The sequence below is a fragment of the Daktulosphaira vitifoliae genome, unplaced genomic scaffold (genome assembly GCF_025091365.1).
Source record: "Daktulosphaira vitifoliae isolate Bord-2020 unplaced genomic scaffold, ASM2509136v1 Scaffold_1, whole genome shotgun sequence".
Taxonomy (NCBI): domain Eukaryota; kingdom Metazoa; phylum Arthropoda; class Insecta; order Hemiptera; family Phylloxeridae; genus Daktulosphaira; species Daktulosphaira vitifoliae.
In genome coordinates, this window is record NW_026099572.1 from 69,100,913 (window position 1) to 69,162,407 (window position 61,495).

General features: G+C 26.4%; 6 protein-coding genes across 14 annotated transcripts in view; 2 read left to right on the forward strand and 4 right to left on the reverse strand.

The window, feature by feature from the left end:
• Positions 1–1,668, forward strand: part of LOC126910295 (leucine--tRNA ligase, cytoplasmic) — an 8,096-nt gene extending 6,428 nt beyond the window's left edge. For both annotated transcript variants that reach the window (XM_050692737.1, XM_050692736.1), the window contains exons 15-19: positions 1–4; positions 66–314; positions 823–1,038; positions 1,103–1,337; positions 1,406–1,668. The exon at positions 1–4 is cut by the window's left edge and continues 246 nt beyond it. In XM_050692737.1, the coding sequence (XP_050548694.1) occupies positions 1–4; positions 66–314; positions 823–1,038; positions 1,103–1,337; positions 1,406–1,611 (910 nt within the window). In that variant the 3' untranslated portion in view covers positions 1,612–1,668. The remainder of the gene's footprint in view (positions 5–65; positions 315–822; positions 1,039–1,102; positions 1,338–1,405) is intronic.
• Positions 1,669–2,961: 1,293 nt separating this feature from the next.
• On the reverse strand, positions 2,962–16,355 carry LOC126896705 (myotubularin-related protein 13). The gene is made up of 33 exons (XM_050669677.1): positions 16,123–16,355; positions 15,877–15,962; positions 15,550–15,705; positions 15,344–15,478; positions 15,059–15,278; positions 14,753–14,994; positions 14,381–14,692; positions 14,111–14,314; positions 13,868–14,049; positions 13,700–13,808; positions 13,420–13,626; positions 13,214–13,327; positions 13,000–13,149; positions 12,837–12,939; positions 12,587–12,776; positions 11,462–11,714; positions 11,062–11,391; positions 10,824–10,999; positions 10,538–10,725; positions 10,248–10,470; positions 9,753–9,949; positions 9,308–9,524; positions 8,587–8,797; positions 7,290–7,435; positions 6,301–6,839; positions 6,093–6,232; positions 5,855–6,036; positions 5,351–5,498; positions 5,061–5,282; positions 4,224–4,380; positions 3,964–4,161; positions 3,820–3,902; positions 2,962–3,741 (listed from the first exon to the last, which is right to left on the reverse strand). Exons 1-33 carry the CDS (start codon positions 16,175–16,177, stop codon positions 3,649–3,651), a joined length of 6,168 nt encoding a protein of 2,055 aa, XP_050525634.1. The 5' UTR covers positions 16,178–16,355; the 3' UTR covers positions 2,962–3,648.
• Positions 16,356–16,467: 112 nt separating this feature from the next.
• LOC126896708 (protein ILRUN) lies at positions 16,468–18,448 on the forward strand. The gene is made up of 5 exons (XM_050669683.1): positions 16,468–16,783; positions 16,848–16,967; positions 17,364–17,593; positions 17,980–18,137; positions 18,253–18,448. Exons 1-5 carry the CDS (start codon positions 16,626–16,628, stop codon positions 18,295–18,297), a joined length of 711 nt encoding a protein of 236 aa, XP_050525640.1. The 5' UTR covers positions 16,468–16,625; the 3' UTR covers positions 18,298–18,448.
• A 400-nt stretch (positions 18,449–18,848) lies between these two features.
• LOC126896707 (thymidylate synthase) lies at positions 18,849–20,944 on the reverse strand. Of its 2 annotated transcripts, none has more exons than XM_050669682.1 (5): positions 20,644–20,944; positions 20,357–20,513; positions 19,977–20,156; positions 19,521–19,871; positions 18,849–19,264 (listed from the first exon to the last, which is right to left on the reverse strand). In XM_050669682.1, exons 1-5 carry the CDS (start codon positions 20,653–20,655, stop codon positions 19,059–19,061), a joined length of 906 nt encoding a protein of 301 aa, XP_050525639.1. In that variant the 5' UTR covers positions 20,656–20,944; the 3' UTR covers positions 18,849–19,058. The 2 variants fall into 2 exon arrangements, with proteins under 2 accessions (XP_050525639.1, XP_050525638.1); XM_050669681.1 differs by having other exon boundaries at positions 18,852–19,268; positions 19,525–19,871; positions 20,644–20,940.
• Positions 20,945–21,139: 195 nt separating this feature from the next.
• LOC126896706 (elongator complex protein 4) lies at positions 21,140–26,948 on the reverse strand. Of its 2 annotated transcripts, none has more exons than XM_050669679.1 (7): positions 26,656–26,948; positions 22,828–22,863; positions 22,479–22,594; positions 22,093–22,309; positions 21,794–22,029; positions 21,535–21,723; positions 21,140–21,353 (listed from the first exon to the last, which is right to left on the reverse strand). In XM_050669679.1, exons 1-7 carry the CDS (start codon positions 26,786–26,788, stop codon positions 21,252–21,254), a joined length of 1,029 nt encoding a protein of 342 aa, XP_050525636.1. In that variant the 5' UTR covers positions 26,789–26,948; the 3' UTR covers positions 21,140–21,251. The 2 variants fall into 2 exon arrangements, with proteins under 2 accessions (XP_050525636.1, XP_050525637.1); XM_050669680.1 differs by having other exon boundaries at positions 22,818–22,863; positions 26,656–26,801.
• Positions 26,949–32,050: 5,102 nt separating this feature from the next.
• Positions 32,051–57,265, reverse strand: LOC126896016 (uncharacterized protein DDB_G0283357-like). Of its 6 annotated transcripts, none has more exons than XM_050668428.1 (38): positions 57,091–57,265; positions 54,513–54,658; positions 54,181–54,384; positions 53,998–54,123; positions 53,535–53,730; positions 53,379–53,474; positions 53,125–53,255; positions 52,808–53,049; positions 47,653–47,800; positions 47,510–47,593; positions 47,256–47,423; positions 46,779–46,944; positions 46,572–46,707; positions 43,914–44,034; positions 43,710–43,849; positions 43,542–43,626; positions 42,531–42,659; positions 42,148–42,295; positions 41,117–41,711; positions 40,925–41,037; positions 40,627–40,851; positions 40,422–40,560; positions 39,932–40,007; positions 39,718–39,847; positions 39,543–39,658; positions 37,599–37,790; positions 37,190–37,350; positions 36,925–37,036; positions 36,701–36,862; positions 35,634–35,888; positions 34,893–35,069; positions 34,671–34,823; positions 34,474–34,588; positions 34,094–34,245; positions 33,787–33,928; positions 33,455–33,552; positions 33,138–33,363; positions 32,051–33,072 (listed from the first exon to the last, which is right to left on the reverse strand). In XM_050668428.1, the coding sequence occupies exons 2-38, from the start codon at positions 54,600–54,602 to the stop codon at positions 32,921–32,923; spliced, it is 5,901 nt and encodes a 1,966-aa protein (XP_050524385.1). In that variant the 5' UTR covers positions 54,603–54,658; positions 57,091–57,265; the 3' UTR covers positions 32,051–32,920. The 6 variants fall into 6 exon arrangements, with proteins under 6 accessions (XP_050524385.1, XP_050524382.1, XP_050524384.1 ...); XM_050668425.1 differs by having other exon boundaries at positions 41,117–41,819; XM_050668427.1 differs by having other exon boundaries at positions 36,701–36,844; positions 37,202–37,350; positions 41,117–41,837.
• Positions 57,266–61,495: the final 4,230 nt, after the last annotated feature.

Consider the following 61,495-nt stretch of genomic DNA (forward strand, 5'->3'; position numbering starts at 1 on the left):
AAATGTAATAGAAAAATGTATGTAATTGATAATATTGTGATATATATATATATTATGTCTTATAGAAGGATAGTGTAGTTAAGGCTAGTTGGCCTCAAACACAAAATGTAGATTCAAATCTTTTAGAAAGTGGAGAATACTTGATGGAGGCAGCACATTCATTTAGATTGCAGCAAAAAAATATATTAAATGTTGGATCAAAAAAAAATATATCAATGACTAAAGAAAAACCAGTCAAAGCCATAGTATGGGTTGCTAAAACATTCCCTCCCTGGCAGACAACTATACTAGAAACAATGAAAGAACTTTATTTGGTGAATATATAATAATCAAACAATTATTCTCTATATTTAGCGGCGCCAATGTCAAATTTTATATATATTGCATGAAAAAAAAAATTTACTATGACACCACCACTTCTAAATTTTTATAGCCTATTTTTGTTCATTATTTATTATTTATAAATAAGTATGTTGTTTTATATGCCATTTGTCTTATATATGTATTGTGACCACAATACATATATATATAGGGATCAGCGTCACTGTTCATAATACATATTGCAATGCTTCTCTTCAAAATAAAATTTTATTGGTGACTTTTTAATATTATAATTGTAGGAATTAAGTGTTTCAATATAATATTTTCATTCCCTAACTAATTCTATACTGTATTCTTTTTCTATTGTTGCTCTCGATTTCAGATCATTAGGTAATGACCTAGTTTATATTGTAGTGCAGTATCTTACTTATTGTTTTATATGACATAAATTCATATTTAAAAAAAATATTAATATCTACTAAACTTTTTGTTTGTCTTTAGAAAAATAACAATGAATTGCCAAATAACAAAATTATAGCATCAACATTGGGAACAAAAGAATTTCTTAAAAAGTATACAAAACGTGTTATGCCTTTTGCTCAAATGGTTAGAGAAAAAGTTGAAAAAATTGGTCTAATGGCATTTAATATTAAATTAGATATTGATGAGAAACATATTCTTGAAGTGAATAAGACTTATTTAGAAAATACTTTGGATGTAAGTACAGAACTAATTTAAATATGTTTATCTATTTATTTATTTTAATTATTTTTTTTTTTAGCTTGAATGTATAGACATTAAATACTCTGATGATAAGGAAGTCCCAGAAAATATTTGTAATGAATGTTGTCCTGGTCAGCCTTTTATATCATTTTTGCCTCCTGATAAATCATTACCACTAATTTTTGTAAACCCGCAGCCTCAAAAACCATTTTTCCAAAGAAAAATTCCTGTATATAATGATGACACAGTTTATAAAATAATTAAAAGATTAAAAAGAATTGATCAAAAATTAAGTAAGATATATAATTTTATTAAATACATAAAAATAAAAATTCCTATAAATACTATTATGTTTATTTAGCATCATATAATATAATATTGTGGCGGTATTGTGATCCTGTTATGGGTCCTAGGTCAATTCCCAATTATTTACAACCTACAGAAAATCTCAAAATCATGAATTTGGAAACTAAGATAAATATTGATGTATTAAAAAATAACATTGAATTTACAGATGGTAATAAAAAACAATCATTAGGAAACACCATAGTGTATATGATCCAGTAATAATATTGTTTGTTTAATTTATAACTTAATAATAATAAATATATGTATATATTTAAAGTTTTTTTATTTATTATATAAAATAAATTAAGTGCCTAAGTTAATGTACTGATTTGTTTACAAATTCAGTTCAGTTAACAAGTTCACAAAGATATAAATTTTTAAGTATGACACAATGGGAAGGGTTATAAAGTTTTTTATATTTATAAGTTTCTAGTATTTAAAAAGATAACACGAAAAATTTTGCTCTCAGTTTTTGATTGAAGAATAATGTCTAATATTATTCAGGATAGTCCTCCAACTACTGATTAGTAATCATAGAGAGGATACAGGTGTTATGTTCCATAATAGAAACTCTAATTATACCACTACCTCAAACTTTGTCTCGCTCAATATCTTCAAAAGTATAAGATAAGTATACATTTTTCTTTTTAGAAGTTTTGAGTATACTTACTACATATTTTAATCAATACAAAAGATATAGTTTAAACTCCCTCCTTCTTCTTAAAAATGGAAAAAACTTGAGTTTTTTAAATGAAAATATATATGTTTAACTGGCTTAAAAATAAGAAAATAACTGGACGATAACAATTTTTAAGCCACCAAGAAGTTATTAACACATTTAAGAATAAAGGACGTAGGTAAAGTATTGTTTATTTTCATCTCTACATATGTCTGAATTGGAGCAGTTCACTATAATAAGAGCTGCTATTGTATAAAAATGCTAATATCTTTTAAAATACTGGTATAAAAGTTGTTTTTGACCAGTAATTTTATTAATTTAATCACTATCTTATTTGTTAGCTAGTATATTATGTTTTTATTTGAAAACAATAATTGATGCAATTTTATAAGGGAAATAAAGATAACAGGACAAAATTTTTTATGAAAACCATATAACGAAAGACAAATTATAAACATAAAAGAAGAAATTATAATATTTTATACTATTAAAGATACATTATGAGGCATAGTTAGCAAACCACTCTGTATGCCATATTAAAAAAGTATTATGTACATATAAATAATATTAAATTAATATAATTTCATCATAATAAATTATTTTGGTCAGTATATTAGTACTATACTCAGGATCAGCATTTAAATTTAAATAAATTAAAAATGTTGAATATAATAAATAAATTTATTATATTGAATATTTAAAGCAATAATTTTAATAAAAATACATTTTTTTTTTTATAAAAATTGAAAAATTTTTTTATAAAAACAAATTGTATAAATTAAGAGAAAGTAATTTTATTTTCAAATAAATAAGTTTATTAGTGATAGGAATAATTTGATTTATATCAGTCATAGTAAGTGTCATTTACATGAAATAACAAACATAAAACATTTAAAAAATTGGTATATATTTTAATTGTATACCTCTAATTTAACCAGTAACTAGTAATAACTTATTATAGATTATTATAAAACAACCAAGTGGAAAAATGATCTTCACAAACACTGCCGGTAACTTATTTAGGAAAGTAAATATCTCAATTTAAAGTTGAGAGAATTTTTTGTGCATTTTCTTTATCTAATAATACATAAAATTTAAATACATATACAAATTGTTTTTATAAATTATTGAACATAAAAAAAAAACAAGATATAACAAAAATAAACATAAACATAGTAACAGATATGACTCTGTTGAAATTTATGAAGTCATGATATTTAGAAGTTGAATTATAATATGACTTATATTTACACCAAATTTTAAAGTCTTTTAAGTATAAACAATAAATAATAAATAAGAAAGACTGAAAAGCATTGGATTAATAAAATTCATATCAGAAATGTGAATGTAAGAGTAAGATAGTATTACAACTAAAATATAAAAACAATTAAAAGAATTTGTGAAAAAATAAATAGTAATAATATGCAAAACTATCACATTTTGTTTAAACTTAATGATAAGACCATATAGTTTTTTATTTATATAAATAAATTGGCCATTTCACTAAAATTAAATATTTATTACATTTTACCAACAAAAAACTATAAAATAAAACTAAATATTTTGACACCAATCATTTATTGTAAGCAGGCTTGGACTTTTTCAATCCATTCTTGTGCAGTAGTCATATCACTAGCGCAAAAATTGTATGTTCTTCTGTTAGTACGCAACTATAAGAAATATTATTTAAATATAAAAATGTAGACTAGATAAAATACAAGACATATTCACTTTAATGAATAACTTACATCGAAGAATGATTTGTCATCTGTTTTCTTTGGTGCACCCGGTGATGGATTAGCTTGAGTTACTGACATAACCTCAGCAAGATCTAAAAAAATTATTAAAATAAAATACACACACATTTTTAAAAAATTTTAAATAGTTATTACCAATGTATCCTTTACAGTGAGAATCATCCAATGAGTCATAGTATCTAAGCTGATGTTTAATAGAATCTAATACAAACCAACGCTGTTTCCATGCTTTTAATAGTGCACCACGTTTATATAAATATCCTTCATGAGTTCTATTTTCAGCTACATTTGAAGAAAACTGTTCATAGTACTGTTGGTGGATGCCATTCATATCTTAAAGTAGACAAATATTTTTACATTTAACGAAAAAACTATAAATAAATATTCATAATTACTGGAATTTACTGAAGCCGTATCACTACAGTTTCTATTACTATTTTGGTTGTTCAAAGTTCTATCCGATACAGATTTATATTTTGTGCAACTCTTTGGAACATTTTCTGAACATTTTTCATGGCAACTATATCCACAATCACAACATCTCATACCAGTCTAATTAAAAAAAATAATGATATGTATAAATAGTAATAATAAATAATTATTTACATAATATAATTTATTTTTTGATGAACAATTTACTAAAAACATAAAAATGTTCATAAATTTAATTAGTTATTAGAAATAAAGGTTGAAAATAAATTTAAAAAATAAAAGGATATTTAAACTATTAAAACTATTTAATTTTATTAAGGCATAAACATTATTATAAAGCCCCACACATAATTTTTTGTGTAAACTAGTTTGTATTAGAAAGTGCAGGAAAATGGGCACAGTTTAATTATTAACAGAATCAAACTGACATAGGGCTTATTCCTCACTAAAAAATTAAAGCTGTCTGTATAGTTTATATTTATACGTAAAAATATAATTTTTCGCAAAATATTTATAATAATTAATACATGAAACATATAGCTTTACCACAAATATATATGTATATATGTATTCTATACAGAATGATTTTTTTATCATAACCCACTCAATTACTTATAGAATAAAAATAATTTAAACATTTTTTTGGTTATCTTTAATTACATATTATTCTTTAATTATTAGCTATGTAATACTCTATAAGTTCTTTCCTTATGCCTAGTTATATATACATTATTTAAAAAATATTTTTAAGCCTCACTAACTTACAATGAAACTTTGATTAAATATTATGTATTATTCACCTTAACTGGGCCCCAAAGAAGGCTAGAACAAAAATCACAATAAGTAGGGGTAGTAAAATTATATTTTTCAAAACGATGCGGATGTGAATGAGGAGGGTTTGAGTCAACATTTGATGAAGATGTATTGTTCATTTTGCCTCTCATAAGAATTTCTAAAGTTGATCGTTTGTGCAATAATCGTCCATGGTATCTAACTAGTTGAGTACTAAATGAAGAATTACGCTAAAATAATAAATAAAAATTTCATAAAAATGTTGTTAAACTATTAATTCTATTTAATTTATTTAAACCTTTAATGAGTCAGTCTTGGGTAGTTCTAATTTATCCCAAAGAACTTTCCACTTTTGAGGTAGAAGTCCTAGTTCATTTTCAAGTTTATGAATTTCATCTAATAAGTATTTGAAAGCATCTGGAGTATATCTTTCAACAATATGATACCTAAAATATAAAGTTAATTATAATAAATTAAAGAAAAACCAACAAATAATTCTTTTAAAAATAAATTTATAACATTCCACATTATTTAGACTAAGTTTTATTCAAAATATTTATAATAGTTTCAAATAATAGACAGGATGGTTTATAATGTTTTAACGTCTTTAATAACTTTTGGTCTACCAAATATTTTGTGTTACTTTTTTTAAAATATTTGCTGGATCAAAAGTTATTTTAAATATCAGAATATTTTGGACCACTCTGTAGATAAATAAATTTTATTTATATGTGCTAAAATTGCTATATATTATACAATTGTTTTATTTTAAAATATAAAACATTTTATTGAAACATCATACCCTGTTGTAATAACTTTTCTCAATGTTTCTCGAGGGATGCCATCAGCAGCTTCAGCTTCTTCTTCTTGCTGCATATCCATTTGTATTATTTCAAGATCATAACTTGGACCATGAGCTAATTCTTCATTTAAATAATATTGCCATATATTTAAGTTAGGTAGTGACGATTGTGGTCTTAAAACCTGAAATTTAGATCATATTTAATTTATTCATGTATCATAATTTGTTTGGTTCATACTGATTGTTCTATAATTGGATTATACATAAAGTTATAAAATATTGATGTGCGAGCATTATATTTTTCAATATAATCAAATACAGACTGTCCTAAATTCGGTATGTAACTTGATTGAATATTATTACCAGCTAAACGGCCACCTACAAAATCGAAAAATTTAAAAATATTTTTAATTTCTGTTAAATTTAATAAAATGTATGAATTTTACCTGGATATACAATATCATCATCAGAACCAGTATCTACATTTTTGTGATGAGATGTTAGGGATCCTCGTTTATCTTCTACAGCAGCAACTCCGCATTCTACTCTTTCTAATTCACAGTCTAACAAAAATGTTCGAAAACGACAAGATACTGAATGATAGGCCAGAAAACGTAAATAATAGTCATTAAACTCAAATGATAGTGGAAATTGGCTTTGTATTTGATGCACAATATCAAGAAATTGTAGGAAAGTTGGTGCAAAACCAGATGCTTGTGACGCAGTAGCTAAATTACTGCGGTGACTAAAACGATGTCCAAATGCCAACCATTCTTTTTCAATTAACACTCGAAATCCTTCTATAGTACGATAATATGGATCCATGCACAATTGAGCAATAGATGAAAGTTGACAAGTAATATCCCAACCTTCCTCTAAACACAACATAACAGAAGAACCCTGTACATCGATAAGATCTACAATAGCTCCTGATAATTGCATAATATTTCTCAACTGCTGCAACCAGTCAGAACATTCAATCATTCTGAAAATTTTTATTCATATGCAATACTACAAAATAAGGAATATATATATTTTTTATATTGAAGAATATTCTGAACATTCTTTACATACGTGGACACATTTGGTAATAACATGATTACAAATTGTATTATAATTTATTTAATTTGGAAATTTATAATAAATGGCAATATAAAAAGTAAACCTTTAGAAATAAGGTACAGAATAAGAGAAAACCCTCTTTAATTATACACAAAACCTACATTTTATACAAAAAATTCTTTTAAGCTTTTATGGGCTATAAGACTGGAAAGTTCTGGGTATACTACAAGAGTATTATTCTATTCAGAATTATCTCCAAAAAAAAAAAAAAAAACACAAATTTATACACTTAATTATTTATCATAAAAAGTAGCTAAAAAATTTTATTTTAAATACTTATAATTTTTACATTAAAATTAATATAAATACTAACTTGTAAAATGATTGTTCAGGTTCATTACTTGTAGAACTAGGTACACAAGCTCGCATCAATTTTTTAAATGAAGTTTTGCTATGACGAATATCAGCATATTCAACAGGAATAAAATCAATTTTCATAATAGAATCACCTTTCATACCCTTAAAAATTATTTCCAGAAAAAAAAAAATGAATTAATAATAAACATTTAAAATTTTTTTTATATATCTTATAGATTAGTAATTATATACTACAATGGTACTAATCTCCATCAATAGACAGAGTGTAAATCTTACAAACCTTAGCTATAGATTTAAATGTTTTTTTAAAAAGCTGTAAAATAAGGCCTCATTTCTCTTTTTAATCTTCAAAATTGTTTTTTTTTTTTTTTTAATAACCCACCAGAGAGTTTACAAAGAAAAACAAATTATATCCCAATATTACCACAAAATTCTCAAATAAATTGATGAGTCACTCTATTTTTAATAACAAATAATCTTATATGACATAACATCAAATAATAATTTGTAAATAATAAAAATAAAATAAAAAGAAAGGTTATTAAAAAATTATTAAAATTAATTTTATTAAATTGTTGTTTCTTTAATAAAACCATACAATTCATTCTAACCATTAATATTGCTGTAAGTACTACTTTTTATTTTAAAAAATTAATAAAATATTGTAATTTGATGTATTTTAAGTTTTTCAACATGAAAAACCCATCAAAATTAAAAATAAAATTTCCCGTCAATTTTCAAAACAAAATGATATATAACACGAAAATGTTTGAAAGTCACTTTGGTTAGCTATTAATAACTATTTAGAATCATCCATTATAACTTAAAGGTACGTTAACTTTATTTTTTTAAATAACACATACATATTTAATTAGCTTATAAAATAATTAAGAAAATAATTAGTTAATAACAACTTTTGAAGTAGAATTTTTCAGAAGTTAAATATTCAATTTTTAAATGAAGACTATAGGCGAGATGTGAGTTATGTTATTTTTTTTACTACTCATCACTCTGATAAAAAATATTCATTATTCTTGAATTACTGTTTCAAAATTTGTTATCAACCAGTCATTTTCTTAGTCTTAAATTAGGCTAGCCCAGCCTAAACTGATATCTATTAAGTTGTAAAACATTAGGAAATATAACAAAATATAATTCATTTTTTGTATATAACAGAAGTAAAACCTAGAGTATTTCAAGTTAAAATAAGCTCTAAAATTTACAGTCAGACTTTATTTTTAAGTAATACATTTTATTATTTACATAAACACTACTGATAATCTTTATTTTACCTTCATTTGAGTTTTGTCTCCTAGTATATACAATGCAGCTCTATGAAACTCAGGCATATCATCAGCATTAGATTCCTGATCTGGCATGCATGACATTTCTTGATTTTGAAACATATTAGAATGAAAACTATTTGATGTTATATTAATGTTGTTTTCTTTTACTGATCCCCAACGACCAAATGTTTTGCTACCACTAGATCTATTTAGTCCTCTATACATAAAGTTGAAAAAAAAAATTAACTATATTTTAAAAAAATTGTATTTAATTTGTGATTATAAAAATAATTCATAGTAAAATAAGCACTAAAACTTCTTGGGATTATTACAGGTCTTTAAGACCTATTACTGTAACAATACATTTTCTCCGATCTTCTCTGTTTTTTTGCTATATTTTCTGCATTTCTTACTCCCAAGTACTAAAACTTCTATCATCAATAATGCAAATAGTTTTATTATTACCAATGCTTCATCCCCATTTTCAACTAGGTTTTCTGACAGCAGACTGTCAAACATAACTATTTAGTTCATATGTTTGTTTAACAGTAAAAATAACTATTATTATTATTATTATTATTATTATTATAATAACTATTATTATTATATTAGCATATTAATAATATAAAATACCCAGAGAGAAACTAACTTTTGATAAAGATACAGAAAATTTTAATTATATTAAAAACTAAAACTAGAAAGTAATTAACAATCATAATAAAATTACCTAGATATTTTGGAGAATTGTTTGGATCCCCGTGCATTATCTTGCGATATAATGCTTTCATCAGCAGCTAATAACAGAGAATTAATGCTGAGACTACTGCCTGATAAACCCCATGCTGCTCCACTACGTCTAAGATTTGATAAAGGTGTTGAAGCTACAATAGCCGATAAGTAACGTTCTTGTTCAATGGATGAGTTTGTTTCAGAATTTAGTGTACCTAGATAAAGATAAAAAAAAATGTCATTAATTCAATACAAAATTTCAAATGCTTTTTAAAAATTAAATTGAGAGTGAAGAAACAACTGTAGTATACTAAATACTATAGAAAATTTGTGATTAAAAATAATAAATTATTAGCTGAAAAACTTATTTTCATGTAAATACATAAGAAAATATGAAAAATAATTTTAGAGTAAAAAAATTTTTAATTTTCATCTTTATATACCAGCAGATGACGGATGTGTCGATTTCAACATTCCTATGATATTTTTCCCATGGTATCCAGCACCTCGAAGTAATAAAGCTGATGTCAGTTGATGACGCCATGTTATTATTGGAACTCTACTATGGCGATAATTTCGATAAAATCTTCGTATACTATCATCTGATATTGATGATGGAATAACCCAAAGGGCTGGATAGCTAAATATTACCAAAATCAATTAGTTATACTAATTAATAATATAAAAATGGTATGTTACAACCACAGGGTTGTAATGGTACCCATCTAATTTCAGTTAAAGATGGACTAGAGTATTTTTGAAAAAATCAGAGTTCAAAGAATTTTTTTATGTTATTTATTTAAGAGTTAAAGTATTTTATAACAACAATTGTTGTTATAACTATTAACTGCAATCATTGTACAATATGATAACTAGATAATAATAATAATAATAATAATAATAACTGTTATGTTATTATAATAAGAATAAATGTATACCTTCGACACATAAGATAGGCTGAATTAAGAGATGTTATTTTAAATGGTTCTTTGGTATGACTTTTTTGGCCTAATGTATTTGAACTTGTGTTTTTAGGTGTTAGACCAAGACGCATCCAGTCTCTAACATAACTTCTTTCAGATATTCTTTCCAGTGTTTTGGGATCTGATACATTAGATACAATACTTGGGTTATTTAATGGACTAATGTCAAATTCGTTCACTAAAAAATTAAAAATTGTATGTTTAAAATTAAAATAAAATGTGTGCAATATATCAAAAATACTTACTAGATACATCATCAGAGTTAATAAAAGGTGGGAGAGTCATCCGACCAGGTGTGGTTAGATACTTATTACTTTTATTTATAGAATTAGATGATACATTAGGCAAAACATACTTGTGACGTTTTGACGAACTTTTTTGTTTAAATCCAGCTTTTCTAGCTGTTTTCATTAGTGTTTTTTTAGCAAAACCCCTGTTAAAAATACAGTGAAAAGTATTTATATAAGTTTTTAATGCAGCTAAGATAAATATTAGCATAAAAATAAGAATTTTTTTAAAATCATTCATTACCTTAAAGTAGCATTTTTTTCTTTATCATTGGTTATAGGCATTTCATAAATTGGAACTTGTCCTGTAAATGCAAAATGGTTAAATACATTGGGTGGATGACGTACTTTATGAATAAACTTTCGGAAACATTCAATATCCTCAGCATTAACTTCTTCATCAAATGCTACTTTTATCAGCTTAAAATTATATCTTTTAATATTTAAAATAACTTTTTAAAAATATATTCATATGAAGTTACCTGGAAAGTGCAAGACCTGAATTGATGACCTTCTTGTAGCCATTGGTCAAGATGGGCCAAATATTGGACAGTAATACGTTTTTCTTTAGTTAAAGATGTTACAGGAAATGCTCTTATAACAACTTGTTCACAAGCAAATGGATCTAATGGAGTCCCTTTAAATACTATACGATAGTTGGTTATAAAAATTGCTCCTTCAGCTGGTAAAAGTGGAGGACCCCCTATTAATCCCCCTAATCCTTCTTCTCTTCCATCTGGTAGTAAGTAAACTCTTAAACCATCCATTAATGGTTCTTCACCTGGCAGCATATTTGGTGTCAATATTTTGGGCTTAAAATAAATAAAAATAATTAATAATTATTATTGTTAAATTTTGTTGCATTTTAAATATTTAACTCACCTTTTGTATAGGTGGTAAGCGTTTAGATTCTCTACTAACACCATCTAATGTTTCAATATGAATATGAACTACACCGGGGATCATTTGATGTAAAGAACGAATATGTTCTTCACTAACTTCACCTTCAGTACAAACTTTGTCAACAAAACGACTAACCATTTTAATGACTTTATTGCCAATTTCATTGGGTTCAGGTTCAATAAAACCATTTTCAATATCAGATTCACAAATACTTCCTGATCTATCAACAGCACTATAAATAAATTTATTATTAATCAAAAGATATAAATAAATGAAGTATTTAAAGAAGAAGTCAAAGAAGCAATAAGGGATCTTAAAAATTGGAAGGCATGGGATTCTGACAGCATTCCATCAGAACTTATAAAGTATACTGGAGAAAATATCATATTAAGTATGGGAGGAAAAAATAATGTCAGACAGTTGGAACAAAGTAATAATCATATCACACCATATGAAAGTTGATATAATTGAAAGCAAAAACTTTATTATTCTATAACTCAGTATATAAAGTTTTCTCTTAAGTACTATTAAACCAGTTATTCTGTATGCAAAAGAATGCTTAGGCTAATATCAGAGTGAGTTCCATAAAGGTAGGTCAACTATTAATTATAAAGCGCATAGTGGAGAAAAAATGGCAACAATAAATAGGTTTTTAAAAAGCTACAGAATAAACTTGTTAGGACATGTAATGCGATGGACTGAAGAGGCAGGAAGTAGATAAGTACTGCAGTGGAAGCCTAAAGAAAAAAGATCGAGGGCTTGCCTTCAGAACTGATGAATTGAATTTGTGGATAAAGATTTAGAAAAATTGAAAGAACATAATTAGAGAAATAGTACAGAAATAAGACAGGTGAAATTATTTGGCGATAATGGCAAAATGTCTTGAAGGGTAATAAAGCCAAAAGAAGAAGAATCAAAAAACACTTACATCTACCAGGGTTGTTAAAAAAATATGTTTAAAACATAAATAAACAATTTAAAAAGTTCCATAAGACCAATGTAAATGTTGATATTTTTGGTGATTTAAACATAATTTTAAACAAGTGTTTAAAATATAACAGGTCTGATATTTACTCATATAACATAAATTATTAATGAAAATACCTATTTGTTATACTATTTGATGTTCTTTCGTCATCTATAGCTTTATTAGTTGTTTGATAATTTGATGAATTTTTAATATTACTACTACCAGCATCTAATGGAACAAGTAAATAAACCATTCGATTGGCATAATGAATTGCTTGGCTATATAATGTAGATTCTTCACTAGATATGTATTCTTTGAGTTTGTCTACATAAAATAATGTTTTTAAAATTGAATATTATTATTTAATAGAATATAATTGGTTACCTGAATTATTTGATGGACGTAACCTCATTTGCTCAGCTGCTATTTCTAGAGCGGATGGTTCTTGAGATCTGCTGTATTTATCATGTAATAGATGATCTTTAATCTTACGTAAAAAAAAATTAGAATACCATAAATTATTGTTAAAATTTTAATTTCAACTTACATAACCATCACGAGAATTAGAAATATTTACTGATGAAGACCGTTTATGATTTACAATACTATTATCTGAGTATAATGATCTTATATCTCTCTGAACATCTAAATAATAGGCAGACTCCCAAAACATTTGATTTTTCCAAACTGCATGATCCTACAAAAAGTTACAATTAAAATATGGTAACTTGAAAAATATACAAAATAACAGAATTACTAACTTGAATACAAGTATATGCAAATTGTATTACACCTGTGCACAATTTACGACAAAAAGCAGTTGCCAAAGGTAAGAGAGCAGCTGCTATGCCAAATTCATCCATAGGAGACCCATCCTAATAAAAATTGAATTATTAATTTGAAATTTACCAACTAATAATTACAATAATTTTATAAAGTAAAATTGTTGTCATAATGAGTAACTTACTTGTAATGCACAATTCATTAATCGTACAACTAAATCAAACTGTTGATGCTCTAACATGGCTTTATTACCTTGTACATGTTGTGAAAGTTCAGTACATAAAGCCAATCTTGCTGCTCGGCATTTTAGGGCTCTTAAAACAGCAGGAAAAGTTTTGCGAGCGTCAGAAATTTTATTTTCAAATATGCAATTAACACAATTACGTAATACCTACAAATATCAAAAAATTAAAAAATTTGTGGCCAATAAAAATTTGATTTAAAAAAAAAATGAATGTAAATACCTCTAATCGTCTAGCAGAATTACTAAAAGTTGTTCTTAAGTCATTACAATTAGTAATAGGTGGTCCCATTGGTACTATTCGTGGTGGAGCTGGTCTGATAGATGAAAGCCTAAATATTTGCAAATTATGTTGATAAATATTTGATCATACTTTAAAATGTTAACTTACTTATAATTTAAGTTATTTTTTGCTAAATTGTCATTAATAATAGTTTGAACATGATTTGGATCAATTTTAGGAAAGGAAGGCTGATGAATACGAGTAAATGCTCCTTCAGGGGGTTTTAAAATTTTTTGAACATATGGTTGAGGATTAGGATTTTCATTTAAGTACAAAGCTTGGGCTAGATCCTAAAAAAAACTCTCATGGTTAAGTTACTAACAAAATTATGATATAATATATGGATCATACTTCAATATGAGTTAAAATCAAACGTCCATCATCTAAAGTTTCACTTCTTAGAAGTTCATTCATGTTACAATACAACTCATCCCACTGATCACAAGATCGCCAAGCTGGACCTCTTTCAGCAACAAAACTATTGAAGAACATACAATCTAATACTCTTGTTGTAAATTCATCATCCATCAAGCATCTCTCTCCTAAAAATGCAGCCTACAAAAATTATTAGAATTGTAAGATATTAAGTCAAATTTTATTATTAATTGATGAAAAATTTACTTTGTGGAATGTTATGACAGGTTTTGGATGAATTCTAATTATTGTCAAACAAGACCTATACCCTTGAAAAAGTTGAGCAAATGTTCTCATAAAAACTGCTCTAACTTGTTTATCAATTATTGTAGGAGGTGGTGGTTGAACAGTATTGGAATTTGGAGGAAATGCATGATCAGCACAACATAATTCAGGTTGTAGTACTAGACTTAAACAGTCTTGAGTCTGGGTTAACAATGGTTCAGGAAGAAGTGGAAGACTTATACCATCAGGTACAAGAATATTACCTCCATCCAAATCAGCTACTATGACATCCATCTAAAACATAATATAAATTTTATTTGCAAAGTAAAATTTTAATTTATGTATGTAAATTACTTGTTCAGAAACATCAGTTTTTAAAGATGCATGAATTCCCATCAAAAATGGAGTTGGAGTTGATAGAACTTCCACTAACCCAGCTGGTAGTAATGGAATATAAACATGACTATATTTAAAAGGATACATTAAAGCTGCAAGAGCTGAACAACTTTCAGTCAACCTGGTATAACTTCTAGAAGTTAATAAAACTTTGTGTTCTGTCATAATAGCACAAAATAAAACCACAACATTATGAATACCTGTACAATGTAACTATTTTTAATATATGAAAAATTTTTTTTTAATGCGTACAAACATAGTTACCAAGTTCTTGAAATAATAGATAAACTGAACTTTTAGTGACAGGTAATGTAGAGGATAAAGGAGGTTGTAAAGCTTGTCTATCTCCTGCACCAATACTAAATCGTACTTGTGGCCCTCCAGGTTGAGGAACTTGTATACAGCCTAACATATTTCCTATTAAATTTTCTAAAGGTGTTTCAACATTATCTACATAAACTGTATATATTATTCCCAAACAATTCTATAGCAAAATAATATATATAAACTATAAAATCAAGTATAATAATTTTTTTAATAATATATTACTCTAAATGTTTCAATATAATCTAATCTTGATACTAAAACCAAACATTTTGGAGCATACATAATACTATGATGTTTTCTCTGATTGGTGATATTATTTTTAACAAGGGCTATATTTTCAACAACTGTATCTTCATCCTTAAATGAATCCAAAACAAGAAAATATTTAATTTTAAAATTTATATTTTGATTTAATTGATGTTACTTACTTCATCAACAGGTTTACTAGGAATAATGGATACAGTTTCATTGAAACACAAACATGCACAATAATGTCGTTCTGCTTCAACATCAGTAAGAACAAAAACAAAAAAACGGGGTTCTTGCCTTTCAGATGATAAAGACCACCCTTGTGGTTGACAAAACTGAAAAATAAAAGAAATAGATAAATACTAATTTAAAATTTTGAAGCCAAAATTTGCAATAAAATTGAAAAAACAAGTAAATTTAAATTAAATTCAAAATTTTTAAATTAATATAATAAATTGTATAACATTGTTTATAAAAAAAAAAAGATTTTCACAAAGAAAAATTACCCATTCAATTCCATCAATAAAAGGTGTATCACTCCAGTCTTTTTCTGGAAAACGTTGCACAATTATTCCTTTACTAGTTCCACTTCCTGCAATACAATGAAAATTTTGATGAATTGAATACTATTAATAATTTAATTATATTTTTTTAACTAGATTATGGAAAATACAACATGAATACTATTAAATACTATATTTAACTATGTTTAATAAAAATATTAATAAGTATTAATATTATTAAGTACTTACGCTCTTTTTCGTGATCATAACCAACGATCACAAAATAATCTGCCAAACGAGACATTGTAATCCAATTTTACAATATTTACACATCAAATGACAGGATAAAAAAAATGTTAATTAAAGTCACATAATAAGTTAGTAACATATTTATATTAGTAACTTAATAATAATAAATAAAAAATTTACAAAAAATCTTAATTTTAAAAACCTATTATTGTTATGTAAAACTTTTTTTGATCTTAAATGATACGCGTAATGGAAGTGGGAACTCCCAGATAAGATAAACATGGCGTCTCGATAATAATGTTGATTTGATAGGCCTAGTGGACAAAACTATCAACTTCTATCATTGTCAATTTATTATCAGAGAATGTAACAAAATATAATAATATTACTACAGTAAATGTCTAATCGTGGAAATATTAATCTCTTTTAATGAAATTTTACGTGTGACCTAAATACTTAAAATCTTTTAAATAAAATATATTACTCCAAAGTAAACTTAAAAAATGGACGTGGATAATGACCCATTGGATCAAAACTTACTACGTCAATTCAATTGTCTTTGTACGACAGATAAAGAAAATCTGGTTAAAGGTCTGCGAGAATTAATTGGCGAACAACTAACAGAATCGGCAGCAGTTTTTTTCTTAGAGATGAACGATTGGTGAATAGATATATGTTCCTAAATGATAAAAAATTATTAATAATTTAAATTTTACCATCCGCAGGAATATGCATAGAGCTGTTGGTACATATTTTGATGTTAATTCTGAAAATGCCTTACCATCAATGTCTTTAGTGAGAGATGAAAATAGTGAAAATGTATTACAATTACCTCCTAATCTTAGGTAAGATTAGGATTTCAATTTACTATTGAAACAGAAAAAATGTTTAATGATTCCAAAATATTGAAATTGAGTGATTTATGTGTATGATTCAATTAAAACTGAAGATTAGTGTTAAATTTATAAAATTCAAATTTATATTTGTGTTCATTTTTCATCAGTAACCAAATGCTTCAATGTTCACATTCACATTTTTACCTTATACTATTTTTACTTAATTTAAAATAGGTACTATGTTTATATGAATTCAGTACTTATATCTTACTGTATCTTTATGTTTACTCACTGCTACTAGTTGAAATTTTTTAGATGTAATACAGTATATAAAGGAATATAAAAAATAAGATTAATTGATGACTTTAAGGTATATCGTTTCTAAACTCAAATTAATTTCAATAGATTTACTAAATGTTGGGAAGTTAAAAATAATGGACGTAATGCATGGCCTCCTGGTTGTACACTTCAATTTAATGGTGGTGATTTTATGTCTGTTTACAATTCACTTCCAACCACTACACTTGAACCAGGCTGTACTATGACACTTAGTACTGATTTTGTTACACCTTCTAAACCAGGTTCTTACCAATCTAAGTGGCGAATGATGCTTCCTACAGGAACTTATTTCGGAGGTAAATTTTTAATTACATATTTTATAATTTTAAAGCATTTATATATATATATATACATATACATATACAGAGTAGAACGGATCTAACTGACAATTTATATAACTTATGATCTACATAACATTTTATATATATTTTTTTTTAATCAATTTTTATAATATATATAATTAATTTTTAAAATATTTTTTGTAATTGCAAAAAATAACATAAAACATATTTTAAATATAGTTATATATTGTAAAAATTTATTTAAAAAAAGTATAAAATGTTATGTAGATCATAAGTTCTATGAGTTTCAGTTAGATCCATTCCACCCTGTGTAATTTTGTTATATAAAATTTTATAGATATAGAATTTTAAATTACTATATATTTTTTTTTTTTTTTTAGATACCATTTGGACTTTAGTACAAGTTGAAGATGATTCATTTCAAAATGAACTGTCTAGACAACTTGTTGAAAGTATAGACCTTGGTTCACCAGCACAAAGTTTACAAAACTCATCAAATCCATTTTCAACAACTCAACAAAATCAAACGGTTAACCAAGTAAAAAACTTTTTTGAATATGTTTTATTTATATTTTTTAACTATATTGTATTCATATTTAAATTTAAATGGATATAAAAAAAATACTAGTCTATCATTACATTTTATCTTTCAGGAATGTGACCAGACTGAAACAAATATGGAGAGTGATATATTGTGATTTTTGACTTGCAACTCATCTGTTGTTAAAATTAACATTTTAAAATTTGTTACATTGTATCCATTATTATTAATCTTAACATTTAGTTGTTTAGTCATAGGATTAAGGTCACTAAATTTAAATAATAATAAGTTATAAGCTAAGATATTAATGTTTAAATATCTTTTTAAATCTCAGAACACATTTTTTTTCAAAATTGGGGTTGAACATTAGGTGTTCAGGTATTTGTTGAAATAATTTGTATAGTTTATTTTTATTGATTTATTAATCAATCCAAAAATTATATTTTAGAACCAAATTGTTTTTTGTTGAATGTATATATATAAATATTACAGGTAACCCACTAGATTCTAAATTTTTACAAGGATTATATCTACATTTTTTTAGTATTTGTTGGGTTTTCTGTATAAAAATTTTATATAAATAAAAATTTTTTTATTGTATAAATAAGACTTTTATTATCACTTATACAGACAAATAAATAAAAAAAAAATTATAAATACAATATCCAAGATACAGTTAAATTTTTTTTTAATAACAATCTATTATAGATTAGTTTACCATAGCTTGTTGCTCAATTATATTTTACAATAATTCATTTTATTAATGCTATGGATGTATCAAAAAATTAAACTTAAAATATTAATTAAATAATAAATATAATTTACATTAAAATTATTATGTTGTTTTATAGTTAAATATGTACAAATTTTAATTCTGTAAAAAATATATTTTATTGCAAGTGACTTGAATTATTTATTTTATACAGCCATCTCCATGGAAATTTTTGGATAAGGTTCATAGCCACAAAGTAAAAAGTCAGAAAATTCAAAATCTTGAATAGAAGAAACTTTTCTAATAATTTTGAGTGTTGGAAATGGTTTGGGTTTCCTTTGAAGTTGGACTTGAAGTGCATCTATATGATTCAAATATATATGACTATCTCCTAATGTATGGATGAAATCACCTGTCTGAAACAAAAATGAATTAATTAAATTGTTCTTCAAAGTGATTCATTAGTCTTAAATTATAAAATAATATTAATAAAAAAAAATTATAAAACGTTTGCCTATAATGTATTACTGAAGAATTAATCATTTTTTACTAATTTATATTATTAAATGCATTTATTTCCAGTGTTAAAGCCATAATTCCTAAAGAAAGGGATTTAGGTTGAAACTAACTTTTTTAACATGATAATTGTTGGTTTTTTAAAAACATACTAACTTTTAAACCTGTAACATGAGCTATCATATAAGTTAGTAAAGAATAACTAGCTATGTTAAAGGGTACACCAAGTCCCATATCTGCAGATCTTTGATACATTTGACATGAAAGATATCCATCAGCAACATAAAACTGAACAAGACAATGACAAGGTGGTAGAGCCATTAATGGTAAGTCACAAGGATTCCATGCAACCATGAGCATTCTTCGATCATCAGGATTATTTTTTATGGTGTTAATAACATTTTGTAATTGATCAATCCCTTTTCCTTGGTAATCTGAATGCATGTCACAATATTTTGCACCAAAATGGCGCCATTGAAATCCATAAATCGGCCCTAGGTCTCCTAGAAAAAATTAAAAAATTTTGTCTTGTGTCAACTTCAGAAATATTAAAATCTCATAATGCAAAATTAAAATTATGATTTTCAATTTAAATATTTGGATTATACCTTCCTCTCGATCATAAAGACCAATTGAATCTAAATACGAACGTGTACTATTGGGATCCCAAATTTTAACATTTTTTTCAGATAATTTGTGTGCATTTGTAGAACCTTTAATGAACCATAACAATTCTTCTACAACACCTCGCCAAAACACACGCTTTGTAGTAAGTAAAGGAAAAGTACCTTAAAAAAAAAAAAAAAATTAGTTAGGATAAAATTTATATTAATAAAAGTTAATTTAATGAAAATACTTTTGATCTCTGATAGGGCTTAATATGGTTAACAGTTTTTTAAGTCTGATATTTTTTGAATAGTTTTATGAGTAATTTAATGAAACCTCAACAATAGAATTTCAAGATACACAAAATAATTATGTTAAATACCATTCTTTAAACTATATCTCATTTGAGTTCCAAATACTGACAAAGTACCAACTTTTGTTCGGTCAATTTTTTTATGTCCATTTTTTATAATATTCTGAATATGATCCAAGTATTGTTGTTCGTCAAGATTTTCCACCAAATTGCTTTGTAAATCAACCTGTATATAGTTGAAAATAATTATTAAATATAATTCTTTCACTAAAGAACAACTCCTAACATAATAAGAAATTGCTAAATTATTAAAAAGTATTTATTATCAAATAAATAAAAAATATTTTCGTAATTACCATTTTTAACATTAAAAAACTCTTAAAGGTTAGTTACTATTTCTATATAATAAAATATAATTTTTGATTTATAATATTTCCGCACTAATCGTAGTAGAAAAATTCATAATACATGATTTCCAAGATTAACTTATTATTCACATAATAAATCTTATCGTACAATAAAAAACCCGCCAAATAGTAACAATGCAATTTTTCAGTCTAGCCACGTCTGTAACTTAACACTACGTAAAAGGATTTAAAGGGTAAAATTATTAAATTCAAAGACTCTTTTCTTACTTAAAAATATTAATAATAATAAATAAGTATATATATATATATATATATAGAAAATAACGAATTTTTCTGTTACTTTTTTTTATTAATAACTGTGAGATAAATTGTAATAAAAATTTAGAATTTTTATTTGAACTCAAAAACATTACTGAATGGTAAAAAAAGTTGTTAATATATACATAAAGATTTATTGAATAGGGTTTTAAATAAAACTAGAAACATTATAATATGCAACTATATAATTTGTTTATTCTTTTATATATGTTATTTCTACAGATAAAATGAAACGAAGGTTTTACTTTTTTTTTCATTAACATAAATAATTTATGTAATTAAAAGTTTATAGAAGACCCTAATGAACATGATGGTAATTGTGTTTTTTCAGCTTTTTCATGGTTTTCATTGTTTTCTATGCATGGTGGAAGATGTAATTTCTAAAAATACAAACAATGATAAAATAGAAATAATTTTAATTTTTAATTATAAGTCTAAATTAATTTTCTAAAATCATTATTGTTTAATTAAAATAAATACTTTATCTTTCCATGATTTTACTTAATATAACATTTGAAGTTTGAATAAATTAAAATCCAATCTTCTTTATAAATTAGTTACCTCTATGCATAACTTCTTTCGTGTAAGTTTTGTTGCCCAATCAACAGATGATGGTTCGTATAAAAATGTATTAAATGATGCTAATTTTTCAATTATTAGCTTTCCATTATAATCAGCACAAGAACTTAATTCCATAGATTTTAATTTTATTACTGTATCGGTTAAATGTTCCATTCTAGATTTAGTAATCTGAAAATAATTAAACAATTTGATTATTACCCATGTGTATGAATTAAAATAATAAAATTATTAATATTACAGCATCAATTATTTGTAGTTTAGTTGTAATAAGACAAGTTGCATAAGATGATCTCAAGAGAATTCGCAATTTGTACAAAAACTGAATAACATCCATTTCAGTACTATCCCATAATGGTGAACATAAATCGCTTATAGTAATTTTTAATATATTTCTTTGTTCAACAGGTATTTTAATACTAAACCCACATTCTATAATATGCTGTATGTAGTTATATAGTTTAGAATAACTGTATACTTAAGAAAAATGATAAAATTAAAATCATTATTATGTTAAAATAAAAGATATTAAATAATTACATTGGTCATCTTTTTCAGGCCAACATTTAACATTTTCTATTTCATTAACTGAAAGTTTAACAGAAATATCAAAGGTATGACCAAAAGAAAAGGAAATATGATTAGGTGTAGAATCAATAATGGGATTTTGTTTATAACGCCATGCAATCTTTAAATCATCATCATTTTCAGGTTGTTTTATGTTTTCCTCATTTATTGATCTAGGTAAATCTTTTTTCTGCAACACAAACAAAATAATTTAATACATAGGTTTTAAAAGTTAAAAAGTAAGTAATACATAAAATATATAAAAATATTAATTTTTCATATACCAATAAATAAATTATTATAACTACATGTATAAGAAACTCTTATATATATTTTATTACATAATAATAAAAAATTACAATTTTTTCAGGAGCTACTTCAGCGCTACTAATCAAAATTAAATGACCGCATGTAATTCCTTCAGATATAAAATGTTTCAAAATCAAATCTGCATTACGACCATGTCCTTCTTCTTCTACAAAAGAAATATTATACAAATAATAAAAAATTAAATATTGAAATAATCTGTAAATGATAAAAAAGAAATAAAATGAGTAGGAGAAACAAGAAAAATAATTTATTAATTACTAAAAGGATAAGGTTTATATAAATATGACTTATTTTATTCTTTTTATACATTCTACTTATATAAACAAATAGTTCACAAATCCAAGCTAGATAATTAATCAAATTATTACTTTTATTTACCAACAAGAAAACTAGTTCCAACTGGAATACCACCATCTGAAATCATAAAATATTTACTATAGTATATATAAAAAAAATCATTTAGACCTAATTAATATTTAACTAAGAGTAGTAAACTTAATTTATTCTATGAATCAAAGTAAAAAAATAAGTTTTACATGCAGAGAACTGCAATTAAATTTAGATAAATATTATGAAATTGAAACTAAAAATGAGTTTAAATATAGAACCCGATTAGGATTTTTGATTCAATTAAAAACTAATAATTATTAAACATAAATTTTTAATTTATATAATTTTTCCTTGAATTTGTTTACTAATTCTTAATTTACTATATTCAAATCACTTGTTTATATTAATTGATTTTTTTTTTTTAAATAATAATTAGCTCAACAATTATAAACAAAAGTAAAAAGTACAACAGTCATAATACTATGTTATAATGGTACAATAAATGTAGCAATAATTGTTAGTTTACTCAAAATTAGAAAAAATTAAACATTATTTAAAATTATCATTAACAGAGCCTTTAATGTCAAACTAAAAAGTTATTAAATTAAAATTTTTTTATTGCAAGAAAGGAAGAGAGAAAAAAAACATATAAATAACTACAAAATAATAATAATAAAATAATTAGATATTAAATGTCAAAGCCAGAATTCCTCAGGAAAGATATGATGGAAATAATTATAATGGAAGAATGGGAATTAAGAGTATTAGCTACAGAAGGGGGATTAATATTGTGGGAGGCTAAGAGGCTAAATTGTTTATTTCTGCTGTTAATTAGGGCAGGAAAATCAAATATAGGTAAATATTAAAACCTATATACATAATTATTTTTAAGCTTAGAATATAAAAGTTGTAAATAATTTATTATACAATGAGAACACTCATTTATGAATAACAAACAGTGCATTTTTATTAAAAACTTAATTTACACTCAAGAAAGTATTTTAATAAAAATCTCTTAAAAAACTAATTAATGTGATACAAAGATATCACAAAAAGATAAAGCTCATTGAGTTATTATTAAAAGCGATATCTTCTTCTTCTTCCTCGCCTTAATCCCAACTACTTGGGGTCGGCCACCCTTATCCTAAATTTCCACTTGACACGATCTCACACATCATCTATGCTCACACCAGCTGTTCTCATATCGCATTCAATAACTTCTCTCCATCTCTTTTTTGGTCTTCCTCTACCTCTTCTTCTTTCAACATTCTATTCTATAACTGTTCTTACAGCTTCCGATTCTTCTTTCCTCATAACATGACCAAACCATCTAAGTCTATTTTCTCTCATCTTATCCACGATTGACGCTACACCTATACTTCTTTTATATGCTCTTTCCTTATTTTATCTTTTCTAGTCACTCCACTCATCCATCTAAGCATTCTCATCTCTGCTCTACTTTCTTATCAACCGCCCAACATTCTGAACCATAAATCATAGCTGGCCTTATTACAGTCTTGTAGAATTTACTTATCAGCCTCATTGGAATTCTTTTATCGCATAACACACCAGACGCTTCTCTCCACTTCAACCAACCACACTTAATTCTGTGTCTTACATCCTCATCAATACCACCACTTTTTTGCACAACTGACCCTAAATACTTAAAACTCTTCACCTCTCCAATCACGTCCTCGCCTATTGTCACTGACCTCCTCATTTCACCTACCTCGTGTTCTCCTTTGTCAAACTCGTACTCTATATACTCTGTCTTACTTTTACTTATTCTTAAACACTTTTCTTCAAAAGCTGGATATCCACATCTTTAGCTTTTGATTAATTTCCTCCCTATTAACACTATAACATCAGCAAATAACATGCACCACGGCACCTCTCCTTGTATTTCTCTAGTAATTTCATCCATTAATATAGAGAATAAGTAAGGGATTAAAGCATAATCTTGGTGCAGTCCTACTTTTACCTGAAAACCATCTGTTACTCCTCCTACACTTTTTACCCTGGTACAAGTGCCATCATACATATCTTCTATTATATTAATATACCTTTTCGGGACTCTTTTTCTCATTAATAACCACTTTAAAACCTCTCTCGGTACTCCACCTTACGCATTCTCCAAATCTATAAATACCATACACAGCTTTTTCTTCTTTTCCCTAAACTTTTCTATTAGTTGCCTCACACAAAATACTGACTCCATTGTTGACATACCAGACATAAATCCAAACTGGTTTTTAGATACCGATGTCTCATTTCTTATTCTTTTATCTATTACCTTTTCCCAAATTTTCATACTATGACTCATAAGCTTTATGCCTCTATAATTTCCACACTCCCACATGTCACCTTTACCTTTAAATATCGGCATCACAATACTATTCCTCCATTCATTTGGAATTTTCCCTTCTAATTAGATTTTATTTAAAAGTTTTGCTCTTCTGCCATACTTTGAATTGATTTTTCTTACTTTCCATGATTTTTTGAATGTCCTCATCCCACCATCCGGTTTTCTTGTTTCCTGGCATTCTACTCCTACTCTCACCAACAATCTCCTTTGAAGTATCCTTTACACAACTAGCAAATCTATTCCACACATCATTTATGCCTCCCTCAACATTCCATATCGTCCTCTCTTTTACCGTTTTTACAAACTCTTTTTCATTTTCCCCTTTCAATTTCCACCACCGGATCTTCAATTTTTCCCCTGTATTTCTTCTATTTTTGTTTATTCTCTTTCCGGTACACCACAACTCCATTACCATCAGTCTATGTTGTGTAGTTATACTCTCGCCTGGTATAACTTTACAATCTTTTACTCGCTTTACGCTCTCTCTCTTCCACATAAAATAATTGATCTGTGATCTATTCCTTCTACTCTTTTATGTTATATAATGTTCTTCTCTCTTTTTAAAATAAATATTAACCACAGCAAGATCATACGATACTGCAAAATCCAGGATTTTTTCTCTAGCCTCATTCTTCCCACTAAAACCATGCCTTCTATGTGTTCTTTCATATCCTCTTCTCTCATTACCTACATATCCATTCATATCTCCACCTATCACCGCATCCTCATTGCCAGATACCTCTTGCATCACCTCATCCATCTCTCTCCAAAACACTCCCTTGTCTATTTCATCACATCCCACTTGTGGTGCATAGGCACTTATTACATTCAGCACTTTTTCTTCGAATATCAATTTTACGACCATAATTCTGTCACTTTTCCTAGCTACTTCTACTACTCTACTTTTTATCTTCTTATCCATTATTATCCCTACATCATTTTTTGTATTAGACTTATCTGAGTATATTATTTTATAACCCTCAACTATTTCTCTTGATTTCTCTCCATTCCACTTAGTTTCCTGCACACAACAAATGTTAACTTTTTTCCTCTTCAATACTTCTACTAATTCTCTACTTCTACCAGTTAATGTTCCAACATTCCAAGTACCTATTCTTACTTTGTATCTATCTTTCTCCCTTATACACGAGTCTAGCTTAGAGTTAAGTGGTGATGTCCCTACACCATTGACACTACAAGCATTGGGTAGACCTGTACACACGACTGGTGTAACAGCTACCGCACAAGTTGTCCAGCTGGTATCAAACACTTTATTCCTTAGGCCTTCTCTGTTTTTAACTACTTTCTGTTGTCCCCGCATACATCCGAGATGGGACAATCCGCCTATGTTTTGTTCAGGATTCCTCATACTTTTTTGACAAAGATTTTTACGCCAGCTGTCGACCTGACAACCTCATTAGTCGCCTCTTACGACTGGCAGAGGGGCCATGGAAGTATTCTTATCCCCTATCCACAGGAAAATATTAAAAGCGATATACTCAAATAAATACCTAATATGGCATCTAAGGAGACAATTCCAGTAGAAACGAGAATTTGATTTTTAGTAACTGACGTTTTTGTACCACTTATTTTAAGACTTTTTCTTTGAGTAATAGTGTGAACTTGTAAATTTTGTAAAGACATTATTAATTTTAATGCAAAAGTCAATCTCACATTTCATAAATTTAAACTGTAACATAAATTAATAATGTTGAATAAGGAAACGTAGTTATCTACGGTATAATATCATGATAAAAATTCAATTGAACTATCGTATACAAGACATAGATCTTATAAACATGGATAGGGCATTGATGCTTTATCAGTAGAGACTATGGTGATAGTAATTTGAGGCTATTTGTTTGCATTATTACATGATAAGATTTTACTTTTTTTATATTTAATGATTAGTAATAAATAATTAGTATGAGTTATGTAATTTATAATAATATGAAAGTTATAAGTTGTAATTTAGAACTTATTACAAAATTAAAAAACAATATCTTATGTGCTTATCACTATTAAAACGTAAACAAAAAGCTTCATATTCATATCAGTTCAGGACCGCGAAAACACAAAGGCCTCCTTCTTCTTCTTTCTATCTATCTATCTATGAATGTCCTATCTATGTTTATAAGATCTATGATATAGAGCACTGTTATACTATTAACTATAGTACCATAGTATATACAAGGGAAAGAGTTAAGTTTAATAGTTTCGCTTTCTGTATTAGGGACGCATTCCACTTTGCCGCAGTAAAACTAGAATGGGTTACCTAACCATGAGTCTTGAGTAATGAGTAATGTAACATTACATGTACTATATACAGTGTTGAGAAGGAACTGGTTCCAAAAGGAACGAGTTCTTTTTGAAGGAACGATGCTAGGAACTGCTTCCTTTTAAAATAAAGGAACGAGGAAAATGAACAAATTCCATTTTTTAAGGAACGTGAACGGAAATTACAGTTCCTAAAAATTTTTATAAACATGTTTTAGTGTAGTTTTCTTCGTATCTAGACATTAAAATAGTAAGGTATTTTTAGTTGATTTTTGACAATGGAAGTCCCCTATATACCCAGTCGAGATCGTAGGCTGTTTAAATGAATCAATTAACTATAAATAGAGTTATTATCACATGTAGGTATACAGTAAATATTTAATATATGTTTACCAGTAGAGAAGAATACAACTTCAAGTTCTCGTATTGAAGAGTTAGAATTATTCTTAAAATGGCAGTCAAAAGACTTAACTGTGTTACTATTGTACTCTGCAATATTAAAAGTATTTTTAGAATTTAACACACCCCTTCCATCTAGTGCTCCTGTTGAGCGACTGTTTTCGACAGGTTTCAATGTGATGACACAAAAACGCCATAAATTGAGTGATTCACTTTTTGAAAAATTAGTTCTATTAAAACAAAACAAATTTGGTATATAAAATGAAAATTTTGTTTTGTTTTAATAGGACTAATAATTCTCAAATTTGTAATTAATGTGTGTGTTAAATACTAAAAATACTTTTAATATAATACTATTAAATAGTAAAACTGTAAATAAATAGTTGTAAATAGTGTAAATAGTTGTAATAAGTGTAAATAGTTGTTAACTGTACAAATTTTTTACAGTTAACAGCTATAAGTCTAATAATAAGAAATATGCATTATTACAATGTTATAATATTTAAAACTACATCTGTAATGTGTACCATTTTAATTATTATAGTAGTTATTTATATTCTGATTTAAAAGATCAGTAGTACAGTTATACATTTTTATTACAGAATGATGTCACATTGTTTTTGTGTAGTTACTAGTTATAAAACATTATTAAACATATTTATTTATGCCTTTTGATTTAAATATGCCATATAATCTAATAATTCATAATAAAAATAAAAACAATTTTTTAAATAACTTGGTTACATAAAAGGAACGAAGAGTGGAACGAGTTCTTATTTTGGAGGAACTGGATCTGAAACAAGTTCCTTCTTAATATAAAGAACTAGGATTTGGAACGAGTTCATCTTTTAGAAAATGAACGGGGAACGGAACGAGTTCCATTTAAAAAAAGGAACTTTCCCAACACTGACTATATATATGAATTGTATACAATACATTGATGTTATTTTTTGAATTGTTAATATACGTACAACCATTTTCGATTGAATCAAAGTACACAGGATGACTTAAATTTTCGGGGTTATTAATTAAATATCGTCTGAACACTTATAATGAACTATAATTTCACTCAATTCAAATAATGTACTTTTTAATTACTAAATTGTGGTGCCTAGAACCGTGGGCGTCATTTTGGAGGGGTGGGCCCCTTGGACCTATACACATTGGGGCCGCACAGTATTCTAAAATACAATTTTAGTAGAACAAAATTTATACTATTGAATAGTAAAAAACCCAGCACAGGGGATCGCGGCACAGTGAAGACGTGGCATAGTTGGATCAAGTATAATGATATCTGACAGTCATTAAAATCACTATAAAAAAAAACGCTTCGATGCAAATCTTTAGATAGTGTTTCATTTTAAAAAATTGGTGGATTATTCCAAAAGCTACATGATCTGATGTTTCTTTATTAATATCCTGACTAAGATTAAGTATGTCGAATGAAAAAGGGATTATTAAAAAATATTATTTCTCACAAAAAAATTGTATTGATCCATACACTTTTCAATAAGTCATAGCATTATAATGTTAAAAATGTAAAAAATAAAATCGAGAATTTTCACACAATAATAGCATTTGGTAGCCATTTTCACTGTGAAGACCAAATAAAGCCCGAATTTTTTTTTTCCATAATAAAGTATATTACATTAGCTTTAATTTAAGATATGAATAAAAGTGTCAGACTTTCCGGAACACTTTCAAAATTTAAGTTGAAAAAGTAAATTTTTTGTGAAAAAGTTGTCATTTTAAATCCCCCCTTGTGGGCAGGTAAAGGGTCAGATATACAAAAAAAATATACCAAATAAAAGGTAATGATATCATGAATCTATATAAAAAAAAAATTATATTGATATATTCATTTTTAAAAAAGTTATGGCATTTTTAAGTAAAAAAAATTGAAAAAATTTCGAAAATTAACAATTTTTAAATTTGTAATTTTTTGGAGGTTTCCCCCATTTACGGGGAACGAGGGCATTTTTTTCAATTTTTGAGGGTAATGTCTTCGACTAGATACGATTTGTGATCTTTTGACATATCATTGAAAGAAATCGGTTCGGTGAGAGCTGAGAAAGTGGTAACGGACACAAAAAAAAAAAAACACATTTTAGTAAAGCCAATACCTTCTCAGCTTCGCATCGAAGCTAAAAGGTATTTTAGGTTTTTCAAGGTTGCTAAATTCAAATATTTTCAATATTTCCTCTTTTATGAGGATAATATATCAAAATATATGATATTTATTTTATTAATTGTTTTTGTCATTATAAATCTTTATTCATCAAACATGCATAAACATAAAAAATTATATTTTATTTATGTAAAAACTGTAAAAAAGAAGTCATGTAGCTTTTTAAAAAATAGCTTTTTTTAATTAGATTTCTGATTATATTATTGGAATAAATCGCCAATGGCTTTATGAAATGATGGACCTGTCAAAAATTTACTCCAGTCTCCAATATAATCTGAAATGACGCCCCTGTTTAGAATCGATTATCGAACTAGAGATGTTAAGTTCGTGAACGAATAGTTCATTTGAACTATTCACTTCAATGAACTATTCTGAACTGTTTCAGTACCTGTAACTTAACAGTTCACAGTTCGAAAAAAATTGGTAGCAATGTATAAATGAAATAGTTCGCGAACTTCTTTAAAAATTCTCTGTGGTTCGTTGTTCGAAATACTGTAAATGGTTAATAGCTGTTTACAATTAGATAACAAATAAATTATATTGTTAAAATGTTACAGGGTTTTTAACTGTTTAACAATAAAATAAATTCATACTATGTACAAATATTAGATCAGATTTCTGATTTAACTTAGGACTACTGGTCAGTATATCTACCTTGAATTAGGTGATAATGATAACATGAGCCATGAGGGTATTGATAATAATTTTTTCTTAGCTTATGATGTTCAGGTTAAGGGTTAGTTTATAACTTAATTGCCCATAAGTAGTGTGAACTACAACTGAACTGTGTACTGCTATACTAATAGTGATAAAATGAATAGTTCATTGCCAAACAATATCAGCATGATCAATAAAATTAGTGAACTTAAGAATAGTTCATTTGAACTATTCACTTGAATGAACTATTCACAGAAATGAACTAAACTTTCCATCTCTATATCGAACGATTTAGAACTGCTAAGTTATTTATAAATGAACACATATGATATATATATATATATATATATATCAACCGACTAGTTAAAATCACAGATTCTGTTATGTTGTGTATGTTATCAGTAGTTGATATTGTTGTATTATGTGTCAACACTGTATTATTCGTTTGTATCATAACCCAACATCATATATACACATTAGGTTTTATAATTATGAATCATGTTAAGATAATTTTATTAAAAATTAAAGTTCCTCATGTTAAATAAAGAGATACATAATAGATTCTAAATATTCAATTTCATTTTCAGCTAGTATTTTTATTATTATTTTAAATTCACTCAGCATATTTCATTATTTTACTATCAGCCACTACATTCTCTTAATTTAAACAACTTTTTTTTTATATCGTTAAGTCATTAAAATATCTAATGTTATACCTAGATATATTACTGTACGTTTTATTTATGATATCAATAGGATTGTTACGTTTAAAATAACACTATTCAAAATTTATATTTGTCCAATAGAACGTTTTAAACTGAATAAAAATAACCTTGATAATATAAAATAGAACAATGATTATTCCTTGTCGTGTTGTTATCTATAATAGTGATTGATCATTGATTACAAATTTATAAACGAAATTATTTTTAAATAAATCAGTTAAACTATGGTGAATAGGATTTGTTTAAATTAGGAATGGACACATCAAGTGACAAATTCAGCGAATGGCATATGAGTTTTAGTTTTCAACCTTAAATTAATACCAAAAGTTACAAATTAATACAATTCCTTGCATCACGATAATATGATGCTGGACATTTTTTTGTTAGGAACTATTATGAAAATATTATAAATTAAAATGTTTCTACCAAAGAACAATCTTGACATGAAAATCCAATATTTAATATTTTGTATTACAAGACTACAATACAAAGAACGACCCCAAGTAGTTGGGATAAAGGCGAGGAAAAAGAAGATGAGAACTTATTAAATTATATTAATCTTTATACAAAACCATATTTAATTTCAACTTAAATTCAATTCATTAAAATACAATACTGCACAAAAAAGAAATCTTGTCATATAAAAAGTCAAGTAGTGTCTCATAATTGAAAAGTATTTTTATTTTGACCTATTTCTTTTATAAATCCTATATTGATGACTGTTAAAAAATTGAATACACACTTCAACTGAAAAAGTTTGATTACATACTACAGGATAATTACGGGATTTTGTTTTTAAATTAGACACATTTTTTTTTTTTACAAAACATGTTTTCTTAGGCCTAATCATTAAGGAAAAATAAGAATAAAGTAAACAAACAAAGACGCTTAAAGTTAATAGTTATAAATGAAAATTATAAAAAAAATCTCTAAAATTTAAATTGAATAAAATGAATAAATATAAAATTTAATATTAAATTGTTAACATTCTAATAATAATAACAAGCATACACAATCATTAACTCTGCACAATTACTATTTTCAATTATTACAAAGAAAAATAAAATTAATTATTTTGTTCTTGACCATATTAAATGGAATCTAATAAATAACCTTATATCATTTTTTTAGACAAGTGATTCAAATTAAATGATCTTTTGACATACGTATACAAATTAATTGTACAGTTTAATTATAAATCCCAAATATACTTTAAATACCTACATAATTTTAATCAGTACAACTTTCAATAAATTTTATTTAGTTATTAATTATCCATATATTTAAATAATAATAATGATAAAAAAATTGACACAGAAAAACATGCTTAATACGAATAAATAGCATACAAGAATTCTCAAATCACTGTTTGGGATAGATCCATGACATAAATAATATTTACGATAGACATTTTAATATATAATTGTTTCCTAAAGATAACAACTACTATAATATAGCGACTTAGGTAGCAGTAATAAGTTTACAAAACTTATATGTAGTCTACACACATTTTATGAAGTATAAATTGATTTATTCATTGGCCACCAATTGTTTGTCATCTTTACACTCAGTATTTTTTGGCTTGGAAATATTATCTATCTTTTCTTCAGCTTTTGAATCAACATTACTATTAGCATTATCAATTTTGCTTGCTATAGGTAGTTGTGGTTCAACTATTAAACCTAATTAAAATAATAAATTGCTTTAATATTCATGATTTTTCCTTAAAATATGTGTTTTTTTTAACCTGTGTTCGAAACATAATAATTATTTGAAGATTGACTTTTGTTCATAAAGTGTTGAATAGGTACATTAGGTTGAATTCTCATATTTTGAGGGGGTGGCATTCTCTGTAAATGGGGGAATGTTGATACTGGCCTTTGAATAGGTGATGGATACTGTGGAGCAATATTTGCAGCAATTGATCCATTATTGCTGTTATTTAAATTCATTCGAGGCTGTTGCATTAAAGGCTAAACATAAACATTTATAACAAAACATTTTAATTCAATTGAATTATAAAATAATAGAAGGAATAATACATAATTTCAATATATAACTAACCAATTGACTATTTTGAGATGTTGAAACTTGATAGTTATTATATTTTCCTTGCATAGATTGATGAGTTTGTTGATTTGAGTTCATTAACGGTTTGTTTGCTAAAAACATGAATATATGAATTTACATAATAATAAAAATATAAGCAATTTATCTACAAAATAGTTTATATTATATTAGATGCAATATTTTAATATAAAAAAGTCATCAATATATGATAAGCAAAAAGATCATTGATACTTTTTTAAATTTCCAGTTGGGAATTAAAGTAATTTTAGCATTAATTTAAAATTTAATTTGTATAATACTACATAAAATAAATATATTTCACATACTATCGAAAAATTGTTGTCTAAATATGTTTGAAGAAAACATTGCATTTCCAATATCTTGTTGATTGGATACACCTGACTTTTGTAGATCATTATTTCCACTTCCACTACTTAAATTTCCTTTCAAATAAGGAACTTGTCGATACTTAAAAAAAAAAAAAAAAAAAAAAAAAAAATAACTAATGATTAAACCTTAAATTAGTTTAATAAACAAATTACATACAACACATAATACATGAAGATACCATATAACTTTAATTGAGTATTAATTTTTTTAATATGTTCAAAATATTATATAATAAATAATTACCTGTGAAGTGTAATTTTGCATATTAGGTGCTGCATTTTGGGGAGAACCAAATGCATTTGGAATTCCAAATGAATTTGCAGATGCACCAGCTACTACTTGAGCTTGGAATGCTGAGGCAACATTAGGAATAAATCCTGCATTTGTTGGTCCCGCTAAAATTTTTTTTACATATATTATAATACAAAAGACTAATTCTAATAATTTAGAGATGATTATTATATAACTTATCAATTTACTTATAATTAATTTTTTTCTTTTATAAATAGATCAATTTATTTACAATTACACATATCATGTTTATTTAACTTTAATAAGTGTAAATAAACAAAAATAATATATTGTATGTTGAAGCTTAAATTTAATAAAACATATATGCTCACTAGCTGAATTAGTTGAGTATAAAGATGAAGAAGACTGTAATGGAGTAGCTCTAGCACTGTTCATAGAATTATATGGTTGATTGAACATTGTATTTGGATCATATTGCACCATGTACTAAATTTTAATAAAATTATTTTAATATAATTAACATAATATTTTTTTATCATTAATAAAACATTGCTTAATAAACACTAACAGATGAGGGCGTTGAAGCATTATAAGTTGTTTTATTTCCAATTGCACCTATCTGCTGTGAAGTTGGTTTAACTTGAGATGTAGATGAATTAGTACTGCTTGGTATTAATACTGGATTTATATTAGTATTGATTTGCTGTCCATTATTATAAGGCTATAGAAGTGTTAAAAAAAAAAAGCTTAATAAATAATGTTAAAAAATTTAATAAAATAATCAACATACAGGTCCAAGTCTAAATGGAGAAATTGAAGATTGAAAAACTTCAGATCCGCCTTGACCACCAGGTGTATTTGTATGAATGAACATAGATGGGTTAAACTGAGAATTTTGATTTAAACCATTTGACTGGAGACCATATGTAAATTGATTAAACTGAGAACGTGTTGCATTATTAATGACCTAAATTAAATTTAATGTTTGTTTAAAATGCTAATATATTAATATCTAAATTAATAGTTTATTTATCTTAATTTTAATAAGCTAATAACCTAATTGACAGTTTTTGTGGAAAAGGGTCAAGTCTAATTTTGTTCAGATAATGTATCATTTTTGTTAGAAATCTTTCAGTGTTTAATAGTGTCAATGTTGTTTTCATAGGTTTAAAATTGAAAAAACCCCATTTACCTCCATATTTTAATTTTTTGGTATCCTGAAAAATTTACATTTTAGACTTGGCCATCTTCTTACAAAAACTGTTCCAATACTTATTTGAATATATATATATATATTTAAAATTGTAGACTTATGTTAGACAATGGCATAACAGCTAAAAAACATTAAATAAAAATTAAAAAATAATTATCTTTATCAATAGATTCTTTTTCATACAAATTGAATCATATATGATTTGTTAAATCACAATAAACTTTTTTTTCTATTTACATATAACCAATAAAAAGATTAAGGTCTTAATTAAAAACACTGAAGATGCACCCAATAACTAAATGTTTATTTTAAACTTACAGTTTGGGTAGGTTCTAACATAGTTTGGTAAACTTGAGGGGCTGATGGTGATGGTGGTGGGATAAGATGCTGTTGAGTTGAATTAAATATCATTGCTGATGATGGAGATGGTCCAGGAGCAGCTGATACAAACTGTTTTGCTAACATTTCAACTCCAGCTTTATTATTTGTATTTAATATTAAATGTGTTTGTTGCTGTTTCATCATATGAGTACTATAAATATCAGGGAGCCCATCATTGTTTTCCATCATAATCTTTATATTCAAAAAAAAAAATATATATATAAATAAGTGATGCTACTATATACAAATGTTGAAAGTTATAAATATTTACAATATTTATTTTTTTACCAATTAAAATCGAGAATATGATTTTAATAACAACTCATTATATAACAAGGCATCCCACCATGATGTGAAATCTTACTTTTGATTAGAAGTTTATTTATTATTTGTCTCTAATAAAAATAAAATAATTTTTTTTTTTTTTTAGCTGTTTTCTTACAATAAATTTTGATATTAAATTTAGGATAAGTACTAACAGAGTTACAAGCATTTTAACTTAAAGAATAAGTATGTAACGAGGATGAGTAGTACACTTAGTGCTAGTGTATGTGCACTCTATCCACATTACATACCTACTCTATGTATTAAAAAACTTTTAACTTCATAATTAACTTCTTCTAAAATTGTTGTTAACCCATCAAAATTCTTTTTATTCCTGTTAGAAACAAATGATAATAAAAAAAAGTAACACAAACTATTTCCTGGATCAAAAATTATAAAAGATCAGAACATGGTGGGACATTCGGTACATTTTCAATAATTATTAAAAACTAGTTATTAGTTTTTTAAAACAAAAAAAAATGATTTAATTCTGAAGAAGTATTTAATGTTGGCATAAATGCAAAATATTAGGTTAACAAAATTGTTTAATTAAATGACATTATTAATAGAAAATTTTGAAAATAGTATCCAAAAAACTTTTTGATTATTTTAATAATAATTTCAAACTGTTTAATATTTGAATCTGTGTCATAAAAATTAATCAAGTAATTATTTATTACTTGTAAATTCATGTGAGCTGCTTGAGTTGGAATTGTATTTGCCAAAGGTGTAGTTGATGTATGTGGTTGAGGCGTAGTGGAAGAACTAAATGCATGAGTACTAGCTGATGACTGCTGTTGATTTAATGGGGGTGATATTGTACCCTGCGGTTGAGGTTTAACCTTGAGAAATATCAACATATTATAAAAGATATTTTACCTTATGGCGCCAGCCTTCTAGTTACCTTGCATACGTTTGTGGTAGCAGAATTCGGATCTTGTTTAAGTTGACCTGAGGCAGCAGCCATAGAAACAGGAATAAATGAACCCGAAACATTTTGTAACTGAGGTGCTGGACTAAAATCAAATAAATATTTATTATTCTACTGTAAAGATTTAATTATAACACAAAATTTGTAAATAACTATGAACATTATACCGAATTATGAACAAGCAGCTCTGAACAAATATTAAAGACTACTGGTTATTTATAAAAAAAATGTCACGTACCAAAGTACATACCTGTACACTTGCTGATTATGAACTCTTTGTTCATCAATAACAGACATGTCTGATTTATCATGTTGGCCAGTATTTGCTGTACTATAAACTGTGTTAAAAGCACTTTCAGCACTGTTTTGTTGATTTGATTCTGGTTTATCATCCCAAACCTAAAAAAATAAGTAAAATATTAAGAATATTAAATAAGATTTTTCAATTAATAAAATATACCTATATATTTTAGGCAGACAAAATTATACAAATTAAACTTAATACAATAAAATTTAAAGGTTTTTTCATGTTGCTAGTTTAAATAATACTTAGAAATAAGAAACCAATAACTTCTTATAGCTTTTTCAAAAATTTAGGTTTTATATCATAAGAGCACAAATATACTGAGTAAAATAAAATCTAATACCTTTTTAGTACCAGCTATCATAGTTTTTAAATCGCTAGCAGCTAAAGATGATGGTCCAGTATGCATAGATCTGGAATGTGATGTCATAGACATAACACTGTCTTTATTTTCTGTTGATAAGTGTCCACCACTACGAGAAAAGTCAGACTCAAAATCACCAAATCCAAGATTAAGATCAGAACTTTCATCATTCTACAAAAATAAGATTTTTTTTTAAATTATAAGTCAATAAATAAAAATTATTACATATATTTTGTTTACATAATAAAAAACAAAAAATTCTGAAAAAGTAAAAATTATATATATATATTTATCATTTATTAACTTAAAATAATTCATCATATTGCTACCCTAACATTAATAAAACATATCACCAAAATTACAATTTGGAAGGCCAAAAAAGAAATACAATGTCACATAAAAATGTGATAGTTAAAATGACTTTTTTCAATTTTGCAATATTATTAATATAAATATAACATTATTGATTCAGAAACAACAACACCTGGCTCGTGTTTTGTCCAAAATGAGCAAGTAACTACGATTTATTCATAATTGTGAATGGCATAGACTAGTGGGTTTATTTGCTTTAATGATTTACATAGTTAATAAAAAATATGAGATCATAATATAATGCAAGTTCAATTTTATTTTGCTCTTCTCTCTCTGGTTTATGGCATTTTTATGAAAACACGTTTCAGTCATGCGTCAATTTTCGAAATGGAAACAATAGAAGAACAACGTGTGTGCATAAAATTATGTTTTAAATTAGGAAAAGTTCTAGTGAAACCTTTGAACTTTTGAAGCAAGCTTTTGGAGATGATGTCTGTCTCGGACAACATGTTTTGAGTGGTTTAAAAGGTAGAATATTCATTAAGGATAATGAACGAGTTGGTAGACCCTCCACCAGTAAAACAAATGAAATTGTTGCTCTTGTTTGTGAAATTATTCAAAATAGTCGTCGAATAACTATCAGAGAAGTTGCAGAAGACGTCGGAATATCTTATGGTTCTTGCCAAGAAATATTAACCAAAGTATTAGGCATGAGCCGAATTGCAGCCAAATTTGTTCCTTGTCTCTTAGACGATGAAAAAAAAAAAACCGAAATACCATCTCTCAAGAACTTTTTGAAAGAGCAGAAACTGACCTACACTTTTTAAAAAATATTATAACTGGTGATGAAACTTAGATTTACAGGTATGATGTTGAAACCAAGCGTCAATCGTCCCGGTGGAAGTCAGCAAATTCCCCTAGACCAAAAAAAGCAAAGCAGGTGAGATCAAATGTAAAAGCCGTATTAATCACCTTTTTTTATTTTCGTGGTATAGTTCATTGTGAATGGGTGCCTCAAGGACAAACAGTAAATCAGCATTATTATTTAGAAGTCATGAAAAGATTACATAAAAATGTTAGAAAAAAAAGGCCCGAAAATTGGTTCTTGGATTTTGCATCACGATAACACCCCGGCTCACAGCTCATTCATCAGTTCTTAGCAAAAAATCAGACTCCAGTAGTTCCACAACCACCACACTTACTCGACCTGGCCCCATGCGACTTTTTTTTGTTTCTGAAGTTAAAATTTATGCTCAATGGACGTCGTTTTCAAACAATTGATGATGTAAAACAAAATACGGAAATCGATCTAAAGGACATTCCAATTAGTGCCTATGAGGAATGTTTTCAAAAGTGGAAAAGAAAATGGCAGCGATGTATTGCTTCCCAGGGAGATTATTTTGAAGGTGTTATAGTGTATATAGAATAATATTGTGTTAATAAAGTTTTTTTTGAAAAGTCCGAGTATTTTTTGATCATATCTCGTATATATAAAAACATTGCAGATTTGTTTTAATGTGTTGAAATTAATTATTTTTTATAAAATATATTTATTTAAAAAATAAGATTGATAAAATTACATTTTTAAAATTAGAAAAGGAGTAGGCTTACTTTGAAGGTCATGGACATTTGTACAGCTTCATTTATCTTAGCATCTTTGCTATCACAATTAGATGTTTTGAATGCTCGAAAGCAAGTATCTTGTTCTTCATTAAAATTACACGATTCTATAGAGAAATAATTTTAGTTTACAATAAGTTTCTAGTTAAAAAATATGTATATATACCTTTTTCTCGTTTTATATTTGAACTATACTTGTTTTTAGATTCCCCACAAGGTTTTGATTTATAGGTTGTATTTTCAAAAATAATTGTTTCCATTCGCTGTGTAGTGTCAATTATACCATTTTCCATTACCTTAAAAAATGAATAAAATATATAATAAATATTACAACTTATTTTAGTTATAACAAATTATAAGGTTAACTTTTAAATACTAACATTTGGTGATATTTTGTCTTTATTTAAAACCAGCCTTTGAATATTTTGGCTAGGATTTTCTTGTATATCAGTCAAACTGAAAAAACAATAAATTTCAATAATAAGTTAATTTTAAATCAAATCACTCTTATTGATTTTAATATTTGTTTGAAATTGTACAGAAGTTAAATTTTAAAATAAGAAAAAATGAAAAGAATAATCATTTTTTGAATTAAGTTATTGAAACCACATAAAGCATGTAAATGGCACATGATTTTGTATACAAATATTATACTTTTAGAATACAACTACAAAATCATTCAATAGATATAAATGGACTTTAAAATACCGCTATTAAAAATGTTGAAAATAGAAAAGTTTGATCCTTCATTGTTAATGATTTAAGAATTAGCTTTTTTTAAATAAGCAAAGTATAAAGAATTTTTTAAAATTATGGTTAAATTTAAATTTGCTAAAAGTATACATTTAAAATAATTACATAATTTAATACCTATTAGCTCTATTATTAGATTGGTTTACTGTCTTGTTAACATTAGGTGACTGTGCTCTTAATGCATGTGTAATTGGTTTATCCCATGCATTTGTTTGTGGAGGAGGTGGTGGATTATTATTTACCATAATTACAGCATCTGTTAAAAAAATATATATATATAAAATATGACTTATAAGGAGTAAATAATAAAAGATTAACTTACCTTTAATAATAGAAGTATTAGAATCATCAACAACAAACTGAGATTGACTCTTTTGTCGTTCATATCTCTGATTAGTCTGACCTGCCTTAGTATTATTACTACTTTGATTAGGTCTAGATGATGATGATTTAGATTGATCTTTGCGATTATTTTGATTTGATACACGATTTTTGAGTACTTCAGATGACGACTTTCTAGATTCATCTTTTTTATTGGTACGATTATCTAAAGAGGAATTTCTTATTAAGTAAAATATTTAGTGACAAAACATGTGATAAAAATTGCATAAAAAACTTACCTCCAAAGCTTTTTAAATCATTTGTAGATAAACTTGATTTTTGACATAATTTTTCATTATTACTTGAGTCTTTAGAAGGATCTTTTTTATCATAACTACTTCTTTTTTCACCTCTGTAAAATCATTAAAATTTTATTAGTTTTATTTTTAAATATGTTGAATGTTAGTCAAAAATGTTAGATTTATTATTACCTAGTAGATGATGCCAAATATGTACGACTATTTTGTCGACGATTACTATTGTTTTTTTGCTGATTTTCATAGTCACTAGGTTCACTGACTGATTCCCAAATATCTTCTTGTTTTTGACTATTGAAAGATCTACTTGATTGTTTTGAATTATATCGACTTTCGTTAGATCTACGACTTGAATCTCCATACAAATCCAATTTAGATTGAGGTTTAGATGATGTTTTGCTTCTATTTGAACTGATATTTTGATTAGATTTATTAATTTTATCATTAGTTTCATCAGAATTCTTTTGACTATTCCGCCCATTAATTGTACGTGAATCAGTATTACTCAGGCGGCCTCTTCCCCTTTGATCATTTCGCTGGCCATATCCTCGGAGTGCAGATTTTTCAGAGTATCGATCATTTTGCTGACGATTATTACCACGATTTCTATCATCATTTCGATTACGCTCATCACCTCTATTCCTGTCATCAGTTCTAATTCTATCTTCACCCCGATTTCGATCATCACGTCGTGATGGACCTCTAGGTCGTTGATTATCATCATATGACTCAGCCCATGTGCTTTTTCTGTTTGATCCAGACCTGGAAACTGTTCGAGAATTGATATTCTGATGAAATGAACGTGACCCACCAATGTTGCGATCAGATCTCATTCCCTTATGATGAGATAATGCGAAGAAAAGACCAGAACTGTTTTCTAAAGATGATTTTGGTTCTAGAAATATTTTTTAATTTTTTGTTTTGTTTTTTCAACTATTATTTAGGAATTTATTTTTATCAAAGTAACAGGAGCCCAACTAACTACAATCACCATAAAGAAAATAATAATAATAATAAAAATAACTAAAAAATAAACTAAAACCAAAAACATATTTAATAATAATTTGAGAAAATTAAAGAAAAAAATTTTTTTTTTTTAAATAAATCTCATCGCTCCTGTTTCTTGATTGTGACAAGTTCAACAACATTATGGGTGAAGAATAGAAAATAATGCACAAAGCTATTTGTTCAACATGAATATTTACCTGTTGTTTTGGTTTCATCTTCATGTTTTAAATTATTTTTACTACTTTTACTATCATGTTCAAATTTTTGATCATGTACTATTTTACTTTTATTTGTAGGAGCAAGATCCCACACACCAATTTTGGATTTAATATTTGTTTCCTCAGCCTATAATTATAATGTGAAAATTATTCTTATAATATTTAAGTACTGAATTTTTGAATATTTATATCTAAGAATTACTATATGAGTGACAACATAAAGAAGCAAAATTTAATTTCATATAAATTATATATGATATAGATCTGTTCACATTTAAGGTAAGTATTTATTTATTTTAAAAAAATTATGAATCTCAGAACAAGATACTCAATTCATGTATTTTTATTTAATTAAGATTTACCTGATCATTTTTTTTACCATCTTTTCTTTCACTTTTTACTAATTGTGTAAGATTTCTTTTTGGTTCACTAGTTAGCTCACACGCTTCAAATTTTTCTTGAGTGATAGGACCAGGAATATGCATTTTGTTCTAAATAAAAAATTCAAATTATTATAATATAATTAAAGAAAAATTTTAATTTAACAATAAGATCAACCATAAAGTGTTATAAGATGTTGACTTTATTTACGTTTATGAGTAAAAAAAAAAAAAAAAAAGAAATAGTAGTATTTAATCAATTAAAATAATTTATTTAAAACATCATTAATTTTAAATAGAACAGTATATAAACGTATTTATAAAAAATTACATTTTAGACCTACATCAAAATAATTGCTTATCATTATACAAGATCATTTATAAGTTTTTATGATTTTTAATTAATATAACTAAATAACTGTTTGACTATGGTTAATTATCCATATATATCTAGAAAGATACATTTTTCGAGTTTATGTCAGAATATGTATTATAATACATATAATATTATAATAATTAATACACAAACTCTATTTTCATGACATGATGATCCCGAATTAAAAATATTTTCCTGTTCTTTATTTTAGTCAGTGCAAATTGACTATAAGTATTCAACTTGATTCTCATAGAATCAACAGAATTAATGGCACTAAAACCCAAATTATTTTATGCATCCAGTTCCAAAAATTTTTTGAAAGTGAAGCTAAATGTTTGTAGCCAACTTATATCAAATAAAACAAATGGTGCAAGAGACTATTTGTTGTGTGATTGCAATCTCATAACTAATTTTAGATTATAAATAATTTTAATCAATTTTTAGATGCATTTGTTTGATAATGGAAAAAACATGACTATATTATCTTTTTAATAATATACGAATAATTAACCTGGATTAAGCAATTAATAAAATATGAGATATTAATTTGTAATTGGATGGAAAATTTTAAATTAACATGTATACGTTTATATTTATATTTATACAATTTTACATACGTATCCCGTTGAGTTAATGTCATCTTTATAGTATTCTTTTCCCAAAGATTTTTGAGACCATGAATAAGAGTCATCATCAACATTTCTGTAAAATATATAAATAATATAATTTTATGTAAACATTTAATAAAATTTTAATTCACAATGAGTACAAAAAAAATTACTTACAAATTTTCTTTTTCAATTTCTTCAGGAGTTTCCATAGAATCTCTTGAATGATATTTTTGTACTTTAGAAAAGGACTCCTTTTTATTATTTCTATCAATATCATACATATCTTCATTTTTAGAACTTACATTCATATTTTCCTATAAACATTTTATTTAGTAAACTCTTCTATATAATTAAAACATTTACTTTAATTCTACTCACAGTTCTTTTAAAATCACGTTTATGATCATATCCTTTTCTATTATCATCAACTCTAGAGTAATCATTGTGAGCATATCTGTCAGACTTATCTTTATCCAAACGAGATTTTTCTTTTCTAAATCTTTAATATATATAAGAATAATTAACTACAATATACATTTATTGTATTTACTAATGAAAATATTTTTTAAATTAAAATTAAAAGTTCCATTTAGCAATATAGTACTTTTAAAATTAATATAAAGTAATAATTAGTTACATGGAGGATTGTTAAAAATATATATATATATATAAACATACATTGTCTTCTATCAAAATATAATTAAGAGATATTAATGTTTTTTTTTATTATAGAAGAAACCACAATGATAAATAGCAAGATAAATAAGTTAAAATTTTTAATCAATACATTTCCCAATGGACTAAATTGTACTTATCTTTATCTTCTTCTTCCTCGCCTTAATCCCAACTACTTGGGGTCAGCCACACTTATACCTAACTTCCACTTAACACGATTTCTTACATCATCTACACTAACACATCAGCTGTCCTCATATAGCGTTCAATAGAATCCATCCATCTCTTTTTTGGTCTTCCTCTACTTCTTCATTCTTCAACATTCATTTCTATAACTGTTTTTACAGCTTCCGATTCTTCTCTCCTCATAACATGACCAAACCATCGAAGTCTATTTTCTCTCATCTTATCCACGATTGACGCTACACCTATACTTCCTCTTATATGCTCGTTCCTTATCCTATATTCTCTAGTCACTTCACTCATACTAAATTATACTAATCTAATACATATTATTCAATGGTAGTAACATAATGAAGTAATTTAAGTATAATAATGTAATAATAAGTAATAGATTTTAATATTTTTTATAGAGAAATTATGATAGGTCAATTATAACTTTCAAAAAAATACTTATTGAGTTATAAGAATTTTAATACATAAAATGGGTATGGAGTGCTAGTCGGTACAGCTTTTACTGATATATGTGCAATCTGGATACATAACTGCAACCTGCGATATACAGGGTGGCCCACCACTCACTGACAACTTAAATAACTTTTGATCCAGTTAATATTTTTAGCCGATTTTATTTTTTAAATAATAGTTATACGTTAGGTCTATAGCTATATCTCAATAATTAATTTTTTTACATTTTATTAAAAATATTAATTATTTTTAAATTTTAAATAAAATGTAAAAAAAAAATCTAAGATAGCTATTTTGTAGAGTAGAATTTAAGAAAAATTTTAGTAAAAAAATATCTTATTAATATTCAGTAGTAAATATTCTGTAGCGTTTTAAAGTTTGTGAAAGTTTGAATTTTCATGTATTATTTTACGGTACTAAACATTGAAATACGTATTGAGAAAAGGACAGAAGAAAACACTATCTTTTCATGATTACTGTGTATACATATGATGATAATGTGTATACATTACAAACTTGGCATTAATACCATGATAAGAAATTAGATAAGGCAATTATTACTTATCACTCTCATTCAAAAGTCATTTTCATGGAAAAAGTTACACACCTCCAAATTATAGTAATCATGAAAAGATAGCATTTTCTTCTGTCCTTTTCTCAATANGAAAAGATAGCGTTTTCTTCTGTCCTTTTCTCAATACGTATTTCAATGTTTAAAACCGTAAAATAGTACATGAAAATTCAAATTTTCACAAACTTCAAAACGCTACAGAATATTTACTACTGAATATTAATAAGATATTTTTTTACTAAAATTTTTCTTAAATTCTACTCTACAAAATAGCTATCTTAGATTTTTTTTTTTTACATTTTATTTAAAATTTAAAAATAATTAATATTTTTAATAAAATGTAAAAAAATTAATTATTGAGATATAGCTATACGTATAACGTATAACTATTATTTAAAAAAAAAAATTAACTAAAAATATTAACTGGATCAAAAGTTATTTAAGTTGTCAGTGAGTGGTGGGCCACTCTGTATATCGCAGGTTGCAGTTATGTATCCAGAGTGCACATATATCAGTAAAAGCTGTACCGACTAGCACTCCATACCCATTTTATGTATTAAAATATTTGAAACTCAATATATACTTAACCTAAATTAGCCATCAAAATAGTTATTTTTAAATAAAAAAAAACCCAGTTTTAAATTTTTTTTTTTTATTAAAACAAATAATGAAAACTCAGCATACGGGGATCATGGCAAAGTGGAGATGTGGCATAGTTGGGTAAAGTATAGATAATATCTGACATTGATTAAAGTAATTATCATACAAAACACTTTAATGCAAATATGTAGAGTGCTTATAATTTTTAAAAGGGATTATTGTATTATTCCAAAAGCAACATGAACTCCTATTTCTTAATTTATATTCTGATTACAAGTTTTATGACTTTTAAGTATAACACATGACTAGATATGTATTATAGAAATTAAATTTTTGTATACAGGCGATTCTTTTAATATTAGCTACTTAATTAATCTTAAAATAATAATTATATAATGTAAAAATTGGTAAAAAGAAAATATATAAAATGTTACGTAGATTATAAGTTATATGAGTTTTATAATAAATATATATATATAGAACTGAAAAAATTACTAATAATATAAATTATTATTTTCAATAAAAATTATATTATAATATACCTATCATATTCTGGTCTTTTGTCTCGTTTCAAACTTGAAGATTTGTTAGAATGATCATCATCGATCCATGAGTCACTTCTATATTCAGAATATCCACTACTGCTCATGTCACTATCAGCACGACATAGTGATCTTACTACTCAAAAGAATAAAATACTCATATTAAATATATATATATATAATGTTTAAAAAATTTGCACAACTCACTCGTTGACGGAATAGTTTGAATTTTATTACTAACATCAGAACTATGTTCAAATTGCTTTTGCAGTCTGGATGATGAATATTTACTATTGATTTCTTTGTCATCATCATTCTTGACTTTAGACGAATCAGATCGAACTTTGGACATTTCATCCTTCAATTCTTTTTCCTATAAATATTCATTTAAAGTGCTGTCTAAATAGTATTTATTTATTATTTTCCCCCAAAAGAAATAACAATTTTACACTTCAACTTTTAATTTCTTATGAATAATTCAAATAGAGAACTACTAAAATGAATTAATCATTAATTAAGATTGGTGGCTGGTAGCAGTTAAAACTAGTGATTTTAACAGCATTACTACCCTAATTTGTACATAGCAGTTTAATTTTACATGATTAATACACATTAATTGCAGCCAGAGGTGTTTTAAATACTTTGTGTGCAAGTACCTTTAATAAAATTAATATGTAAATTTACTTTATTATCATGGTTTTCATCATATTTTTTCAGTTTTGATTCCTCAAAGCGTTTCATCTCTTCTAATTTTCTATCTTTAGCACGTTGTAAAACTGTTGTTAGTTCTTCAGCTCGAGTAGTTCTACCAACAGTTTCTTCTTCAAATTCATCATCTATTTGTCTCTCTTCCTAAAATATTAATATAAGTTAGAAAAATAAAAAAAAATAAATCATCAGATCTACTGTATAATACATTATATCAACAATTTAAGTACCTGACGTGATGGAGGTCTATAATAATTCATATATTCTGAATTATATGGTATACCATTAATATGCATTGATCCAAAAATATTTTCCTTCAAAGAAAAAATTACAGTTTTTAATAATTTTAACAATAATAAGTTCATTTACCTACTTTTACATTTAAATTTGACTCTGGATGCTTATTTGATGATCCATAAAATGAAGAATTATCAGATTTATTTTTTACATCACCATTCAAAGACAGTTTATTTAGTTTTTCATTGTATTGATCTTCATCATCACTGAAGTCTAATTTTTTACTAAATAAAAGAAATATTTTATTAATTTTTAAAACAAAAACTCATAATTTATAATTGATAAAAAATTGCATAGTATACAATAAGCTCAATAAATAAAATTTTATTGAAAATTAAGAATTAATAAACCTATTTATAATGGAAATTTAATTCAGGATTATTTTTAAAGAATAAAAATATATTTGAAATTTCAATAATAACTAATACAAATCAACATTTCTGATGTGCAAAAATAAACTTTCTGATTTATGTGATTTGTAATTTTCTGGCAAAACCTTTTATATATATATATATATGTTACAGATTAAGTGGAAAAAACAAGCATTGTCACACAATGCACATAGGCAATATATAGAATACCTAAAAATTTCAGCTATGAAATAAAAATTTTTTTTAAAGGTTAGACATTCTAATACAATGTCCTGATATTGTATCAGATTTATGATATATTTTAATAGAAATAAATTTAATGTATACATAGAGGGTTTGTTAGTGTTAATAATGTATCTAACAATAAGTTATGTGTTAGATAATGAAAACGCTGCTCTTCTTGAGCTTTATATATTTATTCTTTTGTTTCCTTACGCAATTCATCTCTCTCTTCCGCAAAAGCATTTATATTGTAGCGACCAAAACATACGCAACGAATATTCTCGAATGTTCTCGTTATCAAAAACCTTCGAGAAACTTCGATAACGCCATAAGATAACCTACGCGGGTATAGAATATTCTAGAATTAGCGAGAGCCTTATCGGAGCTATATATATATCGGAAGAATCANGTCATACCGATGCTTCTTTGAAAGGAACTGTTTAGTGCAATTAGTACTTGAGCAACATTCTTGTACCAATGTTCAGGCTGATCTAAACTTAATTTGGTAATGACTGAAATAATAATTACATTTAATCTTTCTATTTGCCCGTTATTCCTTGGTATTCCTGTAGTGATCATTACATGTTTAATGTTTTCTTTACTACAATAATCAGAAAAATCTTGTGAAACAAAACCTCTTCATTATTTGACACAATTATTTCTGGATTCCCAAAAGTAGTAGATAAAGTTTTCATTTTATCAATAGTTTCCTTGCATGTAGTAGTCTTGGTTGGAAACAACCAACAAAATTTGCTAAACCATCACTGCAAATATATATTTGTATCCTTTAGCTGTAGCAGGTAATGGTCCCAAATGATCTATATGATAGGTAACTAATGGAAAATCGTCTTTATTAATACTATTCAAGTAACCTTCTTTGCTTATCACTTTTTCGATTTGCTAATATACACGGAACGCAATTTCTTACAATATTCTCAATTTTTGTTTTCATATTTGAAATAGAATATTCTTTCAATAGTTCCTCTGCTTTTTTACATCCAAAATGTCCAATTTCATGTGCTTTTTTGATTACTTCTTTTTGCATGGATCAAGGGACAACAAACAATTTTTGGTCATTTTTCATCTCTTACAGTAAATCATGTTCAATTAAATAGTTTTGATGAGTTGACATAGCTAGAACTTCCATCAAAGCACTAATCTCTAAATTCATCTTTTGGGCTCTTCGTAATTTAATCAAAAATTCATTTTCAATAGCTAAGCACACAGGATATCGACTAAAAGCATCAACATGGGGTAAACGAGATCCACTTCAGTGTTCAACTGTATAACTAAATTCTTCAAGCAGTTGAGACCATCTTGCAACTCTAGTCGCTAAGTTTGTTTTTTACATAGTCATTGTGAATGCAGCATAGTCAGTTACAATTTTAATTGTATACCTAAAAGATAAACTCTAAACTTTTTCAAGTCTTCGATAATAGCAAGTACCTCTAGTTTGTAACTATGATATCTTATTTGGGCGCATCACTAGTCTTCCTGCTAGAATAGTATACTGGATGAAAATGACCATCAAAAACATTATTTTAATACAATATAGCCCCAAAACAATTAGCAATTTCGTCGGTATGTAGTTCTGTTTCAGCATGAGGATTATATATATATGTAAAACTGGATTATCCACCAGTTTTCTCTTCAGTATATTCATAGCATCTTGTTCTTTTTCAAATTTAAACATAGCTCCATTATGTAATAGATCGGTCAAAGGTTTAGCAATCAATGAATAGTCCTTTATAAATTTTCTTAAGTATCCAGTAAGACCCAGAATACTCTGTACTGCTTTTATTGACTTAGGTAAAGGAAAATTAATAACTGCAGCAGTCTACAATATTGAAAATCTTATAGAATTTTTACAAATTCGGTATTCTAGATATTCAATTTCTGTATGTAGAAATTGACACTTGCTCCATTTAATGTGCAGTCTATATTTAGAAGCAGTTGGCAAAATTTGTTTTAAAAGTTCAATACTTTCTTCATAACTGCTGGCTAATATGACTAAATCATCCATAAATGTTAATAATAATCTCTTTTGAATGTTCTTTAAAGACAAAGTTAATATATCTTTGAAAAATAGGAGGTGACACTCACAGTCCAAAAGGGGTTTGCAAAAATTCATATTGTCCTCCACTAGGTGTGACAAAAGAGGTATAATTAATGTTATCTTTATGAACTGGAACATGGAAAAATCCATTTCTCAAGTCAAAAGTTGTATAAATTGAAGCTCCTTGTAATTTATCTATTTAGTCATTTATTAATAGCAAAGGGTATCTTTGATTATCTTCCTATTTAACAACCCGTAATCTACACAGAGATGTAGAGAGTTATCTTTCTTCCTGACTAAAACTATTAGACTAGAGTAGTCAGAAAAGCTAAGTCTAATAATGTCTTCATGTAACCATTCCTTTATTTGTTTGTCAACTTGACATGTTTCTGCTGGAGATAGGCGCGTGGTCATTGATAAACAGGGTTTTTCATCCATTAATAAAATAACTGTTTCAATCAGTACATATTTTACTTTATTTGATTCTTAATCTTGCACTATATTTTTAATTTCCTATGTATAAGTTTATGCATCTATGTTAAGCTCATTACAATCTATATTTAAAGACATGATTTGAATTTCTTTTTCTTCATATTTAGTTTTTCTCACACACTTAGGATTTATGTACAGTTCAGCACTTGTTTAAAATATAACTTTTCCTAACAGGTCATATGACCTGGATTCATCAGAAACAACATAAATGACCTTCGGCAGAGATTCACATCACTACCAGTATCAAATAAAGCATTAGTTTCTACACCTTGTAAATCAACTAATTTACTAATGCGATTAGTATGACATCATTAACTTGATTCACTTGTACCTTAATATTTTCATCTCTTTGACTTCTATCAGTATTAAGTCGACTAGTTGATGTACAATAAGAACATGATGATGCTTTAAAACCAAATTCCTGACATAAAAAGCACTTAAATCCTTTACTAGCAACAGGACAAGAACTAGAACAGTGACCCTTCGTACCACAGTTGTAGCAACGATTAATGTTTGCTGATTAACCTTCATGTTTATATGATTTAAATAAAGCATTAGGTGATTCTCGCAGAAATTTATGATTGACTTTGTATTTGCCCTTATATTTAACTTTATTTTCTCATACAATTCAAATTTCAATTTTAGCTCATAAATAGATGTAGTGCCATACAGTATCATTTTGTTAACTTCCAAGTTTCTTATACCAGCTATGATATAATCAATAGAAGAATCTTCTTCAATATTGCCTAGTTGAGCAATCTATTTCATTTTGAAAGTATACTGCTATGATTCATCACTTTTCTTACAACGCTCAGACAGTAAGCGATGAATAGCAGCTGTGTTCATACGACTTTTAAACTCATTCTTCAGTTTATCTTTTAAAATTGTCCAAGTAGCAATTCCTCTTTTCGATTGAATATATAATTAATAAAAACATTTATCATAAATTAACTTCTCAGGATCGGATCAATGTAGTAAATTAGCCATTTCTTCAATCCATTGATTAACTGGATAAGCATCATCACCAGAAAACTTTGAGAGTGACTCTTCAACATCTCTAAAGCTTAAATGAGATTTGCTATGCTCAAGTCTCAAAGTATATACTTCCTCTCGAAATCTAGAAACTTCATCCATAGTTTCATTAGAATTTTTATTCTCGAACTGTTATAAAATCAAAAGGTTTTATAAAATTCAAATTGATGTAAGAAACTAATTGACAACGATAAGATCTTGCGAAAAACGAACAAAGAAAAATTGTGCGTTTACTCAACAAAAATGGCGTTGTCTACTAATACAATTACAGAACGACGTTTTGATATTTTCGTCACTAACACCACTTAAAATATACATGACAAATAGTTTAAAAATTTTCCGGATTTTGAGTAGACAAGATATTTTTTCTAATCTCTATTCCCGTTTATTGACTGATGATCCCGGACAGGCCACCAAAAATAATTGGGAAATACAACAGGCCAATCACAGGAACAGAGCAAAGACACAATACAATTACTTAATACATATATATTTATTCACACGCAAAAGCCCTGTTAAATATTCACAAACAAAAATAACATATATAAAGCAAAATACACATAAAATTAAAATTCACACAAAAACACGTCTTAGCCGACTCATGTCTTAATTTAATTTTCCCTTCATATAATACTAAATGATACCACTATCTGTCTCCAGACCCTAGAAGTGATGCCATCTAGACACCAATGGTACCCACATACATATGTGTGTGCGTGCGTAAAATTTACAAAAAAAAAAAAGTCGAAACTAAGATTTATTTAATATTTTGATATAACAAATCATAAACTATAATGGTATTGAATTTTTGTCACCATATCAATATTGTATTGAACTACTATTATTTACGCTCAACAATATAAATTTATATCATATATATAATGTTCAGTAAGTAAGGAACCAGGTTTCTATTGTTCTTATTATTTGTAAGTAAGGAAATAGGTCATATTTCCTTACTTTTAAAACACCTGAACATATTTACATTTTTTAAATTCATTTTTCAGTTAAATAATAGACAAACAATTGTTAGTCTAACAAAAATCCAATACACAATTTACTTGTAATCAATTTCTCCATGAATAGACCATCCTGCTTCTTTGGAAAGTTCATTCATTCTCTTTAAATCTTCATCACGTATAATTGGAGGAGGTACAAGTTCCTTAATATCTGTTGTTGATTTACTCAATGAATTATCATTTCCACTTAGAGAAGGAGAGACATGTTGTGTAACTTTTTCAGAGAGATAAGAATTTTGTTTAGGTTGAGGTTGTACCATATTTTCAGACTGATTAGAAACCATCTTAACAAATATAATTAGATTCTATTATTATTAAGAATTATTCAATCAGTTTGTTTAAAAAATAAAATGACATACAAAGGTGGGCAACATATTTCTCATAACTGGATTTTTGCTGTACTGCATAATATATGGATTTAGGCCGACCTGGACCCCGCCCGCCCCATTTTGGCCCGAACTGCTCCGTACGCCATTCACAATTTCTGATCCTGAAAAATAAATACAAATATTACATATTTATATACAAAGAAAACATAAAAATTAAAATATGTATAACACAAAAATAATAGTTCTAAATAAAAAAATATTTTTAGTTATAATTATGTTTTTACCGGAAGAAGATTGAGCTTGATTTAATGAACCAGAAATTATATTTATGCCTTGAGGCATTTGAGGCCGACTGCCACCTTGCATCCAACTCGTTTCGGCTATTTAAACATTAAAATATTAATAAACAAGATTCACAACAATTTTTAACAAGGTTTTACTTTGAGGACGTAGCAAAGGCCTCTGTTCTGTGCTGGCTGATGGTGTATTTATATTTGTTTGATTTTTGTTTTCTCCACTTGAAGTTAAACTTGGGAATTCTTGTTGAAATTGCACAGTTCGATGTGCTAAATAAGTGGGAGCAGCTGGAACATCTGTTATTTTGTTGGCCCATGTTTTTCCATCGGAATGAGATGGCTAATAAAAAAAATTACAGAATTTAAGACAAAATATATTAATTGAACACTTCAGTCAAGTTCAAAATACCAAAATAGTAAACCACAAAATAAATTTAAAAAAATTGAAAACTATATATTAGGAAATAAGACGTTTAATTTTTAAATATAAGATTTAAAAATCTTAAATAGAACGAGTTAAATAAGACAAAAAAATTAAGGTGGCATTTCAATAAATAATATTTTCAACATTTTTATGTAAATGTGAAAAAAAAATTGAGAAACATACTCGTGTTGTTGTTAAGGTTACGGAAGTAGTATGGGACAATACATGTTGTTGCCCCGTTACAAGCCCACTTTGGGATGATTGCAGAGTTGTAGGAGTTGATGTCGGCGGAACTTCTTTGCCCGCAACCTGTTAACATAAAAATCTAGTTTCAGATATGAATGAATAATTTTTCAATTAACTTACCACAAGTGGTTTCTCTGTTTGTTTGTTTCCCCATCCTGCACCACCAATAGGGACTAGATTAATTGAAGACTCATGGTTAGATTCCGACTTTTCACTTGGCAAATTAACAGGATTACGTACATTTCGAATAACTTTTCCAAGTGGCTGCAATCCATTTTTACGAGTTACAATACTTTTATGCTGATTTACTTCAGTTGATTCTCCCTGATAATAATATTAATATTTATAGCATTACTTATATACAGGTATTGATAAAGTAAAACATTTTAATTTGTCATTAAATACTAAATTAAAATAAACAAGGAAATTTGATAATTAAATAAATTAAATACCTTATACAAACTATTTATTTTTAGAGATTGGAATGCTATCTTTCCTTTGCTTTTCTCCCCCTTCAAACTGACCCCTGACAATGTAGACATACTGTCTGCAAGGCACCATTTAGATTATACACTCGCCCTTAGAACGTACCTTTTATCTGTAAAAAATGTATTACTTATTTTAATGCATACAAAAAATAAGAAAGCCTTTTTTCATTCCCATCTACAAGGTACAATCAATAAGTAGATTGCATTATGAAATAAAATAAAAACTATTATAAATTTTCAAGAAATTTTTTTATTATTTAAATATAGATGTAACTGTTATTATTTTACACAGTCATCAAGTAATTTGACATTTTTTGTACTGCTGTATTAAATTATATATGCTTTGTTTAAAAAACAGCTGTCCTACTACAGTGCCTCAATTTAGAGTGACTGTTTTTACCTTTTCAAACTGATGTATCATTCCTTTGTTAACTTATCTTTCATTGATCCAAAAATATGGAAATCACATGGTGACAACACTGAATTATAAGAATGTTATAATTATATGCATGTTTCCATACTTCCCATCTGAACTTTTAGAAGAGTTCTTTGGTTATTATCACTGAATATGGAGTCACATTCAGTCTTAAAAAAACCAAAATTCATTAGATAGCTTCTTTGGTCTAAAATCTCTTATGACATTTTTAAATGTTTTTAGTTTTTCAATAAGTAGCTGAGTTTATTGTGTGCTACCTATAGATATACTCATAGTGAACTATTCTTTTGTTGTCAAAAAAAAGTATCAGCATCACCTTTTCTGCAGATGTAACAACATTTTGAAAGTGGAGTAGACCTATATATCATTATGAGTCAATAATCTGTCAAAGAAATCACTGTCCATTTTACAAAATTGTGACAAGACCAAACTGAAAGGTTGCATTCGACAGCTTTTGTGTTATGTCAATAACCTTGATACTTATTTTGAACAAACTTTTTTGTACTTTAGGTTATCTCTGAATATGTATTGAGCATTATCAAAAGAAAATTTTATAGTTACAGTAATCTCATCAATAGTTATTCAATCGAAATAACTTGTCCATGCAGTTAATTTTTTAGCAGCTATTAACATAAGAAGCCTTCAGCGCAGTGTTCATCAGCAATATTCACGTGGCCATTTTTGAACACATTGCATTACTATCATGAAATTACTTTTTCACCAAAGTCTTAGCATGATTTTCTGAGAATTTTGACAACTTTAAAATTGTTTAACCATAAAAACTTAATAACAATGCGGATATTCACTTTGGATGTTGATAAAGTAAAACAGTACATGATGGAATCTTATTCTAACGAAAATACTATAATTTTGGTCAATTTAATGATCAGAACTTTGACAAAGATGTGTAAATGGTGTTGTCAAAAAATTTTATGAAAAATTTCCTACTTCATAAAAAGTTATAGCAAAATACAACTTACTTTTTGAACAGCCCTTGTATAATAAATCCCTAATTATTTTAATTGCTATAAATTACCTAATCATCAAAATATAACTATTAAAATTAATTAATAACTAAAAACTAGTTATTAATATGAAATTAACATATATATATATTTAAAATATTTTCAGCATAAGATAAATTAATATATATTATTAGTACACAATATTTAAAATAACTTTGTTTAAAAATCTTTTTTTAATATTATGGAGTAGTAAATCATACTAATTAGTATTTAATAAAGAAATTTAATATCTCAAAACTATTATTTCTATAATATTTATTATCATAATTAAGAGGTAGAAAGCCTTTTTGTTAACACCATGAAATACTTAACTATTTTAATTATAGGGGTTATAACATTTTAAAATTCAATAACTTAGTGTGTAAAAAAAATGAAGATAATCAAAACATTTTTAATGATTAATTAAAGAATACCTATTCATACAATAAATTGAGTATAGGAAATGTAATTAGGATTATCTTTCTAGAATTAGTTTACAAATTCAAGTAAAATAAATAATCATTATCAAAAGACAGCTTAAAAATGCCATAAAACACAAACAAGAATTATATCAAACAATTTTAAGTTTGATAATAAATTCATGCTATTCGGGGAGAAATAAAGAATATAAAATATATATATAAAATGAAAAGAGTAAGCAAAAGAATAGTCCAAATGTTTACAGACATAATTGGAGGCAAATATGAAATAGTAGCTAAGAAAATTACAATTTCTTTTTGAAATTAAAGCAGCATAATTTTTACACAATAATAAGCTACTTTATCAATAATTCCAAAATAGTTAAAGGACTTTCAAGAAAGGTTAAAAGTTTGGGATGCAACTATTTTGAAAAATCAAACCCTCGGACAAGGTGGAATCTACATTAAAATAAAATTTTAAAATATAGAATGTTATTCTAGGAAAAACTGACAGATAATAAATCTAAAACTTAGAGTCTCAAAGTGAACTTAAATTTGGCCTAAGGTCAAAAGTTAATTCATAAATTGCAAAAAAAACCTTATACTTTAGTCGGCAGTAATAGGTTAGTATATAAAAGTTAAGTTTTTTATTAAATGATCTAGAACAAAATATATGTACTTACTTAGGTCCGTTCAAATGGGTGCACGTGACAAAAAAGAAATTAAATAATTAAAAAAAAATTTATTTACAATTAACAATTGGTATAGAGAACTTAAACGACGCGAAAACTAAAGCGGATTTGTCAAATTTTTTTATCAAACATTACATCAAAAACACAAAATGGCGTCTTTAATATTGGGAACCTTCATTCAACACATTTTTGCGTTGTGCCGCACGCCCGCCACGCCTACAATCCCAATTCAGATACAGTGCTGGCACAGTCTGGGATTTCTTATTGTCTGTGCCTTTTATGTTCATAAAAAATCTAATAAAAAAGTAATAATCACTGTACCCAAAGTGATACCACCTGCTGTAGTGGAGTAAAAATGAACGTTACTAATAATTTTTTGTAGTCACAACAATCATACCTTAGTTAATTTAATTAAGAATTTTACCACTTTACGTTAATATGTTGTGATTTACATCTACGTTCAGATTTTAGTAGAACGAAAGTACATTAACGGTATAGTAGTTCTGCTGTCTGTTTACGAACTGAAGGGTGGCAAAATGAATGACGGTGGTAACCGTGCTATTGGAGTCCCCCACTCTCCTCACCCTTTGCTAAGATTACACACCAGAATATTCCCCAGACCAAGTGGTGAATTCCGCTAACCGGGTGAATGACCGTTTACATCGTACATTTTATACTTGTACCTGCTACCCATTGGAAAATAACTACAATTTTATCTATACTATATAAGATACAATATTAGATATACTGTTTCCGTTTTAAATTCAATAAAATATTATAGTTTTATAAAAGCAATTAAAATATACTTTACTTGAAATTACAATTGATTACAAGAAAATTTTTTTAAAAAGTTAAATTAAATCTTTATTATAAAAATATTCATCATTTTCTAATTGTAAAATATCATAAAATAATTAAGAAAAAAAATGAAAACTGATTAACTATCCTCACTAACATCATTTTTGTGGTGATTTAAGGTGAAAGTACATTAGCGAGTACAATTTTTTTTTGAGGGAAGTTGCACACGAGAAAATTTTTTATTTCAAAATAAAAATATATTTATAACATGTTATTACTTTTTGTTTAAGTATTTTTAACCCTATAACTCTTTTTAAACCCTATCTCTCAGTATACCTATCAAGCCCAAATTACATTGTGACGTTTAATTTATTAATTAGAGGGATTTAAGAAATAATCTTCGTTCGCAATACTGTAACATTGGAATAAGGTCTCAAGAAAATGAAATTATTATTCTATTCAGATCCTTAGAAATCGCAAAATACACCTTGTCCGCTCTTAGTGCCGGTTTTGCGTTAGTATTTATATTTACATTGCCTCACAAAATAAATAAATAAAAAAAAGTTAAGTGCAACGTAGGTATTATTTAAATTTTTCTTGGAAAAGAAGACAGTTAAACATAGAATTAATATTAGTATTAAGGAATATTTTTATGTCATCAGCATAACAGGACTTATGGAGGTGGTTACTAATAAAGTTAATAAAAATGAAGATTAGAGAGGTCTTAGGTAACCACCCTGAAATATCAAATGAAACGTTATATAAGTTAGAAGATTTATTATTGAGTTTAACACATTACTGTCTACTTGTAGGATATTATTTAAGACATAATAAGAGTGGATCACCAATAACAATTGAATCTAGAGCCTAAATAAGTAGATCATGATCTACAGAATCATAAGCTTTAGAAAAATCAGTAAAGATAACATCTATTTGTGAATGATTTTCAAGACAGTCAGAAATAAATGTGGTGAAAGTAAAGCTGTAGGTAGTGGTAGGTTTTCCAGGCCTAAATTCATGTTGTTGAGGGATATATATACATAATTTCAACATCGATTGATTAGCTTATAAACTACTAACTTAAAAATTTTAGAAATATCAGGAATAATACATGTAGGTCTGTAGTTTATAACAAGAGAATGATTTACTCACTTCATGATAGGTGTTGCAGAATAGATTTTCCATAGTGAATGGAAGGTTAATAATCTCAGAACTTTCTGAAATGAAGAAATAAAGGAAAAAACAAAGAAAACAAGAATTATAAAGAAATTTTGCTAAGATACTATCAGATTCAATTAAGGAAATGTTTTTTAATTTATCAAAGATTTCGAATATATCATTAGGAATAAAAAAGCCAGTACATGGGGGTCGCGGCTCAGTGGTGACGTGGCATAGTTGGATCAAGTATAATGATATCTGATAGTGATTAAAATCACTATCAAAAAAAAAAAAAAACGCTTCGATGCAAATCTTTAGATAGTGTTTAATTTTAAAAAATTGGTGGATTATTCCAAAAGTTACATGATCTGCTAATTCCTTATTAATATCCGTTATTAAGATAAAGTATGTCGAATGAAAAAGGGATTATTAAATAATATTATTTCTCATAAAAAAATTTTGTTGATCCATACACTATTCAATAAGTTACAGCATTATAGAGATAAAAATTTCAAAAATAAAATCGAGAATTTTCACATAAAAATAGCATTTGATAGCCATTTACACCGTGAAAACAAAATAAAGCCCTAATTTTTTTTTTTTAATATTAAAGTATATTACATAAGCTTAAATTTAAGATATATATGAAAGTGTCAGTATTTCCGGAACACTTTCAAAAATTAAGTTGAAAAAGTTCTACTTTCTATATGCATTTTTATGTTTTGAACCCCCCCTGTATTAAGGGAAATAGTCCGATTTAAAGAAACAGTATGTTGAATGAAAGATGTATATAAATACTACTTTTCATGAAAAAATTGTATTTATCCATACATTTTCAAAAAGTTATAGCATAATAAAGTTAAAAATGTAAAATACAAAATCGAGAATTTTAACACAAAAATAGCATTTGGTAGTCATTTTCACCATGAAGATAAAATAAAGTCCGAAATTTTTTTTTTTCATAATAAAATTTATTACATTAGCTTTAATTTAAGATATATATAAAAGTGTCAGTATTTCCGGAACACTTTCTAAAGTTAAGTTGAAAAAGTTGTCATTTTAAAACCCCCCCTGTGGGCAGGTATAGGGTCAAATTTATAAAAAAAATATATCAAATGATAGGTAAAGACATTAAGCATCTATAAAAAAAAATAATATTGATTTGTTCATTTTTGAAAAAATTATGGCAGTTTTAAGTAAAAAAAATTGAAAAAATTTCGAAAATTAGCGATTTTTAAATTTTTAATATTTTTGCAGGTTTCCCCCATTTACGGGAAACGAGGGAAATTTTTTCAATTTTTGAGGGTAATGTCTTCGACTAGATACGATTTGTGATCTTTTGACGTATCGTTGAAAGAAATCCGTTCGGTGAGAGCTGAGAAAAAACAGACACAAAAAAAAAAAAAAAAAAAAACACATCATAGGAAAATTAATACCTTCTCAGATTCGCATCGAAGCTAAAAGACAATTAGAAGGCAGAGAGTATTCAAGATTGTAGTTGTCATTAAGTGGATTGACAAAAGTTATTGGAGGTTTAAAAGTAAAAGAAAAATCATTTGAAAAAGAAGAGGAAAAGTCAAAAAAATTATTAAAAACGTATTAAGATAAGTAATGGAATTAGGTAGGAATGAATGATAATTGAGTTTAGAAAATCGCTTAAATTTAGCACAAAGAAAAGAGAACGTGTTATAATCCTCAGGTAATTAGGTTTTATGAAAAAAATTTAAATTCAGAAAATTTATTAGCATTAATTTACGAACATTTTTCTAGGCAAGAAGTATAGGAATAAATAAACATAAAAAACACTTTATGATTAAAAAAAACATGTACCAAAAAAAATTAAAAAAAAAAAACAATTCTCAATATTATATTTATTTTTTGACTAATTAAGTTAATTAAGTTAATTAATATCTTTAATAACTTATGATCTAGCAAATATTTAGCATTTATTTATTTTTTTATATTTATATAGTTTTGGATTAAATTAAAAACATATTTTTATTAAATATCTTTAATAAGAAAAAATATATATATATTTTTATGACTGAAGGAGTAATGTGGTATATTAATGCTTAGAGATAAACAATCTGCTTCAACTCAATGTCTTTATATTACAGAGTTAATAACTTCCAAAATACTGATTTAACAATTTTTATCTGCTAATCGTTTTTCTTGATAGATCATTTTATAGTTGTAAATTTAAAATATTGAAAATTCCACTTAAAAGATTAAAACTATTAAAATTTTAAAGGGGAAACAATTGGTTGAGGAACAGTTTTTTTTTTTTTGAAAATTATAGAATGTAGATTGTTATTAACTTATTAAATGGAAAACCAATAAAATATAGTATTTTATATTTTTAAAGATATTCCGAGAGTATAGTTAAATAAGCATACAATTAATATACCAAAGATTTTATTGGTATACATAAAAATTATTG

What these genes read in the sequence shown, in the direction of transcription:
- LOC126896705 (XM_050669677.1), bottom strand. Translation starts at nt 16,177, where the DNA reads ATGTCTCGTTTGGCAGATTATTTTGTGATCGTTGGTTATGATCACGAA. An exon ending in TCTATTATTTCAAGAACTTG is followed by an intron (nt 14,995 to 15,058) that starts GTAACTATGTTT and finishes TACATTGTACAG; the next exon opens with GTATTCATAATGTTGTGGTT. An exon ending in AAAAATAACTTAAATTATAA is followed by an intron (nt 13,809 to 13,867) that starts GTAAGTTAACAT and finishes GCAAATATTTAG; the next exon opens with GCTTTCATCTATCAGACCAG.
- LOC126896708 (XM_050669683.1), top strand. Translation starts at nt 16,626, where the DNA reads ATGGACGTGGATAATGACCCATTGGATCAAAACTTACTACGTCAATTC. An exon ending in TTCTTAGAGATGAACGATTG is followed by an intron (nt 16,784 to 16,847) that starts GTGAATAGATAT and finishes TACCATCCGCAG; the next exon opens with GAATATGCATAGAGCTGTTG. An exon ending in TACAGGAACTTATTTCGGAG is followed by an intron (nt 17,594 to 17,979) that starts GTAAATTTTTAA and finishes TTTTTTTTTTAG; the next exon opens with ATACCATTTGGACTTTAGTA.
- LOC126896707 (XM_050669682.1), bottom strand. An exon ending in TCTTTATGATCGAGAGGAAG is followed by an intron (nt 19,872 to 19,976) that starts GTATAATCCAAA and finishes AATTTTTTCTAG; the next exon opens with GAGACCTAGGGCCGATTTAT. An exon ending in TGTTACAGGTTTAAAAGTTA is followed by an intron (nt 19,265 to 19,520) that starts GTATGTTTTTAA and finishes TGTTTCAGACAG; the next exon opens with GTGATTTCATCCATACATTA.
- LOC126896706 (XM_050669679.1), bottom strand. Translation starts at nt 26,788, where the DNA reads ATGTCTTTACAAAATTTACAAGTTCACACTATTACTCAAAGAAAAAGT. An exon ending in AAGTAGCTCCTGAAAAAATT is followed by an intron (nt 22,310 to 22,478) that starts GTAATTTTTTAT and finishes TTTGTGTTGCAG; the next exon opens with AAAAAAGATTTACCTAGATC. An exon ending in AACTACAAATAATTGATGCT is followed by an intron (nt 21,724 to 21,793) that starts GTAATATTAATA and finishes AATTATTTTCAG; the next exon opens with ATTACTAAATCTAGAATGGA.
- LOC126896016 (XM_050668423.1), bottom strand. Translation starts at nt 54,602, where the DNA reads ATGTCTACATTGTCAGGGGTCAGTTTGAAGGGGGAGAAAAGCAAAGGA. An exon ending in CTCCATTTAGACTTGGACCT is followed by an intron (nt 34,824 to 34,892) that starts GTATGTTGATTA and finishes ACACTTCTATAG; the next exon opens with CCTTATAATAATGGACAGCA. An exon ending in CATCTCAAAATAGTCAATTG is followed by an intron (nt 33,364 to 33,454) that starts GTTAGTTATATA and finishes GTTTATGTTTAG; the next exon opens with CCTTTAATGCAACAGCCTCG.